Below are 72089 nucleotides of genomic sequence, written 5' to 3' on the forward strand. Positions count from 1 at the left end.
TCCCCACAAGAGAGGTTCCGCAACTGTATGTGATACCATAGTCAAGAGTTTTCTTCAAGTATTTGAGCACCCGCATCCCAGCCTTCCAATGACTCTCATGAGGTTTGTTTGAGAACCTGCTCAAAACACCAACAGCAAAACTGATATCTGGTCTGGTGTTACACAGGTAGATCAGACTGCCGACCAACCTCCTATACCTCCCAATGTCTGTTAGTGCTGATGTATCCTCAACGGATAACTTTACATTCACCTCCATCGGTGTAGTTATCTCCTTGCACTCGGTCATGCCAAATGCCTTCAAGATCTTCCATGCATACTTCTTCTGAGAGATGAAGATCTTTCCTGGCTCTTGCCAGACTTCAATCCCCAAACAATAGTGCAGCAAGCCCAAGTCTGTCATTTCAAACTCAGAACTCAAAGCCTTTCGAGTTTGGTTGATCATATCTTCATAGTCACCTGTAATAAGAAGGTCGTCCACATATAGGACAATCACTACAGACTTTTTACCATCCCTGTAAACATACAAGTTAGCATCTGAGGCACATCTTTTGAAGTTTAGGTTTAAAAAGAACCTATCTATCCGCTGGTACCATGCTCTGGGGGCTTGTTTCAGCCCATACAATGCCTTCTTCAGTTTACACACTTTGTTCTCAGAATGGGGGGCCTCAAACCCTGGTGGCTAAGTCACGTACACCTCCTCCTTGAGGTCACCATTTAAGAACGCTGACTTAACATCCATTTGGTACACTGGCCACTTCTTGTGGGCAGCCACTGCAAGTACCGTGCGAATAGTGGTCATTCTGGTAGTTGGGGCAAATGACTCTTGAAAATCAAACCCTTCAACTTGTGAAAATCCTTGGGCAACCAGTCTAGCTTTGTACTTTTCTAAGGTACCATCAGCCTTGTACTTTACCTTCCAGATCCACTTGGTGCCAATAACCTTCCGCTTTGCTGGTCGATCCACTAGCTCCCAAGTGTCATTCTTCATTATGCTGTCATACTCTGCCTGCATAGCAGCCTTCCATGATGGATCTGCAAGTGCTTCTTCTAAGTCAGTTTGCTCCTTTACTTCTCTCATAATCTCAACCATCAAGGCCATATTGACTATGTGAGCAGAAGCCCTCCTTTGCTCCTCTATTCTCTGAGACCTCCTTGGTCCGTCTGCCTTCTCCTCAACAGATGTAGGCATAGGATTATTGTGGTCATAGAGCTGCTTCACCCAGCGTGGAAATGGCTTTTCCGGTGGGGTGATGTCAGGTTGGTGAACTTTTTCCTCATCATCTGAAGATGATGCTTCCTCCTCCTTAAGGATAGGGATAGCTCTCGGGACAGGTTCATAGTGGACTACTTCTTCGCTTGATGATAAAGTGGAAGAACTTGCCTTCTCCTCCTCCACTGTATGCGGCTCCTCCTTGAACACCACATCACGGCTCGCGATGATCTTCTTTGCCTCTTGGTCATATAATTTGTAAGCCTTCTGCTCATCACTATAACCCAAGAAGATACATTTTCTGCTTTTTGGTTGTAACTTGTTTCTCTTCTCATCTGGAACATGTGCATAACATTCACATCCAAAAATTCTGAAATGTGAAACAGATGGTTTCTTACCAGTGTAAGCCTCATGAGGTGTTTTTCCCTTGAGAGCCTTTGTATAGCTCCGATTTAGAATGTAGACTGCAGTATTAACAGCTTCAGCCCAAAAATGGTTAGGCAATCCCTTGCCCTTTAGCATGCATCTTGCCATCTCCACAATGGTGCGATTCCTGCGTTCCACAACACCGTTCTGCTGAGGTGTGTGAGGCGTCGTCAATTGACGCTTGATCCCTTTGCTCTTGCAAAAGCCTTCAAACTCCTTTGAGTTGAACTCACCACCACCATCTGTTCTAAATTTCTTCACACTTTTCCCTGTTTCATTCTCAACAAGTATTAGCCATTCTTTAAACTTACCAAAAGCTTGAGCCTTATCACGAAGGAAGTACACCCACATCTTCCTACTGTAGTCGTCGATAATCAACAAAAAATAAGAAGATCCCCCCAAGGCCTGTATAGGCATCTTACCACACAAGTCAGCATGCACCAACTCTAGAGGAGCCTGTGCTCTATTCTTGCTTTCTTGTGGAAATGCCTTTCTCTGTTGCTTGCCCATCATACAAGCTTCACATGGTTCCTTCAATTCAGTTATTGTAGGTAGGTGAGCAACCATACCTTGCTTTTGCATCTCCTTCAATACTACAAATCCGATGTGTCCAAACCTTTCATGCCAAAGCTTACTTGTGCCCACTCCAGCGGTGGCTGTAAGATCACTTAGCTCATACAGGTTGTTCCTTCTTTCTCCTTTGCCAACAATTGTGCCAGCACTATCAATAATTTCTGCACCTGTCTTCTTGAACCTTACTTCATGACCAAGATCAGTTATGGCAGCAACTGATAAGAGATTTCTCCTGATTTCGGGAACATACAACACATTTGAAAGCTTTTTGACTTCACCATTTGCAGCAACAAAAGAAATAGTACCTGTGCCCGCAGCAGGGCATTTAGCATCATTTCCAACCGTCACAGTGATGGATTCTTGTAGAGGCTGCATAGAACTGTATAGACCTTTCTTGTTGGTCATGTGACGGGAGGCTCCACTATCCAACACCCATGAGTCAGTGGTAGATTCTTCTTGCGCTGAGGAGCACACTTCCTCAATGGTCGCCATGAATAATTCCAACTCTACTTCAGTCGTATTAGCTGTCTCTTTCCCTTTAGTTTTAAGGGTACCATTCTTTTCATCTGCCTTCTTGACACGACAATCTGCAATTGCATGTCCTTTCTTCTTACAGTAGAAGCACTCTCCTTGAAACTTCTTCTTGCCGCCCTTCTTCTTTTTGTCACCATCATTTTTGGTGGAGGAAACACCTTTGCCTTTTGCATTGGCAGAGAATGCAGCATCTCCATTGTTGCTTCCTTCTCGGGCTTTCAGCCTCAACTCCTCCTCCATTAATAATGCACAAAACTCCTCAAAAGTCAAAGCTTGAGGTCTCACCTGAGTATTAAGGGCAGTTACTAGTCCATCAAACTTTTGTGGACAAATCCGAAGACACCTCCGAGCTAGCTCTTCACTAGTCTTCTGTATCCCAGCGCCAGCCATCTGGTCGCGCAGATTCTTAATCCGAGTAATGAATGCTTCAACCGTCTCTCCTTCAGCAAACTTCTCCGCTCCTAGTTGATTCTCCAAGTTTTGAATCCTTGTTTGGTTTCGTGTTTCATACTGACTCCTTAGTACATTCCAAGCATCTGACGCTTTGGTTGTATGCTGAATCAGAGTCAAAACACTGTCAGAACAGCTTGTAACTAAGGCACACAATGCATCTGCATTCCTTCGTTTCCAAGCTCGTAGAAGATCTGCATTCGGAGGAATCATCACACTAGGATTTGATGGGTCGGGGGTAGGCTGTGGTTCTGCGTCAATCCCCAGCACAGTCTCTAGAAGCTCATAAGAATCAAGGATAGTTGTAATTTTGAACTTCCACAAGGTGTAGTTTGTACCATCTAACTTGCCTTCACTGAAGGTTGGTGGACGAATCCTCAGTGTTTGAATAGCCGGTACAGCAACACCACCTCCTGCACCGCTTCCTGATGCGCCAGAACTGCTTCCCGGAGTCGACATAGTTTCTCTTTGCTGTTGAAGCCTTTGCCTCTTGCACACTCTCCGATCTCTAGAGCCCCCTGGGCTCTGATACCATGTAAAATATTACACGGCGCAGCGAACAGAATCTGAGAAAGAGATAGAGAGTACACAACAGATAAGAGGAGAATCAGTAAATTCTTTAACTCCAAAGAACTGATACAAAGATGGCTCTGTCCACCCGTGCGCTTCCACTGTGTGAAGCTTAGATGGCGATCTAGACAGAAGATAGGTGAAGAGCTTAAGGCTAGCTAGAATAACAACTCTGACTGGGTGAAAGATAAGTGTAAGATGACTGTGAAGGGGTTTAGCTTTTATAGCCCGCGAAGGTCGTTAGGTCGGCTTGCTGACCGACCTACCATATGAGCCTCCACTAGTCGGCCAGGGAATATTCCCTTTACCATCGGGCCGGGGGCGCTGCCCCCGGACCCCCGCCAGGGGGCCGCTGGCCCCCCTGGGACCCCCCAGCCAGGGGCCACTTCCGCGGCCCCCGAACCCCACAATAGGGGCCCCTTTTAACTCCCTTACACCGCAACTCAATGCAATGCGCCTCGAGTTGCTACCAACTTAACCACTCCGTCTAACCCAAAGATTAGACCCACAACAGTCACCTTTTTGCCATCCGGTCACATAGACCTCATCTGATATACAAGTCAGGACTCAACCAATGTCTGGGCTCACACTTGGCTTCTCCTCATAATGGGGGCCTTACAACTTTGAGCACCATGGATCATTGGTAGCACCTAATGAGGGTGGGGCATTGATCATATCTAACAATCTTGAACCGTACTCCCACTATAGGTATTCATGAAATGACACCATTTGAGAAACTGTATGGCTATAAGCCTGATATCAGTCACATGAAAGTATTTGATTGTCTTGCTTATGTGCATATACCTGATGAGAAAAGGAAAAAGCTGGATCCGAAAGCACATAAGTGTGTCTTTATTGGATATTCGCAAGAGAAGAAGGCATACAAATGCTATGATCCCTCTATCGGGATACATTAGTGAGCAGAGATGTCATCTTTGATGAGATGGCCTCTTGGTATGCATCACCAGTTGTTGTGCCATCATATATGCCTTATACACATGTATCTATAGTTGACTCGTAGCAGTAGAGGACTGCTTTGACAAGTCCTAGCAATCCAACGGTATCTCCATGGACACGGAGATTACGGAGCTCTGGCTCATCGTCCACTAACATCGGTATGTCAGTGAGGGGGAGATATGATGTGATGGATAACAAAGGGAAAGAAAAAGCTTATGATGATGTATCTGGTGTGATGACACCTGGCAAGATGACTTCAGGTTATGACTCAACTGACAGTCTAGACAGCAAGCTTGGTATTCCAATAGTGTATACGCCTCACACTAGGCAGAGTAGGTATATTCCGCCTCATGAGAGAGGAGAATCGAGTAGTGCACCATAGCTTAGTCGATCGTAGAGAGTCAGGTACCCTGTGGATAGGCTGACTTACAGTAGTTTTTTTGCGAAGCATTTTGCTTATATGACAAAGGTGACAGAGGTCAAAGAGCCTGCTACGTTTGCTGAAGTAGTGATGGATAAAAATTGGTGCACAGCTATGGATGAAGAAGACCATTGGCTGCAAATGGGTCTACAAGATTAAATACAAGTTGGATGGCAGTGTAGAGAGGTATAAAGCCAGGCTGGTCGCAAAGGGATATTCCCAGCAATATGGGTTAGACTATGAGGAAACATTCAGCCCTGTTGCCAAGATGGCAACCATAAGAACAATGATTGCATAGGCTGTTGCTAAAGGCTAGAAATTGTAGCAGATGGACGTGAAGAATGCTTTCCTCAATGGTGACTTGGAAGAGGATGTTTATATGGATCATCTTGAAGGATATGTGCACCCTGATTTTCAGCATTATGTATGTAAGCTGAAAAAAGTTTTGTATGGGCTGAAGCAGGCTTTGAGAGCTTGGCATGCAAGGATCAGTAATTACTTGCAAAGTTTGGGATTTACTCTTGGCAGGGCTGATCACAGGCTGTTTACGAAAAAGGCAGACAAAGGCTTGGTATTGCTAGTCATCTATGTTGACGACTTAATAATCATAGGTGATGATGACTTGTAGATATAGCATGTTATGTAGATGGTGAAATTTGAATTTGACATGAAAGACTTAGGTGAACTAAAGTATTTCTTGGGTATTGAGGTGATCAAAGGTGAAAACAGTTTATCGTTGATCCAAAAACACTATGCCATGGAAATGCTAAAGAAATATGGCATGGCTAAATGTAAACTACTAGATACACCTCTTGATCAGAATGTCAAGTTGGACATTAGCACTGGAGCTCAAATTGGTGATGTGACTATGTATAGGCAGATGGTTGGTAGTCTGATCTGCTTGACTATCACTAGGCCGGACTTGAGTTATGCAGTTGGGCTCATAAGGTAGTTCATGCAGAAGCTCAGGAAGCCACATTTGGATGTTGTTAGGTGGATTATGAGATATGTTAAGTCCACTGTAGATTATGGGATGTTCTATGTAAAAGATAAGCTCTTGACACTGGGTGCTTACACAGATACAAATTGGGTAGGATGCTCATGTGATCACAGATCTACGAGTGGTTATGCTTTTGGCTTTGGAAGTGGAATGATTAGTTGGAGCAGCAAGAAGCAACCTATGGTTGCATTGTCTAGTACTGAGGCTAAGTACAAGGTGCTGCATTGACAGCATGTGAGATTGCATGGCTACTCAAGCTTATGGTTGATTTGGACATACAGGCGGATGCTCCAGTGACCTTATTATGCGATAATCTCAGTAGTGTACTCCTGGCAACGAATCCAGTATACCATGCGTCAAAAATACATTGGCATTCTTTAGTCAATCCCAAATTATTAGGAGCTTTTTAAGTTGGTCTTGCAATGGTTGCATAGTTGAGCACGAAGTACTTGTAATAATTCATGTGACCTAAGAAACCTTTGGGTGCTTCATAAGTACCTTGGCATTCCTCATTCCAATCCCATATTATTAAAAGCTTATAAAGTTGGTCTTGCTATGCTTGCATGGTTGAGTAGGAAGTAGTTGTAATGATTCATGTGACCTAACAAGCATTGAATCCCCTTTGGATTAGCTACTAGAGGTAAGGCCATGGTAATTCAAATGTTAGCAATGGTTGTTGTTATGCCATTCTTGGATACTACATGACCTAACATAATTCCATGCTTAACTTAGAATTGGAACTTAAAGGTATTGAAAAAAGAGTTAGTATTTCCAAAATCTTTCAAAGACCAATCATAGTTTCTCTAAGTGCTCTCCCCACCATCAATTGACACAAAGATCATCGATGAACACTTTGAGATACTCCCTCGGCTAAAGTGCATGATTTTATATGCAAACACCCCTATTTGGTGGAAAGGCCTATCTTGCACCTAACTTGCACTTTGATTATATTCAAAGAACCCATCTGAGAAGCAATAAGCTTCCTTGCTCGCCACCTAGTCAATCATGTGTTCAACAATGGGTAGTGGTCTCTCCTTGGAACTGCTTTTTTTTTTTGTGGTTCATGTATGCCCAGATTTTGTTGTTTTCCTTGAGCATGAAAAATGTGGCTAATACCCATTCATATGCCAAATGAGTCATTGCTTTACTGGCTTTGGAGTCAAGTCACATTAGAATCGTGTGAGTGAGGATATATGGTGAATTCATTTTAGGTCCATGTAGCTCCAAGAGAATACATATTGGAATTCTTTAATGACCTTGGCTTCATCTTCATTTGTGAGATCTTTGGTTGCATACATGGGTTTGGGAGTTTTTCCCTCACCCATAACCGTGAGGTTAAGCTCCTTCACTTCGATAGGGCCTTCAATAGATTCACTTGTCTCGCTCTATCTTTTGACACCAATCATTGTAATTACTCAATCCCCCATTTTGAACTTCATGAAGCACTTGGAGAGATCTAGGGGGTTTAATACGATTTTCCAACTTAAAGTCCCTTTGCTTTCTAGCATTCTTCAATTACTTTCTAGATAAATGGTAGGCTAATTCTCTTTTTCTTCTCTTAACACTAAAAGGTTGAGAAATCTTAGAATCATTATTAGTGCTCATTTCTAACTCAGAGCCTAATCCCTCTAATTTTCCCGAGGAGTCAATTTTGAAATCTCCCCCTTTCAACTACAAGGACTTCCAAGGTTAGTATGACTTTTGTGGGCCTTCAAAACATGCGTGGGTATGTGGGGGTTGACATTGGTGGAGTTCTTGCCATGCCTAATGCACTCATACCTCCTACTAACTCTTGATCTTGAATTTCTACTTGTGCATCCTTAACCCAATCTTTAACCTTATTGATCATTATTAGCTAATGTACTAGATCAATTTGTTCATTTGCTTTGATGGTTGATGCATTTTTGTCTTTAGGGCTATGGTAGCACTCTTAGAATCTAAAGCAACTACTCCTTCACACAGTGTGGTAGCACCCTTGTTTTTTAAGGTGACTTTGATAGTTGCACTCTTCTTTGAGCTTTTCTTTCCAATCATTGATCCATTAATTGTTGAAGGTTCAAAATACTGATACATTCTTTTCTCCTTTGTACTCTAGCTATTCTATTTACTAGAATTAGGATTGTATCCTCACCATTGATCATTTTAATATGGATTAAGATTAATGGTATAGATGGAATGATTGTCTTATTGGTGCTTACATTACACTTTGGGAGATCTTGGGTACACATGAATGGGATTTTGCATTCTATGCATCTTTGAACCGTTTTGTTTTCTTGAATTGGCTTTTGTCCTTATGGACACTTAATTGACAAATGACCCAGTTGATTGTAGCACCAGCACTCGATAGTCTCTTGCAATTGGATCATTCCTTGCTCTCAATCGCACCCTAACATCATGCATTGGGATGCTACAAGGACTGTGTTGCCCTCATTGTCATAAGTGATATGTGAATTAGTTTTCCATTGGTTCTTCAATATAGTGCATCGGTTTGTCACTCATGAACGAGTTACAAAAGGATTCATGAGGTCTAGAAATGCCAAACTGATAAATTTTTGCTCTTTGAGCAGCTGAACTTTGGTTAGGTGGAGTTGGAAGGGTCAATTATTGTGGTTTACCACAAAAAGATTTGTAATTATGTTGATATCCAACATTGTTATAAGAAGAAAAGGATGGAAGCCATCTCAAGGCTCTATGGTAGGTAGCTTTGTACTCAAAATGACCACAATTAATTAATGCATGCTTGGCTAGGTCTTGGAATCTTGGACAAATGGCATGTGATTTCCACCACAATGAATGCATTGTACATTTTGTCAAGATGATTTAGGTTGCTTCAAGGTCCAAGGCATCCACAAGCTTTGTGAACTCTTTTTGCTATTACTTGGAAGTATCTAAGATGTCCTATGTAAATATTAAGCTCTAAGCTGCTTCTACTCCACTAGGGATCTTATGGCCCCATACCTTTTTTAATCCCTACTCTCTATGGAGGTCATCAGTCCTTATAACTTTATCTAGTATACAATTAATGTTAGCTTTGGATAGGATAGAGATGTTTGCCAAGACCTCATATATCTTCTCATCTCTAGTACCCTTAATGAAAGCTTCAATTATGGCTGTCGCATAAGTTCTCTCTATTAACATGACCCTTTTGTCTATATAACCTCTCCTTCTTACTACTCCACATTCATTAGCCATAAAATGAAGTTATCCCCACATCTAACTTTTGTAAGGTGCAAAAGTGTGCTATGATCATATCCATTTGTTAACCTTGACACCCTAGTCTCCCTACCAAAAGGGAGACATACTTAATGATAGTAGTCACGATTTATACAAGCTCTAAGGAAACTAATATATTCATGTTTGTAACAAGCATTACAAAAAGAGGACAAACTAAAAACTCTCTTCAATCCCATGGTGGATATGGAAACTTGGAGCTAACTCTTGCATATTCTACAAAAGAAAACTACATCAATGTGCTACAAAGATGACCTTGTATGGCTCTTAAAGTTACCCACATTGAGCGATAAGATGAGAATCCCTTATTGGATTGAAATATGGAGACCCTAGCTTACATAAGAAGCAACCATGGTTACCCTACCAATCTCTAAAGAGCAATATATACATTGCTAATTTGGGAGAGTACTGTGGATAAGAGAAGCCTTTGCCAAGCCTAGTAGCAAATGTGCCTAGCATTTAAAAGTCTTGTAGATGGCTTGAAATGCATCGATTTTACAAAAGGGCGTAGATGCAGTGATTGACATCATGCCCATTCTATAGGTGAACCAAAGCCACAAGGAAACTCCCAAGCCTAAAGGCTCATCATTAACCTTGCCTTCCATATTCTAGGAAGCATGCAAAAAACAACTCGCTGCTGTTAAATAATGCACATATATCAGCATACCTCATAAACCAAATAAAGAAGACCCTTAGAGATGCTTAACACATTACTAGAAAGAACTTGCTTCTAGACTTGGGAATACAATCTAAATTGTCATTTGAGGTCTTCACGAGTGCGATATGGGGAAAATGGCAATTTATACGACATTTGTGTTGGTTTTTGCTCGACCTGGCGTAGTTCACGTGTGCAATTCAAACTTGTAAAGTTGATTGCAGTAGGAGTATCTCCAAAGCTTCCAAGAATATGATAAGGTTTAATTAGTATACGAAAGATATAGAATTAGACTACAATTACTCTTATGAAGAAGGCCAAATTTTACAGGTATGGGCCTTCCCCTCCGACTCTCACTTACTGGTAAGTGTAACTGCAACGAGGCATCAAGCCTTGAGATGGAATTGGAAGTCCTTCCATTGCACGCACTTCTGAGGATTAGCAAAATACCAAATGATATGGATGTGCACTATTGGAGACTGAAATCCCCAAGCTTTCCTTGTATCTTGAAGGATAGCTAAAGCATGGGAAGCCATGATATAGTCCTCATCTAGCTTCATTTAATTGCTTTGAGCAAAGAATCTTCAATGGACAAATGTTTTCAGTTGCTATCTTCGAGCTTGGTACCACAAAATCCATTGGAACTTAGCTTTTAATCCACATCCACTAACTTGAATGGAGTTGCTGTTATGGTAACTCTAAATGCAGTCCTATATGCACAAAGTGCTGAATCAAGTTTGACATCACAGTCTCCCCTATTATCCTGCACAATTTTCTTCAAAATGCTGGGTAAAAATCATACTATAACTATCAATAGTATTTTTTAGTCAAATTTACAGTACTTTGTGTACAGGGAAAATGTTCAAAGAATATATAAGGTATATCAATTTACACAGAGCAACGTTCAGTAGTTACTAGTAGTAAGATATGTGATTTTGCTGTTTCTTTATTCAGTGTCTGTCTCACTTCAAGAAGAGATTTGGTTGGAGCTTTTGTTTGGGTCTGACAGAACACCGCAGTCTGCTATGGTTACCTTCTTCTTCATCGTCCCCTCACTTGTGCCCAAATCATTGAGGACATCTAGAAACTCCTTACCTGTACACAGTACAAAACGAAAAAAGATATTGGATACTACTGCCACTTACAAAGCCCATGTTTGCTGTGATGCTGTCTCAAAATGGGGATTAACACAAGCGTAAACTCTTCATACTATCATATCCCTTGAAATGGAGTCAACACCAAGAAAATGGCAACTGTACCAGTTATTTATCTCGTATGGGTGCAGTGTGGGTTACCACTGATGCACTAAAAGCACCTCTGTATTAGTTACATAATGCGTCAATAAAAAACCAGTCAAATGATTACCACTGCTGTTTGGAGACACCAGCTCATTCCTTGCTTCAACAAAATGAGTGTCAAGTTTTCCATTAGATATAATCTCACCCAATACCACACCAACGTGAAACAACAAACTTATATTATTGTAACCAGTATTATTTATAGTTTTTCCTGCATGAATACGTGTGCAACAGGCCAACTTGTACACACGCGATGTAAAGACACATACACATAATGCGTATGAGCAATAGCTACAAACGTAATGTGCTTCTGAATGTGCTTGTTGCAGCTTCTAGGGAAGCATAATTATTGATTCCATATCCTTGGATTGAGCATTCCCATTCTCTATTATGATTTTTAAAGTGACTCTTCATTCTCCATATTACTTGCATGCTTGCACTGCGAAAGTAGGCTGAGTCATTTGATACTCTAGATCTTTGCCCATCAGCTAGTAGAGCTAGCCTGATTAACGGATCCTTTATTTTTTCAAATGCAGGAGGATTATTGATTGCCATGCTCCTCTTTGGTTTGATTTACATTGTGCAATGCCATTGGATGAAGCTCATTTCCTATTTCGGTCTCTCTTTTGGTTGATAATACTTACCTCACTCATCCATACTTTAAATACATGGCAAGGGAAATTGTGACAGATCGACCACTGAATGTATAAGATGTTTATATTGTCTAGTACTATTTCCCATGAAATGTAGAATGCAAAAGATCGTCTTCAAAACCTTTTAGAATAATGTATTGTGTAGCCAAATTCAGAAATCAGTTAAGAATCAAACTAGCCAAATATTTAGAATTCAATTGATAACTCACAAAAAAGGCAGAATGGATCTATGCAAGTTCAGTGTAAACCTGAGGGGTAGAGGCCCATATACACCTGTGAAATGAAAGGGATGGAGCTGAAATACATTTGGGATGGGCATACTTAGCTATATAGTAAATCTTATTGATGTAAAGTTTTTCTCAGCTTGCTAATCAAAGTTCTATGTCTAGTATATATGCCTAGATTTAATTATATCCAAGATCAATCATTTCAAAAGTGGATCTAAGCATTGTTTTAATATGTGAATAGTAGAGGTTTTTAGCCTGTGAATGACAGATCATTGGTGTACAAAAGCACGTAGCTGAACCCCCTCTGGAGTAGATCGTATATAGAAATTTGGATCGATTTAATTATATCCAAGATCAATCATTTCAAAAGTGGATCTAAGCATTGTTTTGATATGTGAATAGTAGAGGTTTTTAGCCTGTGAATGACAGATCATTGGTGTACAAAAGCACGTAGCTGAACCCCCTCTGGAGTAGATCGTATATAGAAATTTGGATCGATTTAATTATATCCAAGATCAATCATCTCAAAAGTGGATCTAAGCATTGTTTTGATATGTGAATAGTAGAGGTATTTGAGCCTATGAATGACAGATCATTGGTGTACAAAAGCATGTAGCTGAACCCCCTCTAAGGTAGATCGTATGTAGCAATTTGGGTCGAAAGAGGAAGAATGGAGGTAGAGCTCACTTCAGCTCATAAAGTGCTTTCAACAAGCAAAGAACCTTCTCTTCATGGTTCAGAGAAAAAATCTGGGTGGCCAGACTTCCTCATTCAGATAACCATTTAGGGAGACACTCTTGACATCCATCTGATAAATTAGCCAATTGTGATGGGCAGTCAAAGCAAGTAATTGATGGAAAGACATCAAGTGCACAGTGGGAGCAAAGTTCTCATAATCAATACCATATTCTTGGCAAAACCCTCGTACCATGGGGAATGCCTTGTATTTCCATCAGTTTTCAGCTTAGTACCAAAAATTCACTTTGTACCAATAACCTTCCTATGACTCGAACAATCCACCAACGTTGAAGTCCTATTCCTATCAATGCTTTCAAGCTCCTTTTTCCATGGCAAGTGCGCATTTGGGATGCCTGAGAACCTCCAACAAACCTTTTCGCTTAGAATGCACTATATAATCTGTCATAAAGACAGATGGTGAATAATGTGGCAGGTGCGGGCCTAGCAGAGTGCCTAGGACCATCTCACTAGAAGACCCCCCCGAATCTAACATGGTCTGCTGGTACAAACAAGTAGCAGGTGCCAAGGAAGTGGTCTAGGAGCAAATGTCTCTGCAAGAAGATCAGGAGATGGAAGTAGATTTGACTCAAACCGCATAGTGCGAACAGCATGAATAATAGAACTTAGAAGAAGGATCAAAGGTGTAGACTTAGGTGTCTACATAGTGCCCCTATCTTCAAAAGCCACATCTTGCTACAATTTTGGGGATGCTGGCATGATTGGACTATCTAAAATGCTTTCATTTTCTATTATCATACAAAGCCGTATCAACCATTTGCGAGATCTCCTTCAATGACAATTGAGCACCATCAAGTATGTGGATCTTCTTACCATGGATGATCTGGCTCCTTGGCATCCCACCATCTCTACAATCACTTTGTCTATCACTTAGTAGTCATGTGACTCTTGTACATATTCATAATTTATACAATTACCCATTGTGTGTGTGTGTGTGTGAGAGAGAGAGAGAGAGAGCACCTCCAATAACTTTTCCAAATACTACATGTTTGCCATCTAACTGGGAGCAATTGCCTAGAGAAATGAAGAACTGAGTGCCTGCAGCCAAAAGGTTAATACAGTCTAAGTTATCGCTAACTTGCAAAAAGCTAAGGTTAGGCTGCTTCAAGAAAGATAGATCTTTTTCATTACATCATCAAACCTATTCAGCATGTGACCTGCACCTAAACTTGAAAAAAAGTCTAAAACCATATACCATTTGTGTGCGGCCCACTATTAGCCATTGACAGGGTCCCTTTTCCTTTGTGTAAAAGGTTGAAGTTCTCATCATCGAACTTCTTCCCATAGATCGACTTACCACACTCGCCTCCCTGCATTGGAAGTTTCAACAAATTAGCTGACAAGCCAAACAACTTGGAGGAGGACAGCCCAAGTGCAACTTTGCATGACAGGCAGAGGGACTTAATTGGCTTCAATGCATGCAGTACACCTTTAAACTGGATTTTCTCAAACACACAACACTTACAGCATTCCATGCTCATAAGATGGTCAAAAATCACATTCACTTTCAGGCAATCGACATCATGAACACGTGACTATGCATGTTTGTCTTGTTTAACACATCCAGTAAGGTTGAATCAGACTTCACTACAAACAGTGCAAAAACAAAGATTTGATCTTGACTTCCATAAAATCATGCCCCTCTTTTGTTGCCCCAGACCGAAAAATGTGATGCGAAGAGCAGCTACTTGATTGGCCAGGCTTACTAAAATGAGTAAAATTACAGAAGTCAAATATAATTAACGAAGTCCATGATGACTTATCCACAGTACAAGTATAAAGGCAGTGTTCTTGTCTCTTTACTGCATGGCAGTGTCTGGCCTACTGCCAACATAGCCCTTCATGAGATATACACATCAGACTCATCACTGAGTGAAATGGATTTGAAGCTGTAATGCACACAACTAGAATACTTCTTGAGGTAAATTTCATTTTGTCCTTGATGCAAACTGGAATATTTCTATTGGGCACAGTATTGAAATATGATCTTTAACTCTCACATTTCCTTTCTTCTATAGTTTCTTGATAGTGCTACCCTTTCACATTCTGGTTAACTTCTTAGTTTTTCAGTTCAAAACTGGAGAAATTACTACCCTTCACTGGAAATTAGCATGCCTAAAGCAAGCATACTCAACCAAACAATACAGCACTTCTGTAGACATGACCAAATTGTGTCTCTAGATATAGCTATTACGCAGTAGTGAAAGCTAACCTGAGCAATAAATCCAGGTACAACGCGATGGATGGAAGTTCCTTTGTATGAGTTGCCAAATTCACCGCTGCACAGGCTACAAAAATTTTCTGCTGTGATTGGAACAACATCTCTTCGTACTTGTATTACCAATCGGCCAATAACCTTTCCATCCACTGCTAAATCTAGAAAGCATTTGGGATTTGCCTTCTTCCCTAAAGTGCAGCCCATGTGTTGCTTGAATGTCTGAAGTGCTCACCTACTGCAAAATCACACCAAAAATCAAGTGATTTAAAACAAAAATCGCCTTTATACCAAAACAGCCCAACAAGACATGCTCGGGAAAGTTGAGCAAAATAACACTCGAAGAAAAATTGGAACTCCTGTAAAGAAAGTTTTGAATGCACCTATTGTCTTTTTACTCCTATTAAGGGAACAATGTTAACTTGTTGGTTAGAAATAAACACAGCAGGCACGCTCCTGTGAGAAAAGAAACACCTAGAACAGCGACTCTGTGTGTTCAGCTGACCTGCCAGTCCAGAAAGCCTATGATCATGTCCAAGAGTTGGGTGCCTTCCTTGAAGACACAAGCTGAATCCCAACGTAAGCAGGGCATCTACATATGGAACGCTCTAGATGAGTCATTGATAATGTAAAGAAGGCCACTTTTTCTATGACAAAAATGCACTCTTTGGGTTACAGACCCTGAGAAATGTCAAAACAGTACAAGCAAAGGGATGTGCTCAAGACTATTCAAGAGATTCAACCTTCCAGGAACTACAGCAAGCTTACAAAAACATTGATACTTTTACATGTTTGGACCCCTAACAAAACTACTGAAGGAAGGACTTTGCAGCATATCAGGCATTAAAAAGAGCAGTTATAGGCATTTCAATCCAGAGGAGCATCTTATTTCTAGATAGATCAAACAAAGAGTATTGATACCAATCGTGCCATGAATTATAAATGGGAACCTTCATAAAGCTTTGTAAGATTTAGCACAATCTCTGTACTTCCATGTTCAAGACTAAGTCTTGTTTATGTGAACAATCATTAACAGAGTGGTGAATGGGTAAAACCTTAGCTTTTATGATGGTTGTTTGAACTAACAGGATGTCATTTGTCATTTGAAAGCAAGTGCACTATTCTTATTCTCTATCTTGTCTGCCCTTGAGTTGTGTAGTTTTGTTTAGTCTTCTCCCGAGGAGTTCTTTTGGTTGCTTTCCTTCACTTCCTCCAAGCTTCAAGATTGAGAGTCACAATATAAACGACCTTCAGCTCGAGGGTCAAAGGAGGCAAGTAGAAGTCGTCACTGTTAAGCTAAGAAAAGGAGCGTTTCTCAATAAACTTCAATTAGCTCACTAAAATAGCCCCAAAACTCTAAAATCACCAAAGCTTCCTTGTCCCATAAACAAACACCCAAACTTTAAGGAGCAATTTTCAAAATAGGGATAGCAATGAAAGCATGAGGATCTGCTCTAATAGACTGCATAAACATAAAGAGGAAAGAGAAAAATCGCAAAGAACAAAAGAACACAAGAAGAATATGTTCAAGAAATGGAATCCATGTACTAACGCATGAGACAGTACAAAGCTTGAGCTCCGAGTCACCAGCAATGGGCATAATCTCCCTCTCTCCACCAAGAAGCAATTGTGGTGAATGAAGTGACTAAAAGTGGAGGGAGCTTGCCTATATATAGGCAACCAAGAATACCAAAGTGGAAGACCAACTGGGCAGCCAAAAAATAGCGTAGCCAAATACCAATTGGGCAACTGAGGAACCAGTGCTTGAAATCAAGGTGGCCAACCTCAACCCTATCTAGCACAAAATAGAGAAATGCCCACAGAAATACACAAACTCACCCATGAGATGGGCAATCTACTAACACCCTCTCTTAAGAGAATGGGTGATCAATATACTAAGATGTATAATGATAATAACTCATCATAGTACATGTAACAATGACCATCAAATAGGACCATGAATATCCAAGCAATGGGTGTGCAAGCCACCACCAAGGTGCCTCAAATAGACACTAACATCAATGTTGATCATACCAAACCCTGAAAACAGAAAGTAGTCATAACAATCTCTCGTGCCTGTCAACAATATCTTTGCAATAGCGTACATTTTCAGCATCAGCCTGATTTGCATTCGCATCTACAATAGATCACTTTTGTGTTTTCAGCACTTTTCTTCATCAACCTTTGCTGCAATTGGTGTTTACCGTACTTGAGATCCATCTCCGATGGACAACACACATCAACCCCTTCTTCAGCCCATTCCCATGAGAGCCATCAGCTATTGGATAGCTCTACCCTTGAGCGTTCCATACATTCTCTCATTCGTTTGATTCACATCAAAGTTCTCTTTGTTCTCTGTTTGTGTTTGTGTTTGTGATTTTGCATTTTGCGATTAGGATTTGCATTTATTACATTATTGTGTGAGTTATTGTGTTTCAGCCATGTGTTTACATTCTTTGTTTTCTCTGTGCAAACCCCTAGCACATCTTCGGTCACCTCCTAGACAGGGCAAGGCAAGCTAGTTGACCAAGCAGGCAGCATGGGTGGGTACCAACAAACAAGCAGTTCTGGGCAACCGTAGTAGCACAAGTAGGCTCTCTTTCCGTTTTTATTTCTCTATTTTTGTTTCTATACGGCCCAAGGCAGGTGAACAAGATTTCAGGTAGCAAATAGCATCTGCCCCATCGGACGATGCATTTGGCCTACAACATGGCTGATTCAACCTAATTTGTTGATCAACCGGACCAAATTTACTTCCCGATCGCTTTGTTCTCTCCTCCTTTTTCACCTATTTATAGGCACCCTACTATTGGTCCCAATTTTGTGTTTGTGCAAGAGTGCAAGGTCTTTGGCTGATCATATACACACTCAACCTGTTTTACTCTCTCTCTCTCTCCTCTCCTTGTTCAACATTCACGATCAGTCCCCCATGCATCTGCTTCTACATTGCTGTACTTTGACATGATCACCTCTCAATTGAGGGAGCATAATCCACTCAAGATACATTAGAAGTCCAAAGTCTTCTTCACACGCGCCCAATGGCTAGCTGGTATAATCAATCCTACTCTTGTTTATGCTACTCCTTTTGTTACGCAAGAACGGTTGATAAGTTACCATGGAGATCCATAAGTTACCATGGAGATCCAAATTGGTACTAATATGAATATGAAGGAAACTCTGTGAACAAAAGTGCTCCAAAAGGCACTTCTATACCTTCTACTTCATTCAAGTATGAATTTGGTGCTTCACACTCACAATTACCACCCTTTCCTCCCACTTTAAGTTCACATTTAGATTCATCACATTACATGTAGAGACTTCGTTTAGACCCACCATAGGTATCTATATCTAGTTTTAGCACATATTATGTATGATTCACATTTAGGCTTTAAGTCATCCTTAGCTACCAAGAGAAGTGCCGCTTAGCCTCCGGTGCTTTGTTGTCATCGGGAATTTCACCCGTGCACTATGCACTTCCCACATACCAACAAGTGATTCACACTCTATCCTTTGGTCTAGTCATGTGGGCATCCCCCTCCAACACATTGTACCACCCTTCTCAATTGTTCAAAAGCTTAAACTCCCCTCCTATGTTAATGAGCCACCTCCTTCATTAATGGAAACATGGAGTGGAAAGGAATCACTTAAAGGCTTGAACCCAATCCCACCCTCCCTAGCTGCTCCTGAACACGAATCACAATCCTATGCCAAGGATTTACCTCCTTCCTTGAAGGAAAAACGGAGTGGTAAAGACCCATCAAAATAAGACCTCTCTAGCATCACTTGCCTTAAAAAATAGGTACTGTACATTTTTTAGTGCATGTGTGTCTTGTATGGTCATCTCCTATCTATAAGCCTCAGTTTGATCCAGACAAGGACATTAAGAGCTCTACCATAGTCTTGGTCTATCAGTTTCTCTCTCCAAAACACTTTAGGTGGAGGTCTACTCTTGCTTGTGTCCTGCCAGCCTATTTTACTGCATCAGTTTCTCTCTCCAAAACACTTTAGATGAAGGTCTACTCTTGCTTATGTCCTGCCAGCCTATTTTACTGACATCCAGGCAAGCATATGTGCCACATTGCAGGGCAAACAGGTTCCTTCTGGGCCGGCAGTGCTGGGTGGCTCTATTTTGGCTAGGTGGTTGTTTTTGGCAGTCCCACCTGCAATTAAGGCACCCTCACTGATACTCTGTGCTGCATCTAGGGGCTGACACAGTCCAGCCATGAAGTTTAACCAGGTGTCACAGATGCATGCTATGCCTATGGACTTTAGGTGCACAGTGATATGAACGCATATTTACTGCAAGAAGGCAAGTTGTTGCAGCCGTTAATCATGGATGCTTATTACAGAATTGAACGATGCAGGCTTGCTTAGTGTCATTGGAATCAACAGTGTTTGTATGCGGAAACGTACGAGGATTTGGCCAGTATGGTGTTACAGCTGACAACACAGATGTTCGTGTTATGGGGACAAATGTGAATGCTTTTAAGTGAGGTATTAGTTAAGACTGGAGGGAAGGTACAAAGTATAGGGACCGGGAATCTTAACTGTCTTGCGGATGTTTCCAGCTGCGGATGCGCCGCAACAGTGAAGACTGGATGCAAGGGGCAAAGTATACAGTCTTGGAGTGTTGCACATTCCCCAATCTAGCTTACTATAGATGCCTAAATGAATCTCTTACACAGTGTGTTGGGAAACAAGATGAGGGGCAACAAAGACAGCCTGCTGCACCTTGTTCTGAACAGAAGGAACCTGGCAATGGCTGAACCCGCAAATGCAAAGAAGCTGGCCTTGATATATACTGCTGCAACCATTCTATTCCAAAATGCAGATGACTTTTGCGTCATGGTAATTTTATCTGAAGAGTTTTTCAAGCATGTGGGTCGCTTACCTGAAGAATGCCGTCACCTCCAGTACTGTGCCGGTAGAGAGCGATCAATGTAGTGATTCCAGACAGCTTCTGCACTTGGACTCCATCGCCATTTTCTGCAGCATGCGAAAGACTCCTAAGGATGAAGCTCTTTTCGCTGTTCTGTCACTCATCCTGAAAAGGACTAATAAACTATGTATTTGATACGTCTCCTGAAGCTGACGTTTAAACCAGCTCTCGGGGGCTTAGGTCCTGTTCCCACCAGGCCCGGATTTGCAACCGGTTCGGTACTTAGGACCAGTGCGCACTAGTCCAGACTCCAGACGCACTTTGAGCTTTCTTTGAAAAAGGGGACCTCTGTTCTCACACAGGCCGGACGGACACCACTACAGGTTTTAGACTCACTCTCAATGGGATGGGGCTTCCACGTGTCGCACGGCGCAAGGGTTTAAATCTTGTGAGTCAATAAAATGTTTGGAACTCAAGCTTGGGTGGCATGGATATGCTGGTCATTTTCTTACTCTTGTGGACAACTTCGTGGATACCCTTGCATTCAAACAGCTTAGCACTAGCTTATGTACTTCGAAACTGTTCGCGGACAATTGTGAATCCTCCCCTCATTATATCAAATTCACAGGTTCCCATGGCTTTTGGGTTTGCAATTAGTTTTGAATTCATAGCCACAATGCACAGTGGAGGACAGCATGGCCTAAAGTGGTTGCATGCCAAATCCATGCAATAAATGGCAAAAAGTGCCACTTTTAGCACACATGCCTAGCATTGAATAGACCAACCAATCTCATCAACCTTTTCATCCTTTAGGATGAAACCCAATCAAATAATTCAAAATTGATGCATTGGAAGGAAAACCCAATATTTTTCGTAAATTGAAGAGTATGACCCACTTGGTTGGTTTGTAAAGCAATGTTCATGATAAATATTTTCTCTAGCAAATACAAGATACAAAAACCTTTCATTAACAAAGTTTAAGGTATATTTTAATCAAATCCCATGTGTTTATCGTTTTATATCTAAAAAATTACGTAAATTGTAAAGTCTTGAACTTTCTATTGCAAACCCTTTTTTTGAATTAATTGTGGAATTTTCTTTATTTTAAATCTTGGTTTTTTGTGAGCACTAGCATGGAGTACACTTGTTTACAAAGTATACCCAAGATGTGCATCCACTTAGAGTGGAGTCTTCTGTGTATGCAACAATCTTTTTGACACCACTATCAACACATGGGACATGTGGATGACTAGCCAAATTTGAATATTTTGTGTTATGTGTGGGTGTGATGTTTGTATATGTGTCGATGTCTACACAATTCCCTTTGTTAAATCCCTCAAACCAAACTTACATCCAATCATTATTGACGGGTCTATCCAAAAATAAAAATTATACCACATGTGGAAAACCTTTAATGTCAACAAGGTACATCACAATTTACATGTCCTAAACATTTTATGAACTATGTCCATAGGGAAGTAGGGGTGCCAATATGAAAAACATTTGATTGACTTGCCAAAATTTAATGGGCTCTACCTTCTCCATGATATTTGTCTTCATTAATTATAAAGAAACCTTGTTCAACCTTTAGAAGGTTAATTTCCATGTGTTGTTAGCTATATGATACAGAAGTAGCTTGCAATTGATGCCTTGAGACCAATGTAGTCATCAAATTTTAAGAAACTAAGGCATTATCTTACTTGTAGTACATAGTTTTTGTCTCTAGATTAGGGACAAGCACATTCAAATGGATATACATAGTCGAGTAGTGTGACATAGTTTCTATCTCTAGATTAGAGATAGTGACATTCAAATGGAGATACATAGTCAAGCAACGTGACATATTAGATATTTGCCTTTCGTGTTAGTTTGTTCTTTATGAAAGGTAAGCAACATGACATATTAAATAGTCACCTTTCAACTAGAGATATTTAGTCAAGCAATGTGACATATTAGATATTTACCTTTCATTGAGAGCAAATGTTAGTTTTGCAAGGAGTCTAAGGTGTGACATAAGAAATGAAATGGTGTGAGGATTATAATTAGATTTTCCAATTGCCCTCTACTTGGTATGTAAATTACTCACTCATGTTACACACACATAGATGCCATGTAGGAGGATGAAAATGCAAGAGCTACTAGACAAGTAGGTGAAGGTTTTACATCAATATTAAAGGCCTTATGCCAGTTTGTGGTCTCAAGTAGCCTCTTGTCCTTCTGCTTGGAAACCCTTTACTTTATGTTAGCAACTTCTCTAGTGCCAATAATGGACTCTCCTTTGGAAAGGTTTTGATACCATTAAAAAAACGGTACGAAGAATTTAAATTATGAGGAGATGGTAAAGAGAAAGATAACTAGATTGTTGATGATAAGAAGGTGCACTACTTAAGATGTAAGCATGAATAGACTATAAAAGAGGTCATCAACATGAGCAATCATTAAGCCAAGCAATCCCGATATTGAATGAGTCAATCTCATAGATCACTATTTAAGTGGTGCCATAATCATTAAGGGAGAATGTGATGATGATCATGATATTCAAAAGGAGAAATAAGTGAACAAAGCAGCTTACAACAAAGTCTAATAAAAGAATTCAAAATATAGAAACCTAAGATGTTTGAGTGTGATAATATGGGCTATAGAAAAAAGGCGGAAAGCTATGAAAAAGTAAGTGTTTAAGAGTCCCTCTAGGTGTAGCTTGAAGTTAGGCATAAAGAATAGACAAAGAGTTCAGAAGGATCAAATTTAAAACAATCAAAGGGACTTACTCCAAGACAAAGAGGGTTTGGGATGAGGAAGGAGGACCAGAAGGAATAGAACTTGTTCTCTTCTCAAACTCAATGATACAAATGACAGAGGATGCTTCCATTTATAGGTTGAGTGTCCTTATCTTTCCACAAGGTTCTTTGTAGGGAGTTTCCTTGCAATCACTTTCCATAACAAAAGGTTAAGTGACTTCTTGGAGTCGCTTTCCAAACTTTAACCAATCTCCTTCTCCATGTAGCTAGGGGGATGTGGGGATAATTCATGATCCATGCCAAAGCAATCTTCTTTGTACCACTTGATAGTACATTATGAAAGTCCAATCTACTCTATCATTCTTCTCAACTTCTTTGGGCAAGTCTTCCTTCTTTCCTTGTTTTTGCTTGCAAGCATGACAATAATGCCCAATCTAATGTGACAAACATAACATGCACCAAAAAAGGAATGAATTTAACCTTAGTGCACATCTCAATGCCTTCAGGATCAAAGACCTCAATATAATTAGGAATTTCCTTCCTCTTATCCCAAAGAATACAAGCTTTCTTCTCTACTCTAATGAGACCATTTAGAGATCCTAGAATGTATAAGACTTTGCCAAGGGTTTTCAAGAGTATTTGAATCTCCTCATTGAGCCAGGTAGGTAGCCCAGGGTGTGTGACTACACTAGGCATTCACGCTGCAAAGAGTCATCCAAGTTGAAATGAGGGGACCAAGGCAAAGTGTAAACAAAGTTTCCTCGAGACCCCACTATTAAAACCAAAATCCAATCCCTCTCTTGTTGAGTACTAACCAAGGCAAAATAAAACCCTCTCCCATTGAATTTAAATAGACCGAGAATAACTCTATTACAACAAGTCTATAAGAACCAATGAGGGCTTGCTTTGTCCACTTCATAGCTTTTGGTGATGTCATTGAATATTCATACACATCTATTTTCAAAAATATTTCCATAACTCTTGATGCGTATGTACTGGCCAATTATTTTCTTGACTAGGTACAAATTGCCTTTACAAGTAAAACCATATCAACATTACTAGAGTAGACAAATTAAGAAAATAGAGTATGAAACAACTTATGCATGCATGTAGGTAATTAAGCTCTAAGTTGTTGAATATTCGAATCTAATGTTGAAGAATTATAAATGTCAACACAAGAGTCTATACACATGACATGGAAGTTAATATACAAGAGTGTTAATTATAATTTATCTCTTCATCACACCCAACATCAAGCTCAAAAGTCCTCATGTTTAGTTTCTTAGGCATGTGCTTGTCCCTTCTAACTTCATTTTTTATCTATTGCATATATTGACTAGAATTGTGTCACAAGTGCTTAAACAAGAGAGTTGTTAAAATGATAAATGATACAACACTAAACATATATTGAGTAATGCAAAGATCATCAATCCCTTTCATTCAAAGATGATGTTATCCATAGGTCCACATGTGGTTGTATATTCGAAACTAATATTGAAAATTTAGAAATATCAATGCAAAATTCTTTACAAATAACATAAAATCTAAAATACAAGAGTACTAATTATAAGTTATCTCTTTGTCACACCCAATAGTGAGCTCAAACTCCTCACTTCTAACTTCTTGGGCGTCTAGTTGTGCCTTTTTAACTCCCTCTCTTATCCATTCTAATTACATTGTTGAAGCTTCTTGTCTTTTCTTCCATTCTCTTCTTAAACTTTGTTGTCATTCTCTAACATGCTTCTCAACCCGTTTTTGCATGCATCCTGTCTTGTAGATTATAAAAGAGCTTAAACTATCATGCTCGCCTATGTTGAGCTTTTGCGGGTATCCCTTACCATGTAATATCTCTAATGATTATTTGGTGTCTACATTTGACTTTGAAGCACAAGGAGCCTTATCATCCACACATTGCACGTGCTTTACAAGATAGTGCAAGCACTCACGAGACATCCATCCCTTTGTCATAGATCCTTCAAACCTTGCTCTTTGAAGCATGCATCCCTTCAGAACTTGCATGAATCTTTCTATCTAGGATATCCATCATCGTGTGTAGACAACTCTAGTGAGCTCTATCTTTTCCACAAATTGAATAAGCTATTGCATTTGTATGTCAAAAAATGATAGTAAAAATCCATTTTCCATCATGCAAAAAAGCTCTATCACTCCAACTTCTTTGGAGGTATATCATGAGACATAATCTCTTTTGACATAAGCCACCTATAACAATTAGTGAGCATAGTATGATATAAATAAATATTGTATTTAGCTACAAAGAAGTGTCATCTTCAATAGGGGGGGAGAGAGAGAGAGAGAGTGTGTGTGTGTGTGTGTAAGACGTTAGTTTTGGCTTGTGATACATGATGTTTGCTCTTGTTGCCTCTCTATCCTTCAAATCAATGTGCTAGATATTTCTAATATTGCAAGCTATACCATATTGAAATACATGGTGTCATGGATATTTTTCCTCTTCCTTTTTTGTAATCTTCATCTTCTTCCTCACTCATAAGCTTTTCTTCTGAAATTAATGAGAGGTAATATATGTCTAATAGGTAATGATCATTGATATCAATAATATATATTTTTACCCAAGCTTTTGTTATACCTTGAGCACAACCAATCGCCATGAGATGGACATGCTTTATAACCCTTATTTGATAAATCTATGCATGGAACATAGCGTGTTCCTGAAATTGACTAGTCAATATTCTCATATTTATATAATCGCCTCAATATCTTACCTAAAGCAAAACCATAGCTGTAAAAGTCATGAATAGTCCATGATGCAATACCATAAACATTGAAGCTTTATGCATCTAAAGGATTGGATAAATTAAACACCTTTATTTATTTCCATAATTGTTGTAGAGTACTAATGAGTGGAGCCAAGTAAAATCAATATCTTTGACATGATATTTTCCTACATTTGCATCTCTCATCAATTAACAATTCACAAAGTATAGAGATCAACTTGTGCGTAAGATTGCTACTCATGTGCCTAGATTTAGTAACAAATATTATAAATGTAGCTTTATATTGCATTATTCAATTAATCCCTCCAAGACTATACCATTTGGCACTGCCACTTTCAACAATCAAATAATTTGATACACCAACAAATTTTGCATTATTGCATGAACTTACTACAAAAGGTGCAATATCTCTTATTTTCAAATAGTTTAAATAGTCAACATTACGACAACAATATTATCACATTGTTACTTGATCAATTACACACATATACGTTCACATGCATGTAGACATTCACATTCCCCCCCCCCCGTTCTTTGCACATGCTTTATTTGTACCAGGATCACCTCTTCACTATGTAATTTGTACCTTATTGTGAAAGTTGTAACCTTATCTCAACAATACTTATCTTGCCACACATTTCCAATGTATTCTCCTAGTGCAAATGATGGTTCATAACTACATAGCATGTATTTTTTGTCTCACTTTGTTCTTCATGCTATTGTCAAAAGGATACTTTGATTAAATTGCAACATTCATAGTGTAATCTATGTGGTTTACATACCACTTTGATGTTAACAAGCAACAAGTATATTATCTATTCTTAGTGATAAGCTTATTGATAATACACATCCTAATGTATTAGTACTGCAATTATGCACACATGAACGAAACCACATATAGAAATTGGTTCAGTTGCACATTCCTCTCCCTCTTTCTCTTGTTTTTTCACATCCTCATTTGATTATGTTTACAATAGCCCTTGTAATTGCTAAATAATCTTTGTAAAGTGTAGCCATGTATTGCCTCATTACATGTTCCAACTATTCCTTCTAATACTACATAATTCAACATTAGAAACTTTCAACAATCAAATAATGTACCAAACTACATTTGCAAGATGGTGAACCACTATGCGCAAAACAAATGTAAATATTCATTGTGCACATCAAATATCAATTGATATCCATTGTTGGAGGGGGTGGAATGGGTGATCCCTAATAAACTCCTAGACTCCCCCATGAAAGCATGCTAGCTTAGTCAAGACCTACCCTTGTGTTGGGCCTGGCAAGGAAGTCTGATTCTTTGCCAAAAACTACTGCACAAAAGCAGCCACATCTTTCATCCATAAAAAGTGTTATTGTTGGATTGAAGTGTGGCTAATCAATATCATCAAAATATTTCAAAAAAAGGGGGCTTCATGTGACTCCTTTTGGAAGAAGTAGTTGTGGAAGTTGTTTTGCACCTGCCTTGTCCATATTGAAATACAAATGTTTGTCTGCTTTACACAATCACTTCTAACCAATTGGAGTAGTTCACTCAAGTTTTCCTCATTTATTGGGCTCCACGTGGCAATGTGAAACAAGGTAGATATTTCCTTCAAAAACTTAGCGACACCTAGCTGCAAAATCACCCAATATTTGCCCACTTCTAAGGACTTCACTAGTAATGATCCCTTTTGCTTTGGTCACCTATGTATAAGTACCCCATTCACATTGAACATAATTAGCTTCCAAGTTGTGGGGGGAAGTTGTATACGAGCAGTTAGAAAGGTAAGCACACATGTATTGGTATCACAAAAAGAGAGCTACATTACAATTAAAGATTACACGACTTTACATAAACATGTTATCGTTGCTCTTAAAAATCTTCCCTCAGTGGCAAAGTGATACAAGCATGTGAGTTGACTTTGAGAATCCAATGCTATTGATGTAGGCTCGTCACCACACCCCACATTGCAATCTAATATGGTGGCCCCTTCTTTTGTGTATGTTTACAAAAATGAGCTCCAAAAAGCCCTACCATGTTGCATGCTACCTACAAATGTAATTTATAACAACATTATTGCATTGAGAAAAAAGGCATCATGGTTAAATGAATCATAAAATAAACTTGAAGAACTACCTTCCATATGCTGTGGGCAAGAGTGATCAATGGTGCCTTGTACCATGTAGGAATGGGTGTTGGCTTTCTATGTGCTTGCACCCATGCCTTCGCATCCTTAGTTAACTTGTCAAATATAGATGCATGGTTAGCCTACCCCCGAAATTCTTGCTTTGTAGACAAGGTCTGGATACAAGGTATGGATAACCCCCTTTTGTACCAACTTGTATACATTCTAGATTAAGGTCTCAAGCATGTTTATTCCATTGCTTCATTTAGCCCATAAAAGCAATCCAAGCATACGAAAAAATGATCCTCCGCATATTATTTGTATAGGATATAGCTAACAAAATCTCCCTATCGACCATGCTTGTCACTTTCACAAGGTGACAATCCATGCACATGTATTGCCTTGTGTTATTTGAAAAGGCTATTATGAACTATTGTAAATGTTAATAGTGACACAAATAACAAACACACTAGAGAATGTTAAGGATTAATATGGCAGCCACATCCTTAGGTTGCCCCACTAGGAGGGCTTCTACCCCGCTTGAGTTGGTTCACACATATCTTTGTGGCCCTATGGGCATGACCTCCCTTAGGAAGGCCAAGTATCTAATGTTGATTATAGACAACTTCAATAGTGGCCTTATTTTTTCGAGTACAAGAGTGAAGCATAATCTCGTTTCTATGAGTGGAAGGTATTTGTGGAGACACAAACTACTTCACAAGTTCATGGTGTACGAGTAGATCATGGTGGAGTGTTTATTTCTAACCTCTTTTCTCAGTTTTATAGGGATCATGGCATTCAGGTGGAGTATACCCATTCAAACACACCTTTGGAGAATGGTGTAGTGCAGTGTGTAAATCGGACCATGCTAGAGATGGTGGAGCATTAGGGTCTTCCTGTTTTCCTTTGGGATGAGGCGATGGCTATTACGGTTCACACCCGCAATTGTTTTCCAACTTCTACGTCACAAGACATGACTCCCTACAAGGCTTTCTTTGGTTGAAAGCCCTCTATGGCTCACTTTCACATCTTTGATGTGATGCATTTGTCCATGTGGACGAGAAGAAGAGGAAGGTGAAGCTTGACTTGAAGTTTAGGAAGCTTATCTTCGTGGGCTACAGCACTACCACGCAAGGCTATCGACTCTATGACTCAATGACACAGAAGCTTGAGGTGAGCAGGGATGTGATCTTCAATGAGGCTTCTCCTTCCTTCTAGGTTGCGTCTTTGCACCCCTTCCTCATATTTGGCTCCTCCCCCTTCTCATTCTCCACCCTCTACCTTGGCTTTCCTGCCACCTTTGATGAGTGCGACTACTTCTTCGTTGCATACTTCCACCCCTTTAGCCTCCCCTCTAAAGTCTTCTAAGGTTGATCAACCATCAAAGGGGAATCCTTCTTCCGATGAGGAGGATTTACCTTCCCTTTGGAAAGGGGGAGTCCCTACCCTAGTAAGGGGAAATCCCTATCCTACACATGTGCACTATAGGTACTGGAGACTATTCACTCTCCCTCATAACAGGATGAGTCTATTTGGGTCCCTCATTGATACCGATGACTACTCATGCAGGGTTCAGGTGTTTCTCACATTCCTGCTTCTCCTCTAGGTCCACATAGATTAGCTCGCTTACAACCCCAATAGAATAGTTCACTTTGTGTGAACTATGCTTTTATGCCACAGATTCTACCCCACTGAGCCTACTACCATTGAGGAGGCTCTTGCATATTATATTTGGCATTAGGCCATGCAAGAGAAGCTTGATTCTATCAAGAAGAATTAGACTAGGAAATCGGTTTGTGTCCCCCCATGAAGGGAAAGGTGATAGATGTGAAGTGGGTCTGTAGTAAGACCAAGTATCTTGCACAAGGCTCCTTGGACAAGCACAAATCTAGGCTTGTTGTTAAGGGTTTTGATTAGAGGGAAAGTTTGGACTATTTTGAAACTTTTGTGGCTACAGCTCAGATGTCTACTATTTAGCTTATTTTAGCTCTTACAGCCCACCATCGTTGGCTTGTTTATTAGATGGATGTAAAGTCTACCTTCTTGAATGGTGTCCTTGAGGAGGAGATTTATATTTCTCAACCTCCAGATTTTCTTATGCAGGGGAAGGAGGACCGTGTCTATAGATTGTAGAAGGCCCTCTATAGCCCAAAGCAAGCTCCTTGTGCTTGGAATGAGAGGATTGATTGCTTCTTTATATAGAGTGCCTTCCATCGATTAGCTCATGATCCCAACCTATACTTCAAGGTTGAGGGTGACATGTTTTTCTCATCTTGTATGTAGATGATCTTATTATTGCAGGGAGCTCTACTCAAGAGGTTTATCGTACTTGGGAGATTTTGCAACAGGAGTTTGACATGATGGATCTTGAGATCCTCCACTTCTTCCTTGGATAAAAGATCTATCAGATGACACTGGGTATTTTTATTTTTCAACACAGGTACATTTTCGGGCTTCTCTCGAATTTTGGTATGTCGTTTGTTGACCTATTTCTTGCGCCATGGACCTATAGTCCATGGAAGCTTTTGGCAATTGAAGCTTCCCTTACATATGCCACCTATTATGGGTGTCTTGTTTGCTCCCTCATCTGGCTTGTTCACACTTGGTGGGATATTTCTTTTGTTGTGGCATTGTTGTCATCTTTCATGAAGACTCCCACTCAGCAGCATTGGAGAGCGACCTTGCACATTCTTCATTATTTATAGGGGACTCGATCCTGCATGATCATGTATGAAGAGGGGGTTACTCTCCCTAGTTGGAGTGATTCTAGCTAGGCACGTGATTTGGATTCATGACAGTCCACTATATGTTATGCCTTCTCCCTTGGATCGGGAGTTATCTCATCGAGCAGCAAGAAGCAGCTTACTATGGCCCTTTCTTCTACAAAGGCAGAGTATCGTGCCTTATGTTTTATAGTTATGGAAGCAATTTGACTTCACCGCATATTGGTAGAGATTGGTTTTCCTCAGCTTGGACCTATGGAGCTACATATGGACAACCAAAGTGCTCTAGCTCTAGAAAAGAACCTTATGTTTTATGCCCACACGAAGGACATCAAGGTTCAATATCACTATGTTCAAGAGGAGAATTTGGAATTCAAGTTAGCGGTCCCCTCACTATTAATGCTTTGGGTTGCATGTAGGGATCGATCAATCCATCATCATTGTATCAACATTCTTCTTCAGTCAGTGTAGTATTCTTCCTTCATCCTCTATTTCATCTCTTTCTCTCTCTTTGCTTCTTTGTGTGTTCGTGTTTCTCATCCATTGTGCACTCTCACAGTCCCATCCTTCATCTCTTTGAGGGGACATGTGGAATTATTTTTCATTGAAAAAGGGGATGCGAGTAACACCTTCCCATTTAAAAAAAACTAAGTCACATAATCTCTCTCACTCTCACTATATCACACACAGTCTCTCTCCCTCTCATTTCTTTCATTGTTTAATTATAGTTTTAATCAATAGTACATAGTTAGAACTAATCAATTAAAACAAATTGATTAGAATTACATAGTTATAACTAAATCAAACCAATCGTTAACTTATTGGAATGAGAGAGAGAGAGAGAGAGAGAGAGAGAGAGAGAGAGTCATATGAATATCAATTACTAATAATAATAATAATAATATTAATATTAATATAAATTAATGAGTATTACTTATTAATATTTTTAGAATAGTATTAATTAATAGTAGTAAAATTAATTACTAATTATAAATAGTATTACTATTAATTAATATTAAATACTTGAGAGAGAGAGAGTGTGTGTGTGTGTGTGTGTGACTAATAACAGTGCCCCCTTCTATGGGTCAAAAAATTTTGACCTCCCCCAATCGTTACTCTGTGTGTGTGACTAATGGCAGTGCCCCCTTGTAGGGACCTCCCCCAATCATCTCTCTCTCTCTCTCTCTCTCTCTCTCTCTCTCTCTCTCTCTCTCTCTCTCTCTCTCTCTCTCTCTCTCTCTCTCTCTCTCTCTCTCTTTCGTAAAAGGCAATTGCATTAATTACGGAAAAAAGGTACAAGAGTACATGATTACATGATTACAAGAGACACGAGGGCCCTAGGCCAACGTGTGGGAAATCCCCGTACTAATCCACTAAAAAGGTTACACCAATCATGGCAACGACCCAGAGGCAATTACTCTCTCTCTCTCTCTCTCTCTCTCTCTCTCTCTCTCTCTCTCTCTCTCTCTCTCTCTCTCTCTCAATTACTCTCTCAATTAACATATACTTTTTCTCTTTTTTTTTTGCCTTTTGTTTTTTTTGTTTATCACTAACTATATTAACATATACTCTTTTAATTAATTAATAGTAATGAAATTAATTATTATAACTATTATTAATATTATTTACTATATATTTTGTTATTTTAAAGTTTGTTATTACTACTAAGAATTTTATTTAGTTATTAATTAGTATGTATCAAAACTAATAGATTATTATTTAATTAGTTAACTAGTATGAATTAATTAGTTTTTAGTATTAATTAATAGTAGTAAAATTAATCAATAATTATGAATAATATTAATATTAATTAATAAATTATTGGAAATCATTTTAATATTATTAATTAATATAGTATTTAGTAATAGCTTTACTTTTATTTGTAATAATATTAATATTATTATGAATTAGAAACACTTATTAATATTAATATTAATTATTATTATCTAATATTAATTTTAATATTTTAAATATTATGAGTAATAATGTTAAGTAGTATATTAACTAGTGTTGGTTACTATTAATATAAATATTGAACACTATTGTTAATATTACTTAATTTTAATTAGTAATATTTTTAATATTAATAAATAGAAATTGCATTGGCTAATCACTTTCTAGATCACCAAACCATATGGCATGGACAAGTTGAGTCTTGCTGGCTAGGTCTTTAAAAGCATTGTGGGATAGCATGTCCTACCTTTTGTATCCTATTATGAATACATTCTAAGAATTAACTCCCAACTCATGCCATGTAGGGAAACTTAATACCAATATACTAACTATTGGAATGTTAATTGATTGTCTTGGAAGCCTTGGATGATTATATTGCTAGCATCCCCCCATTTTGCTCTAAGGCCTCAAACCTCTTCATGTCCATGTACTTTGCAGGATAGGGAATGTGGAGTTGGAGACCTTAGATGGCCAACCCATTAGCCACTTCAAAGGTACCAAGATTAAGAAGTAGTACCCACCCATAAATTCCTCGCATGACCCTCCCATGGTAAAATTGGACAACCTCTTACTGCCTGTAGAAGAAAGGTTCTACCAAAAGAGCAATATTATCAAAACCCTACACTACCACCCTCCAAACTTCATTAGGAAATCATCACTATTAGAGTTGTTACCATTAGTGACGTAGAACTAGATGATGAGACTATGATCCTAGCTATTTACATTTGTGTTTTGCCTCACTATTGCTAGGTCAATGCTGGTAGATGCTTTTATCAATGAAGAATTTGACTACAACACCCTTACTTACTGCTAACTATTAGCATAATCTAGGGTAGCCATAATTGCAACCCACAGAGGCAAAGTTAGAGGCAAAGTTGAACCCCCTATGGAGGATGGCCTTATTCCTTGTTGGGCCATTGTAAATTGACGGTCACCATCGAGATTGAGAGCATCCAACTCCTATTTTATGTTCTCTTGAACAATGAAGGAGTACTTAAAAAAATTTGGGGGATACCTTGAAATTCTAGCTAAGTGTAATGTCACTTATATTGACAAACACATTCACTTATAGTTGATAGACCCACGAATAATTACTATTTCCCATGGACCAATCCCATAAGAGGCCCCTTGCCGGTCTTCCATCCCAAAGATAGTGGAAACCCAAAGCCTCCTTCCACACTACTCCACAATGTGCACCATAGAAATGTGAACAAAGGCAATCATACCAGTAGCCTCATCACAAACCACACATCACATCATGTTGGATTCGAAAAAAACTATTAAGAGCACAAGGGTATTATGAAGGCTCTTGTCACCACCACAATCTCCTAAAAACTATGCTCTAAGTATATCCACAATAGCTAAAGTCACAATGACTACTAGCTCCCTATTGTGCATCAAGCCTATGTGCCAAAAACTCATGATCAGGATCAAGGCTCTTCCTTGAAATCTTTGCTCCCTACCATCTTTATCTCACCTTCTCACCTCATCTTTGATAAATCCACTAGCTAGTCCTCAAATATCAAGCCTGCTTCTATTTTCTAGAAGAGAAGGGAGATCAAAGATACTAAGTTATTAGAAGAATTATGGAATTTTTCATGCAATGGTATCCAACTATTAATGTAATTGGGAAGTTGAATTTTTGAAGAACTCATGTGAGAACTTATTTGACCTTGCGAGATGTGTAACAACCACAAATAGGAAACAATCATGTCCTTGTCATAGACACCCTTAATGAGGATAAGACCATCTTCACTACCCAATAGTGTGCCAATTTTGGAATAGTTGTAAACATGTATGAAATGGGCTACATCTGATTCAAAACCACACACAACATTGAGAAACTGGTGAGTCATTACCAGTCACTCCAAGAACTAGGTCAAGATCATCATTGCAAGACATTAGGAAAAGCAACAACAAGCCGAGAGTACTTAGAACTAACTCAAGCAACAACGCATGGTGGGTGGTCTAATGCACTAGAAAAAATGTGTGAAGAGCTCAAGAGAGAAAGGTAGTAGCATTTAGAAGTAGGAGGTCGAAGGAAGTCTAGAGGAGAGAAGAGAACTACAAGACCCTCATCATTTAGAGGGAGAAACAAAAGTTAAAATTTCAAAAGTAGCTCTAAGAGAAGGAGAATGCCTTTTAGGAGATGGCAAAAGACTAAAAGAGACACTATTAAGGGGAGAATTCCAAAAACAATTGTAAGAGAAGGAGAACTCCTTGCAATAATGGGTTGAGAAACTCAACAAAAAGGATGCAGCCATAAAGAAGGATCTACAAAAGCAATTGCAAGAAAGAGGTTATCCTACAGATACATGCCATAGAGATTCAGGAATTCTAATGTGCCGCCCGAGCTTTTCTTGGCGGTCATTCTTAGTAGCCCATCAAGAGATGTCCTAGGAAGCGTCGTCTGGGATTTTGATAAAACCCTTGCAGTTTGCTCACTAGGCTCGCTTGAGTCTACCTTGCAATGGAAGTTTTGGCTGCTCCCATGAGGATCGACTTGAGTTTTTCTCGTCAAATATATTATTAGCAACTAATCAGTATTAGTGGATTCTAAAGTGATGTGAGTCAAGCTTTCTGGTTTCTAATGGTCCATCATCATGTGCGATTTTTATTCCTTCTTAGGAAAGCTCTTGGCTTACGAAGACCACCCAACCATAGGTTTGGATCCATTGGGGGTCCATCCTCCTACTTCCCTCGAGAGAGTAGTTTTAGTAGTCTAATTACCTACTACTTTAGGTAACATATAAAAAAAACTTCTTTGAATTATCTCCTAATACAAATTTGTTACACGCCTTTAATTCATGACACAAAAATAGAGTAAAGCAATCCCTTCTTAATAGTTCCTTTCAGAAAAAAAATAACCTTTACAACGTTTTCTGTTCAAAGTATTATTCTTTCCAAGTTTTCATTCCCCAACTAGTATTGGAACTTCCAGGACACAGTCTGGAAATTGAAGGGTAGTTGGTAGTTTGTAAGAGCCTAAGGAATTTATGACCAGAGCCCCTTGGTATCTTTACCTCCTCTTGCCGACTAGAGTTTCCTGCGACAAGACCTTTCGCATCATGATTAGTCTATTCTCACTAACATGAAACAAAAGAGAAAAACCCCTTGGAGTACATTTTATTCATGCTGGCCTTGGGGAGGTCTAGTGCCATTAGGAACATTGCCTCAGTCTCGGTATTCTATGCTCACCGGAATATTGCCTCAATCGGCGATCTGTATATTCAGTCATCCATCTTTTAGCCTGATGCTTTTAGAAAAGATCAGTACCTAGCTTGCAATCATAAAGATATTTATTGTTGGGGGTAAAGGCGCCTTCGCTTAGCCACCCGTGTATTGCTCCACTGATAGTACCCGCCACTGCACTCTACAGGTGGTAGGCGCCCGTCACAGTCACTTATTCTTTATTCTTTTAGCGATAGTTTGAATAAAGGAAGGCCTGGCCACACATTGTGGTTGTTGGAGTTCCCACTTTGAGTTTCACTCTCTCTCTTACTCTTGCTCTCCATCATCCATAGCTCTCATTGCCAAGCTTCTTCCTCCTGGGTTCCACTTCCCTTTCAATTGGTATCAGAGCAAAGGCATTGGAGCTTGCCTGGCATTCTCTTCAGCCCGAATTTGAAGAGCTTCAACCCGAGCTTCAGTGGCAGCCATGGCACCTTTATTTGCAGGTATGTTTTGATCTCCCGTCTCCTCCCCGAGATTTCAAACTACCATTGGCACCTTCCAAGGTTGCATCGGAGCCCCCTCAACATTGCAAGTGCTCCAGAGCACTATTGAGGACCCCCCAGCCCCCAAAAATAGCCAGTGTAAAATGCGGCGCATTTTTAGGGGGCTGGGCTGATCTATTCCTGGCACTTCCCACTTCTTCCCTAGCTTTCTAGCACTCTTGGCAACCTTCCCGATCATTTTTGGACTCCATGGCATTAGTTCTTGGCTCATGATGATCGATTCGAGTGCTTCCCCCTTTAGCCATTGCTGTATACATAGTCCAGGACTGTCAAAGCAGGGCAACACTTGACATTTACTGTTTGATGCTTCTTGGCATTGCCCGTTTGATGCTTATTGATGCCCGGATGTTATGGGATGCTATGTCTATACTTTGGGACTGATTTGGAGCAGATTTAAGCATCGATTGAGCTTCATTTAACAATAAATATGCTGCTATAATACAGTGGGCTGAAGCTCATTTACTTGGTGTATGCATTGGTTCTTGGATCCGGGGTGCTTATTGGAGGATTGAATGATCATACCGATGTATTTGGAGATTGTCAAATGCTTCTTTTTGGTTCCGAAATGCTTTTGAGCTTGGAATAGGCTCCACCTTGGTCGTCATTCACTAGCATTTGGCTTCAGTTGGCATGCTTTGGACCGGTTTATGCCTATTGTCATTGCTTGACATTTAGGCTTCTTGCATTTATGCTTTGGTTAGATATGGATGCCACTTGGTTTGCCCATGCTTGACAGTTACTTGGAGCTTCGTCTTTAGATGTATTTGAGCTTTGGTTGTCAGTTACATGCTCTTTGAATGCTTTCAGGCTTATGATTTACGGGTCTGAGATAGCTTGGGATCTATGCTCTGGATGTACCCTACTGGGATTTGGCATGTCTGATGCTATGTACTCCATGTATTAGAGCGTTGCTTGCTCTATTTGCATCTGACTTTACTTCCAGTGGGAGCCTCTTGGTATATTCGAATATACACAGAGTCTTACTTACACTTGAGCTTGAGCTTGTGGGATAGTTACATGCATTTGCTCTCTTGAGAGCTTTATGTTTACAATTAGTCTATAGTGGGCTGATTTGATATGCCCATTGGAGCAGGCACCTATCTCTGTCACAGGTTTGTTAAATTTTTATGCATCTTGGATGGTTATGCATTGAGCTTCTTGCTCTATCAGTTGCGCTTGTGCTTGGTCTCTTCTCTTACCCCGAGACACATTACATGCATGACTTCTAGACCTATGAGATGTCTCTTGCCTAATATGTTATTGGTTTGACAGTTCTTGGTACCTTCTTGCCCCTTGACACTCACTGTTGGATATATCTTGCTACCTGGTAGTTGTAGTGACATATGTATCAGTGATTGCTTTATTTTGGGATAGTTTTACATACCGTTGTCATTTATTCCAACAAGCTGAAATCTGTAGATTTTGAGCACTTCTATGAGGGTAATGCTTACTATTTGATGTTATCTTGGTCATATTTGGTGGATAGGAGCTTCTCTTGGTGATATCCACTCTTTCAGCCAGTTTTAGCAGTGGTTTTATTGCATTTTTTGCTAATCACAACAACCTGCAATTTTGCTTTTTTGCATTGATTTGGGACAGTATGGCTGGTCATCTGAAAAACACAACTCTCTTTAACATTGCCAAGTTGGATGGTACCAACTATGGGTATTGGAAGTCCTAGATATGGCAGGTTTTGGTGCAAAAGTTGCAGATTAAACCCTTGTGCGTTTCAAGGGTGTTAAACTCGAGGACATGGATGATGATGTTTGGATGGAAGTTGATGAGTTATGCAAGTCTACCATTATATTGTCACTCTCAGAAGAGGTCCATCATAATGTTATTGAAGATGAGAATCAAAGTGCATGGGATTTATGGGAGAAGATTCAGGAGCTTTATGCGCAGCAAAGTCCTGCGTCACAGATGTATTGGCTGAAGTAGTTAATGGACCTTCGCATGAAGGAGGGGACATCCCTATCATCTCATTTCAGTCAGTTTCATACTATCATGAAGAATCTATTGTCACAGGGTATTGCGTTCAAAGACAACTTACACCCGTTGTTTCTGCTTGGCACCTTGCCTGAATCATGGGATGTCTTCTGTACTGCCATGTGCATGAACAAGCTTGATGGGCTAAAAATCAAAGATGTTGAGAGTGCTTTATTGGCCGAGGAAATCAACAGGAGAAACAATGATGATTCCCACTCTTCACATGCATTGACCGTTAGAGGCATGATAATGATCATAAGGGTAGGGACTCTCAGAAGTCCAAGTCCAAGTCACGTGGTCGCAGTAAGTCCCGTGGATGGAAGTCTGATCTTACCTGTCATTATTGTGAGAAAGTAGGACATATTAGGCCGCATTGCCATAAGATGCGTGATGATAAGGGCAAGGAAAAGGGAAAAGAGAAAGTGCAAGAAAAGTCTTCTGAGCGCAATATTGTACCTGCAAAGTCCAATGTCAAGATAGAAGAGGTTAATGTCATGCAGGCCACTAATTCAGATGAAGATTACATACTTGCAGCTTCTTCATGTGATGTCTTACAAGCTTCTGAGATACATTCTATGTATGCGCAGTGCTGGATTTTGGATTCGGGTGCGTCATTTCATGTGACACCTTGTACAGATTGGTTTCATACCTATCGTACCATCTCTAGTTCTATGTGTCTTGGTGATGATAGGTCTCTTGATATTGTGGGCATTGGAGATGTTAGGCTGTAGTTTCCTTCTAGCAGTTCTTTTGTTTTGCATAATGTATGCCATGTACCTACGTTGACTCGCAACCTTATGTCAGCTAGACAGCTTAATGATGTAGGGTATTTTGTGTCTTTTGGAGACTTTGCATGGAAGATTACTCGTGGTAGGCTTCTGCTTGCAAGAGGTGCCAAGTCTGGTAGCCTCTATCCCTTACTTGTATCTGGAGCTACCTTGGATCATGTTTTATCTGTGGGTTCTATCCCCCATGTATCCCTTAGAATAGTTTCCAAGTTTCATCTTTCTGCTAGAAATCAAGAAAATATATCAACAAGAGAAGATTTCACTATTTAAGAAAATGATATTTTATGTTGTAAATATAACTAGTTTTATTTACTTTGTCGTGTCCTACATCAACATGTGGCTCTGATGGCAACTGTAACGTGCCGCTCAAGCTTTCCTTGGCTGTACATTCTTAATAGCCCATCAAGAGATGTCCTAGGAAGTGCCATCCGGGATTTTGATAAAACCCTCGGAAGTTCGGAGTTTGCTAACTAGGCTCGCTTGAGTCTACCCTGCAGTGGAAGTTCTGGCTACTCTCACAAGGATCAACTTGAGTTTTTTTTTGTCAAATGTATTACTAGCGGGCTAATTAGTATTACCGAATTCTAAAGTGATGTGAGTCAGGATTTTTGGTTTCTAATGGTCCATCATGTGCGATTTTTATTCCTTCTTAGGAAGCTCTCAGCTTACCGATACCACCTAACCATAGGTAATTACCTACCACTTTAGGTTTATATAAAAATAACTTTTTTGAATTATCTCTTGATAGAAATTTATTACATGCCTTTAATTCACGACACAAAAATAGAGTAAAGCAATTCCTTCTTAATAGTTCCTTTCATTATTTAAAAAAAATAACCTTTATAATGTTTTTTGTTCAAAGTATTATTCTTTCCAAGTTTCTGTTCCTCAACTAGTATTCGAACTTCTAGGACACAATCTAGAAATCGAAGGGTAATTGGCAGTGCATAAGAGCCTAAGAAGTTTGTGACCAGAGTCCCCTAGTGTCCTTACCTCCTCCTGCTAACTGGAGTTCCCTAGGACAAGACCTTTCGCATCATGATTGGTCTATTCTCACAAATGCGAAACAAAAGAGAAAAACCCCTTGGAGTAGGTTTTATTCACGCTAGACTTGGAGAGGTCTAGCGCCATTAGGAATATTGCCTCAATTGGCGTTCTGTGCTCATTAGAATACTACATCAGTCTGTGATTTGTACTCAATCATCCATCTTTTAGCTTGATGATTTTAGAAAAGATCAATACCTAGCTTGCAATCACAAACATCTTTATTTTGAATGCATTATATTTGAACTTCTAACAAGTTTATTTTCAAGACAAATCTTTTCTTTCCAAAAATTAATAACATTGAGAAAATTTAGCATAAGTGACAAAATTTAGCGTAAGTAGCAATACTTGCTAACATTGAGACAAATTAGCATAACTGGCAGAATTAGCGTAAGTGGCAGTACCTTCCAAGAGTCTTCTTGGATTTCCCCTTCCTTGGTCTATTCTCAGTAACGCGAAACAAAAGAGAAAAACCCCTTCGAGTAGGTTTTATTCACACTACCCTTGGGGAGGTCTAGCGCCATTATGAACACTGCCTTAGTCAGCATTCTGTGCTCATTGGAATACTGCCTTAGTTGCCAATCTGTGTACTCAGTCATCCATCTTTTAGCCTGATGATTTTAGAAAAGATCAGTACCTAGCTTGCAATCACAAACATCTTTATTTCATATGCATTATACTTGAACTTCTAACAGGTTTATTTCCAAGACAAATCTTTTATTTTCAAAAATTAATAACAAGATTGCAAAAAGGAAAATTTGGCAAAGGAGCTTGGGGGTAATTAGATTGACAGAATTTTGATTGACGGGGGGGAGAGAGGGGAAAGTGATCACCAAGTATTTTGAGAAATCAAGAAGAGTCTTGATTCCATAGGGGAATAGAATAGAAGGGATGGAGGAATTAAATTCAAGAGCTCACAAAGTATCCTCCTTGTCTTCTTGACGAGAAATTCCATGCTCGCACTTCTCCTTCCCCACTCCCTCTTGCTCTATACTCCTGATGAGAAGGGCCTCTCCCCTCTTGCTCTTGGACTGCCCTCCTCAATGGCTCCCCATGCCTCATATTTATAGCTAAATTGAAGAGGAAGGGTTGTGGCTAAGAAGAAGAGCTCTTTATGGAGGGGATCTTGGCAAAATCAACAATCTAAAGCTTCCAAGATGCAATTTGATGCTGGCAATTTGATCTTTGAGGTCCAGAGAGACTGTCAGAGATGCCATGACTGATTTGCCTGGCTCTTGAATGATCTTGCTTTATCCCAAGCCTCTCGTCAAATTGAGAAGAGGGGGAGATTGTTGGAGTTAATTGATGAATCTCTAGAGCTGAATTCAAGTTTTTAGGTACAGAATCGGAGATGCCAAATTGGGGGGGATAGTGTGCCATTTTTTTCCATAGGAAAAAAGGGGTGGGTGGGGAGGGGGGTGCCGGGGCCAGATCGTCTTCATATTTCTCTCTTCCTTCTATTTTCTCAAGCTTTTTAAGCTTTGAGGCTTAAAGCTTTGTGATTTATCTCTACTTACCAAGTTTTAAATGTGTATAGTCAAATTCGACTTATGGCTCCTAGCTCTCATTCGCGCAGTCGCTTCTGAACATATGGCTATAGTCTTTGTTAATCCGGGAAACGGGTTATGATCCTTGGGTCTTTGTGCTCAAGATATTCTCTATTTAACAATTTTAGAGTTCTTCAAGTTCATTCTATGAGAAGTTGAAAGATTTTAAATTTAAGTCGGGATATCACAAGAATGTAAGGTGACACTGAAAAATTTTGGTAGAAATAGACAAGATAAGCAACCAAATGGCTGATATAAACTTCCAATTCACAACACTCCAAGTCGAGCTCTCTCAAGAGAAGGAAAAAGTATAGCTTTAGGAAAGAGAGCACAAACATCACTTCCAGGAGAAAGAACAATGGAAGGTCACCTATGAGGAATTACAAAGGAGAATGACCACCAAGCTAACCCAAGTAGCGAATTTAGTAGAAGGGAAAGTGCAAAGATTGCACGAATTGGCATTCATGAAGCTATCTATTGACATAGGAGTTGCTTTATTTGGGGAATTCTAAAGCAAGGTCAAATTGGATGATGATAATAGGTTCATGCTCACTAAGCAATAAGAGATTTACCTTGGAGAGTCAATTGACTAGCCAACTCAAGAAACCCCTGAGCAAAAGGAAGCATACAATGCCATGATTCAAGAGCTAAAGGAATAAACATAGAAATTAATGGATTTTCCCCTTTCAGCAGAGCTTTTAGTAGAAGAAGAGCAAGGAAATCAAGAGGAGGTGATATAAAAATTTCAGACATAGGAAGAATCCACCAGTGTAGTGATCTTTGACTTTAAGTTGGATGAAGGAAATAGATTAAAGGAACTCCTTAGCTCTTCTGCCTCTTTCTCGAATCTTCCCTCTCTCCCATCTTCAGCCCTCTTGGACTCTTTTTGGGCCTTCCTCAACTCAGTAAATACCTCACCATTGAAACCATGGGAAGCTTGGCCATGATAGTCAAAATGGAAATACCCCAAGGGTAATGTGATAGGCCTTTGTTTACTCTAGTGTTGGTGCAAAGATAGGCCCACTCCATTGCCCCTATCCTCATTGGCACAATAAGGAATGAAAGGAAGGAGAACATGGCAGATATAACTTTCTAAAGATTGAAAATGTCAAACCTATTGAGAAGAAATGACTCCACCTAGCCTCATTCCATTCTTTGTTCATTTTATGAGGCAATTTACGAAATGCCCAAATCCTTCCTTCATAACCACATGCTACTACCTTTGCCTCCTCATCACATTGCTTGGACAACCTACCACACCATATGAGTAGAGGCTACCGCCACTATTTTTTTATGTACATGTCGATATAGATGGAGTGGCAATGATATGGCTACACCTTAGGGTAGTCCTTCTTCCCCCTTAATGCTTGGAGCTTTTGCAGGATATTATGGACAACCAATTCACACTTTGCACCCACCCCTTCTTTCTAGAGTCATGCCTAGAACTATGCAACTCATTAAAAGTGTATATGCTTAATAGAGGATGCCTCTAGCATGCACTCAACCCAATCCTTAAGTAGTAGAAATGCCTGCCAAAATTATTCAAAAAAGGGGGAGAAAATGAAAATGAAAAGAAATAGAGAAGAAGCACAATGACACATGCATTGCACCTAGGGATCCATATCCTAGCCCAAGTCCCCCACACCACAATGTCAAGGCACATCAAGGGCAAGATAACTTGAGGATGCTCCATAGACCTATCACATTGGGCATAGGATTGTACCCAAACCTACACCAACTAGGTCCTCAAATGTGGGACAACATTCCAAGTGTACTTGGAACTCGACTTAATTCCTATTTGCATAGCATGTGCACCCCACACTGCACAAGACATGTAGAGTCACCCCTTAAATAGATGATGACTGCATGACAAGTATAGTAGGCACATCTAAAACCATAAAGATCGATGGTCAATATCTTCTACTTCCTACAACCTCTTGCACCTCTAGTGGCAATTATTCCCTTCTTCATCACCACCAATCCCACCTCTCTCTAGCATCGTCAAAGAACCCATTTTCTTTAAGATCTCTTCATTAATTGACCCAACCATCCCCACCATCTACATTGGTTTCTACGACATGAGTGCCATGTGCTGACACTCGACTATGGGGGGGGTAAAATGTTAACAATGTGAAGACACAAAGAAAGGAAGAGCTTAAAAAGGCCACAACTTTAATTAATTCTCAAATTTTATCATTATTTTGAAATATGTAAAGAGAATCGGGCTCCCCCTTATGCAATTTGTATTGATAGATGAGTTATACTTGAATTAAGGACATGTAAATCAATAGCTCTAGGTGATGCAAGGAGGAGTGACTGATCACTTGGACAAAAAGAGGGCTAGATTGCCCAAGGGGGATGGGGAAACCCCAATCCTAAAAATCTATATAAAAAAGATGAGAAAGAATAAAATAAGCTATTCTTCTGTATGCTAACTTTTGGCTCTTGCTTTCTTACTTGTGTCTCGTGTGAGAGAGAGTGAGGGAGAGAGGTTGAGATTGAGAGAAAGAGAGTGAGTGTGTATGAGAGATTGAGAGAAAGAGAGTGAGTGTGTATGAGGGATTAAGGATGAAGCCTCATCCTCTTCTCATGTACTCTCTCATGCCTTATCCATGCTCTCATCTTGCATGATGAAGGTCATCAAGAGTGTGGGAGCCTAAGGAGTGCACCTTGGATTATGGGATACATGAGAGTGTTCTTCTTCATGCATGGAGATTCACCTTGTGCATTTACTACAATTGAATGTGAATTTGAGTGTAAGAGACCATGTGAGAGGCAGTCACCAATTAAGTGGTCGACACTCTTGTAGGGGTGTGTCCAAAGATCCCAAATACATCGAGTGCATGTTGCCCAACATGCATCCACACTCAAGTAACATTTAGTGTATTCTGAAAATACCTAGAAACAATGCTTGCTATTGCAAAATTTTGGCAAAATTGTATACAATTGTCACATTGTTACCAACTTTTTACATTAATTTAATGCAGATGCGGTGCTCGTTGTTGCTATTTTTGGAGGTCGTGTCTCTGCAATCTGGCTAGGAGATGTCGATACAAGGAAGTTCTTGTATGAGAGAAAGGTAGTGCTATAGATGAAATCTGATAGATTTCCTTGGTCAATACACAATGGAAAAGTAACTATTTTGTAACCCCATTCTTCTAGCTCCATGGGAATTAAGATAAAGGTTTTCCACCACTCTCCAACATAGCCATAGTTATTAAACTCTCAAATTTGTCATTTTGGGTATGCCCACAACTACATTACAAAAACCTGATCTTATATTTTCAACAAAGAGCATCAAACAAAAGCATATTTACCCCAAAATCATTGAGCTAGTCTTAAAATACACTACAAGTCCAATAAGGTCTTCATTATCAATGCAATATGTATTAGAGGGCCTATGTGTTTCTAGCATGACGATGATGAGTGTACTAATGTTAGCACCAACATATGCATGAGTGAGTGATAACATTATGTCCAATTCTTTATGATGCTCAACCTCCACTTAATCTTCTTGTTGCACCAACTTACCCACCTTCTCAAGGAGAGATTGCTTAGGCTTCAAGTATGCAGGGGGTTTGGGATCTTTAGGGTAGAGTTTGTATCCTGCTATAAGGCAAAAGCATTATAGGCTTGTTCCTCAGCTAAAGTGACAAGCTCAGTCGCAAGCAAAGGTTGTGAGTATGAGGATTCCATATCTAAATTGGAAGTAGTAACTTCTGATTCAATGGATTAGTCAAGCTTGATAGTCAAAGATGACTGCAAACATAGATCCTTGAATCGATTAGAAGTAGTCTTGGACTTGGAAATTTCAGATTTGTTTTTGATAACATTCTAAAAGAGAGTTCGTCAATCCTTAGACATTTTATGAGCTATTCCTTGTGGATTATTTTTTGTGATTGAGCAACTACACTAGGATGCTACTATTGGATTTTTGCTTTGGGCTTAGGTGACAAACGTTTTTGTGTTTGAGAGACTTTGACCAAGAGGATGGACTAGCAGCTTCCTAGGATTGTTTCTTTTGGCAACACTTGAGGTCTCCATCATCTCCTTTTTTAGACTTTCTGCTTTCTGCTTCAACATGAGTAGCATCACTAGGAAGTGACTCCATTGTTTACTTGTTGATAACTTCTCAGACACCATATATGTTTATGATGGAGTGGAAACTGCATCAAGTTATTGTACTTCAATCATTGTAGGCTCAAGTGTCTTCTCTTGAGAGAGAAGAATTAGATTTTCCAAAAGAAGCTTCTCAATCTTGATTGTGTTTGGTTTTGTCTCCTCAATATTCTTTTGCTTCACCTAGATCTACATTTTGATCTTTTTATATTTCACTTTAATTTTCATAGAACTAGAAATGTGGTCAACGAAGGTGATTGTGCATGTGGTTTTGCAAAATAGATCCAATGATTTCCTACAAAAAAACCTTGAGAACGCAACAACACTTTGGGAACCCATCATTCTTTTTGGTAGCTCCCCACCAATGCTTCCAATTATATGCCCTAGGTCTCATCTTCCTTCAAGATGAAGGTTTTTTTTCAAATAGCTTGAGAAGCTATTGTGCTATTCCTCATGGCTTGGGTCTTCTCTTTAACTCTAGGAGGATTCCTACTGAGCGGTTTCCTCTTGTCCTCTTATGCCTTGAGAAGTTTCTTGAAAACTCTTTGGCCATCCTCTCACTAGGGTTCTTATCTAAATCTAAGGCAAGTCACTTGCCCTTGCCTTGAGTAGAGGCTATGTTACCTTTACTAAAAGCAATGATCAACATGATGTTTATGAAGCTCAAGTGTATTTGATGTGCTACATAGTCCACTTTACATTGAGTTGCACACTTGAAAGTTCTTCCAAGCAGGACTTTCTTGCCTATATTCTCTTGAGTTGGAAGCACATGGAAAATTATGGGCATGCTTTCAGTCTCTATAGTCAGGAGAAGTTTGCATCCTCCAAGAGGGAATATGATGAATCTCTATATGTCTTGATAGTTGCATTTATTGGAATGAGATCAGGCTGACTAATCTCAGTCCACACATCATAATTCAAGATGTTATGATCCAAACCTTCGTCAATGAGAGCATCAATGACAAGCCCTCACTTGGTAATTAGTTTGACCCTAAGATATGCAAGAGGTATTAGCTCTTCATCTTTTGAATCTGTGATTGTGGCTTTCAATTTTTTGGTGTTAGGATGTGTAGACCTAGTTAGGGTATTGTGGAATGTCTTGCATGTTTTGGGCAATCATGACACATGTGAGTGATGTTGCACTCAATGCATCTAAAGTTAACATTTGTGGATGTACCTATCTTTGTTCAGTCTACTAGCTATGGTTGTGGCCTTTTGCTTCTAGCTCTATCATCTTATCAATGGATAGTTGGATGGGAGTGTATGCTATTAGTTGACTCATCAAGTTTTAAAACTTTTAGACTTCTCAATCTAGTTCACTAGTACACATGTCAACAAAGTATCAGACTCTCAATAGCCACATAAAACTTGTGACTCTTCTCGCTATGACCAATTCCTATGTAGACTTGTGTATGTGTGCCTCTTCTCTTTGTATCGCAAGGCTTATCAATTCCTCTTTGATCTCTTAACTTTGTTTCTTGGGATGCCTATCCTTCAAATTTGTCTCTCTTTGGTAAAGCTTCCTTGTAATATTGTATTAAGTGTAAGTGTTTTTGAACTTTCATGATATACCAATGTTTGGGACACAATCTTCTTTGGATCTTGCTTATAATACGTGTGGATCCTTTGTCTTATGATCAAATTGTCCTTATGAGCTTGGATGTGGCTATTTAGGGCCTTGTGACAAAGCTATTGGCTTTAAGATAGTCAACAAGAAACAAAGTATGTTTTGTGATGCCCCCTCAAGGTCAAGCAGCCATGCCAAAAGGCAAACCGCTTTGCAAGTTTTGGTAAATGAAGCAATTGAACCTCGCTCAACTTTGGCACTAAGAAAACAAGGAAGAGTCAATTGGCTCTAAGCTTAGAATTCTCAATGCAGCAATTTTAGTATTAGGCTTTGTTGATGTTGAAATTGTGGGCTTTATGGTAGTTGGCTACTCCTCTCAATTCCTTCACTCTTGCTACACTACTTGAATGGGGCTTGAATGATTTGAATTTGACTTAGTCATGGCAACTTGGTCAACAACTTCTTACTTGTTGGGCCCTTGCAATAATTGGAATTGAACACTTAATGGCAACTTGGTTTCTCCCCTTGACTTGCAGTGTGTCCTATATCTAGAAATGGAAGTGATTATTGTGGTTGTGCACTATGATCCTAAATGACCTTAGATGATGTTAGCCTAGTGTGTATTACCTAGGTACTATGTGTGCCAAGTCCTTGTGATGTGACAAAGTGTTTCTTGGTTTATTGTAATATTTCCACAACGAAATATTAACGACTTTAGATCCCGCGCAAAAGCAGTTCGGAGAATTCTCCCGCAACAAAAAAAGAACCTTGGCCTAAGTGCTTCATCCTCACGCATTATCAATACCATTCCCGCGTGGTGCATATGAAACCGTGGCTTGAAACCGCAAGCCACCGTAGGAACTTCCCTTCAAGGGAGAAAAGGGATAATGATTTAATTTGCAAATTTTTTTATAACTCCCTTTCCTTCACCCGTTGCATGGTGTGGAGAGAGAGAGAGGGAGTAGGTGCTATGGAGGGGCATGGGAGGAGGGAACATGCAAATTGCCACTTGTGTGGCCACCCCCCCCCCCCTTCACCCCATATAAACCCCCTCCCAAGCTTGGGAGGGGCATCGTGGTTGCTGCCCGTCGCCACCAGTCTGTTGCCACCGTCGTTCTAGTCACCAACGTCATATGCTTTTGTGTCTAAAACACAAAATAGTATTGCTACTCCTTAGACTAAGTCTGGCATGTTCTAATTACAAGTCTAAATTTCTAGAAGTTGAGTAGTCATCCTGCTACAACACTCTTCCTTGGGACTGATTTGCCAAGCCAGGGTAGTAATGAATTTCCAAGAAAGCAATTGACCAACCAAGTAGGGCGACAGGGTTGCCCAAGATTTATTGTCTATAATTTAAGAAAACCTAAGGTAGAGATAATTTGGGTCAACAGGGTATAAACCCTAACCCAAGGAAAAAAGGGTAAACAAGCAATTCAACTTACGAAACCCTTGGGATCTTGCCAAGTCGTGATTGATCCAGGATCGAATGTTGGAAGCATTTGGGGAGAAGGAATCACACCTTAGCAATTGGTCATACGAACGACCACTGGAATGCTCGTGATTGTACACTTAGGTGCAACGTTTGTACTTCTTTGCTCAAGGAACTAATTCAGGAAAAACATCTAATGCTTTAGGTTAAAAGCCTAGAGGAAGAGGCATTATCAGTTACCTCCGACTATCTGCCTGACCCTATCCAAGGGGGTTGTTAGCCGCGCCGGGTACATGGACCGAACCCACCGCAAGAGGTCTCTCCGTGGGTGCTACGTGGAGCAGGAGGACGCTTGGGTGCCAAGGGAGGATCTAGCTGTAAATTCCTTGCCTCCGGATCCTACACAAGAGGTCGACGTGACTCGAGATGGGATCTCAAGGCCCGCATACTAGTCAACGGGCGGAACTTAGAATAGCGATCCCTGAGGATTGCTAGGATAGCCTTCGGACAGGTTTATTTGATGTATTCCAAAGACTGATAAATAAAGATCAAATGTTGAAAAAGGAACTTGCTTGACATTGTTTTTCTGTGTCAGTGCTTAAGTTACGTGAAGGAACCAGCGATTAATTTGGTTAATTAAGGAAGCTATTTTTGCTTGTCAAACTAAATGTAGTAGGTAATTAGATAACTAAAGAAACCCGAGGAAAGTACGGTAGACGTGACTCTGGGTCCGTCCTACGGAAGGGTGGCCCCGGTTGGCCGGGAACTTTTCTCAAAGGAATTGACAGCGAGGTAACAATGACCTAGAAACTATAGAGCTAGAGTCCAGATTTATGCTGTTTTAGGGGAACAGAATGGGACTATGCCTTATGGGTAGAGAGGTCGTGCTTCGCATCCCTTTCATTTCCCATTCTCCTTGAACCAAGTGCAGTATAAATCCGCTTCGACCCTGATGTTTCTGCGCAAAGTAGTTCATTTGGGTCTCGACGCTAGCTACCTCCTAGGAACTTGACTATTAGGAAAACCCTGATTCAGGTCGATCCTAAGTGGGAACGGCCAGGTGCTTCCACTTCATGGCAGACTCAGGGAGACCTAGATCGCAAACCCCGTGACATTCCTTGTGAGTGCCTGGTGGCACTTTCTAGACTCTCTTCCCGATGGGCTGCTAAGACGTGTCCTACAAGTGGAGAGGGGGACACATTACATTTATTTTATCTCGATTCTACAATCTTCTTATTGAGGTCTTAAGGCATTATGGTGTTTCTTTCAATACTTGATTTCAAAACATAAAAGTCCTAAAGCCACTTTTCTTTACTTTGATTCTAAAATATACAAGAGTGAGTTGTGCAAAAAGTAAAATTTATTCCTTCCCAAAACCAAGGTGCTTTTGCAAAATGAGACTCACAAGGATCTTAGTCTTTTAGTGATAAATGTGCATGTGAGAGTGAAATGTGAGTGAAAATGTGTATTATGAAGGGAACTAGATGTGAAGGAACATTGATGCAAATCACCTAAGATGCTAATTAGTTTAAATGTGAAGGAATTGTATTGCCTATGTGTGAATGACCTAATGCAAATGATCTTAGGTGCAAATGAAATAGATGCAAAGAAACTAAGATGTGAATGACCTAAGGTGTGAATGAACTCTGTGAGCTAGGTGCAAAGGAACTAAGATACAAATGAACTTTGATGCGAATGATCTTAGGTGCATAGGATCTTTATTACCTAGGTGTGAAGGAACTAGGTGCAAAGGAACAAATATACAAAATGAACTTTGTGACCTAAGTGTGAATGAACTTGATGAAGATGTGAAGGAAATAGAGACAAATAAGCTAGGTGGAAATGATATTTGTGACCTTCATGCCAATGATCTTTCTATGAAAGAACTATGTGCAAGTGTGAAGTTCTAGTGTAAGACTAAAGTCCCTTGGTAGTGCAAGAGTGAACTTAACTTTTCTAGTACAAGAGTCAACTTTCACTATACAAATAAATTCCTAATGCAATAGTGAACTTAACTTTTCTAGTGCAAAAAGATCTCTTAGTGCAAGTTGAACTTAACCTAGTACAAGAGTGAATTCTCAGTGCAAGAGTGAACATAATATGTAGGAATAAATTCCTAGTGCAAGAGTGAATTATTAGCACAAGAGTGAACTCTGAGGATGATCTTTTAGTGCAAGTGAACATACTATGCATGAATAAATTCCTAGTGCAAGAGTTAACTACACGTATGGGTGTGTGTATGTAATGAGCATTGGGAATGGTGGTGTGTGGGAGTGAAGTAGTACAAGTAGCATGGGGTATAGTGTGGTATAGGTGTTTTTATGGGTGGAATCTGTGTGATGTAGAGGATGTGGTAACTATGTGAAATTCAAGCATGTTTGGTGGTGTTTAGTGTGTTTTAAAGTGCATATATGTGGTTTGGGGAGTATGAGTTTAGTGTAAGAGGTGAGTATGTGGTGTAGAGGGTTTGGGTGTGCAAATGGGGTGTGTGAGTGTTGTGTTTGTGTGGTAGAGTGTGTAAGTGTGTGTGTTGACCCCAGTGTAAAGAAAGCAAAAAGAGACTAAAGAAATAGGAGGAAAAGAGGCCAAAAATACAATGTCAACCTTAAAAGTTCGGGCAAGCACAAAGAGGAAAGGCACATTTTAAATATAAAAGCACACTCTAAATCCTTGTAAAAGAGCACCACACTCCCTGCTGTGCAATTTGTAAATGTAGACAGGCATGGGTGAAGGCACAATGCAAATAGAAAGGGAATAGGAAAAGAGAACCAAGGATAAAATGGTCAAGCATATAAAAAAGGGATGGGTGCCCAAAGGGGATTAGGGTTAGGGTTTTGCATAAAAGGCAAAAAGCAAATGAAGAAGCTCATCCTTGTGTGTGGCCAAAACTAGCTCTTAACAGCAGGCCCAAAACAAAGAAAAAACAGGGAAAAGAGAGCTTCAGGGCATTAAGACAACAAAGAGAGAGAATAGGGAAGTAACAGGGCGAGAGAGAAAGGGTTTAAGAAGCCAAGAGGGTAGGGGGAGAGCTCATTTGTCATTTCTAAGTTAAGGGAGAGAGCTTCACACACACACACAAACACACACACACACACACACACACACACACACACACACACACAGAGCTACAGGGATGGAAACAATTTTGTGCTTGGCAATCTTCATCACCGCGTCTTTGAGCCTCGCAAGTAAGCTCTGAGTGTGCCACTATGTTGGATAATTGCTCCCAGGATCTTAGATGGAAGATTGATCTAGGCACCATGGAAGGAAGAGGAGCTAGGGTGGATGAGAGGGAGTAGGATTGCCCACAGCTTATGCACTTAATTCTAGTAGGATGGGAGGAGCAATAAATGTTAAAGTCGTGGGTTAGGGGACTCTTATAATATACTATTGGGAAGGACATGGTTTGGGCTATCTAAGTTAAAGTGAGATTGGAGAGCAAACACTGTTACTATCTCTCATGGAGGTAAAGAGGTAAATCTCTTTATGGCTAAACAAGTCATTTTGAAACCCAAATTTTGGCCATTAGTAGATCAAACTATAAATATGGTGCTTGAAATAGAAGATGATGAAGAGAAGTCATTTTTGCAAGCTAATCCTACTGTTATTCTAGTATTTGAAGTGGATGTGTAATATATCTTAGCAAAATACAATGTATAACCCCACAACTCCATAGCGAGAGACCACAATCTCGCTATAAGATACCACAATCCCACTACAAGAAATTGCAACTCTGCTAGGAAATCACAAACTTGCTATAGGAAACTATAAAACTACTGCAAGCAAGTGGTGACCTAATGTCGAAAAATAGTGGTTTGGAGCAAGGTAACTAGTAACTCAATGCAAGAAAGTGAAGATAGTGATGGAGTTCAAAAAGTGCAAGATAAGCAACAAATAGAGATTGAAGAGGGTCTAGAGAAAGCTAGTCAATAGAGATTGAAGAGGGTCTAGAGAAAGCTAGTCAATAGGCAATAATTGATGCAAAATTGAAATTTGAGCACACCATGAGCAAATCGGCAAGGGTTCTATAAGATGATGTATATGAAGTTAATTTGGATATTGCAATAGGTACTAAGCCAATTAAGATGAGTATCATTGTAGAGAATGACTTCAAGCAATAGTTACTACAGCTATGTAAGGAGTTTCAAGATATATTTACATGGGAGTACATAAGCATGAAAGGTTTTGATCTACAAGTATATCAACATGGAATCAACCTAAAAGCAAATGCCAAGCATATCATGGAGAAAAGGTACCATATGCCCAGCAAGTTAAGGAGAAAATTGATAAGTTGCTTAGAGTGGGTTTTATCAAACTAGTGAATGAAGTAATGTGGTTATCACCAATAATGTTTGTTCTAAAGAAGAATGGAAAAATATGGGTTTGTGTCGATTATAGGAAGTTAAACGTGGCTACCATGACTCACCCGTTTTCTCTCCCATTTAGATATTCATTGCTAAATGATGTTGTAGGTCATGAAATTTATAGTTTCTTGGATGGTTTAATGAATGCTCATTGACCCTAGAAAGATTCAATCAATCCAAAAGGCTATATTTTCTACAATAGTGTAGGAGGTTATACGGTTTGTGGGTAAAGTCAAGTGTTGTAGTAGGTATCTTAGATACTTATCATATATTTGTACTCCTCTTACCTCATTACTAAGAAAGGTGTTCAATTTATATGGAAATATTATCAAAATAAATCATTTAATGTATAAAGATGATGTTGTTGTAGCTCCAATCATGCAACCCTCGTAATGGGATCTTTCATTTCATATTTCTATTGATGCTTCAAACATTGCATCGATGCAGTCTTAATATAGGAGAAGGATGGTTTAGACCTATCTATTATGCTACTCAAAGACTGATATTTGTAGAAAAGAATTATACAATAATAGAGAGAGAAGCTTTGGGTATGATATTTGCATTGCAAAAGTTATGTTAATATTTGTTGGGAAATCCAATGGTATTTCATGTTGACCATCAAGCTTTATTATATTTGATTAACAAACCATAGTTGAAGAGGAGGTTAGCCCAATGGATGCTTCTAATACATGAATTTGATTATTAGATTGTGCATAAACCCAAAAAGGAACAAGCTATTGCAATTTTCTTAAGTAGACTTGACTCCATCAATCCTACACCGAGAGTAAATCATCAACTTCTCGATTATGAATTGTTTGGAGTACATGTATACCACTTTGACTCTTATTATGACCAAATGCTTAATTTTTTACTTGATGGGGTGATGCCAACATATTTATCAAGGGATCAAAGGAGAATATTAGCATTGCAAAGTAGACATTTTTAGGTTATTATGGGAGTTATCTATAGGATAGACATTGATCAAGTGCTTAGAAGGTGTACTCGTGGATGAATAGCCTATTGTTTTGCATGAAGCTCATGCTGGTTTGACAAGAGGACACTTTTCTAGTGAGATTATGGGCAAAAGCTTCCTTAAGTAGGTTTATGTGGCCCCTATGGTGCTTAAGGATGTCCATCAATATGCAAAGAATGTATCGTCTACCTGAAAAAGGGTCAACCACAATCTAGGGATAGAATGCAAGATCATCTAGTTCTACCCCTAGAACCATTCCCAGAATGGGGTATAGATTTTTTTCGAAGCAAGAGTCAGTACGTATTGGTGTGTACCGACTATTGTACCAAATGGGTTAAAGCAAAGGCTTTAAAGGACAACAAAGTGGCAAGCATTTCTCAGCTTCTTTATTCTAACATTATGGCAAGATTTGGTCATCCAATTAAGCTAGTCAATGATAGAGGTAAGCATTTTTTGAATGAGGTTAAGGGATCTTACTTGAAGAAATATGATCCTTCATAAGAAGTCTACATCTTATCATCCTCAAGCTATGGGGAAGCTAAAATCTCAAACAAAATCTTGTTGCATGTTTTGAAAAATATTATGGGTGATAATTGCAAGGATTGGGATACCAAGTTAGATTCAACTTTATGGCCTTTTAGGACAACTTACAAAGTTGCTACAAGTTTGACTCCATTGAAGTTGGTGTACAGATTGAAAGTAGTAGTACCTATGAAGTTTATACTAGTTTGAGAATTATTGTTACTCATAGGTTACCCCTATTGAAGAGTCAATCCATGGCAAGTTATAGTAGCTGATGCAATTGGAAGAGGACAAAATTACGGCTTATTACCTATCAGTAGTAGTACATTCATGAAAGCAAGCATGGGTCAACCACTACAAATGGGAATATTTTGTGCATGTGAGGTCAAGTATTTATGGAATTTTAAGGACTTGTAGTCATCACTGGAGTGAGAAGAGAGTTTTTTTCTGACTTTACTCATTGTTTGATGGGAAGTGCAGTCAAAGAGAAAAAGGGGATGGCAAGTAGAGCATCATGAATCAAGTTCCCATTATCAATGTGTTCTTCCTTTGAATCAAGTGCTCTCACCTATTGAATTTTAGCCACCTTCTTTGTCCTTCACTATGGCAAGAACTAGGGTGCACAAAGCTCAAAATTTGCTAGTTAAGAGGCCACAATCATTCATGATGATGATGAGGATGACCTTGAGTGGTCTAACCATCCACCAAAGACTCCTAGCAAAGTGGTATTGATAATAGTGAATGTAAAGAGACTATGGGAGAAGTGGTTATAGATGATGATTAGATTATTTAAAAAAATTATTTAATGATAAAGTGGAATGCTAGTAGAGGGGGGGATTCACTTGTGCCTCTTCTCCATTGGTGGACATTGAAGATCTCTCTCTCTCTCTCTCTCTCTCTCTCTCTCTCTCTCTCTCTCTCTCTCTCTCAGAGTGTCAATTTTGGGCAAAAAAGAAACACCCCTAAAACCAATGGTGGATATAATTGGCCTCATTGGAGTAGCCACTATTATGCAGTTCTACAAGGTGATGTGAGAACAAAAGAAACATGCATGTTGGCAAGTGTGTACTAGACATAATGAGAATATCACCATTTTTAAGGAAAAGCTTGCAACTCCTCATAATGACAAGGGGATCGAGAGGCTCACAATTGCAGCAAACATCAAGATTAGAGCATTAGAAGCATTGGTTATAAATCTTTGATTGGCAATGTCGTTAATGATCATTTTCTCATTTTGTGAAAAATCATGGATCCCTTCATTGTATGGATTTCTTACTTGTGTAATATAATTGACTAGATAGACTTTTTAACATAAATCAATAGGACATGCCTTAGTCTTTTACATTCATATATGGATCAGCCTATGTAAATGTGTCTTACAATACAATGTCATGGGACTGATTACTATATGTTAGGGCATTGATTCTGGTATTCAATGAGTTACTTTTCTTGAAGTCAGTTGTGTGATTCTAGAATATAAATAGGAAGGTAGTGCCATGCTTTTATGGTTGCCGCATGTTGTTTTTAATGATTGTGTCATGATCTTTATGTGTTTGAGTCTCTTATTTGCATTATGGAATCACTAAAACTCTCAATTATGGTGATTGAAGTCTACACAGATAGTATATTTGTGTTCATGTTCTCTATTTTTAAGGAAATGATGTGTTGTCATATTCTTTGTTTTCTCGTTATTTATGCCTCAAACACTTTGGCGATCTTGCTGGTTTCAAGGAAGTCATTTTCTTGATTAAGGTGAAAACCTGGAATAAACACTTATTTGATTAGGCAATAGGCATGCTGATGGCATTGAGATTTGATAGGGTGCCTTCTATGGGCAGTATTTATGTTAGACAATTATTCCTATATCTCCAATCCTATCCTTACCAAGAGCAGGTCCAAGGAAATCAAGGAGGCTTTAGCAAGTCAGCAACAACATGATGCAGGGTTGGATGATAGGAGAGGTTCAGAAGGCTTGGACAGGTTGGATGAGGAGCAGTTTATTGATGCTGGGTAGATTTCTTTAGATGGGGGTACCTCTACAGGTACCTCAATAGCCTATCACTCTCCTGCCACTTCAACAGACTCTTCAAATTTATCTGATGATGAGGATATATTACCTCTTAAACAGCAGGATACCCCTTCTAGGCAAGCATTTGAGAGGCTACAACATGTAGTGCTGGGAAGAACATTTTTGTTAAGAGGGGTTAGAATTTCATTTCAGAGGGTTTTGAATTTTGATCCATTACCACCTCAAAGGAAACCTAAGAAGAAAATCATAATGAAAGAGAATCAGTTAGTTAATCCAAAGGTTTGAGCATCCAAATTTCAAGCAAGAAGAAAGAAGACCTAGATTGCCATGTGGCACAATTCGAGACAAGATGGATAGCTAGTGGCTTTAATCAAATGTATGGGGACCAGGTCAAAAAGTAACAGTTTGATGCCACCTTTCAGGAAAAGGCTATGGACTGGTTTGCCAGTTATGGTATGGCAGCCTTTAATGCATATGATGCTCTAAAAATATCGTTTTTGGGCAGGTTCCATAAGGATAAAACTCTGGGAGATATTTTAAGGAAGATCAAAAAGATCAAACAAAAGACTATGTTGGTGGAGGACTATGCCCAAATATTCATGAACCTATTGAATAGGCTGGATGCTGATGATACACCTTTAGTGGAAATGCAGATCACCTATTTTATGAAGGGTTTGAGAGGTAGTATTCGAAATCCCATTGCCAATGTGGAGATGGGTTAGAATATGATACATTGGACACATTGATTAGGGCAGCCATGAGAGTGGAGAAAAGACTTGGTACCTCTAGATCTAAGAATAGTAAAGATGAGGATTCTTCAGACTCAGATTCTGATACAAATCATCTAAATCTGAGCTATAATCACTATCCTCAGCATTACTATCTATGTCTGAATCTGATTTTGAATGATTCAAGTGGTTCTGATGAGGATAGCTCTAGCAGGAGGAGACATAAGAAGAAGAAGAAGAAATCAGGATCAACCAAGACCAAAAAGAAGAAAGCAAAGGACAAAGATAGGAAGAAGTTAGAGGACACCAAGTTGGATAAAATGATAAAACAAAGTTAAAATATTTGGGTATTTCTAAAAGTAAGAAGAAGGAAAAGCATTGTGAAATATGTCAGAGAAAGGGCCAAGAAACTAGGACTTGCTAGTGTAATCTTAATGTCAGGATGGCACAGCAAATGCTAGTGATGCAAGCTAGGTCAAGATCTATTCAACCAATTGCAATAAATCGGATTATTCCTGACACCATACCACGGAGACCCTTTGGAGGACCTAGAAGAATGCAAGCAAGAGAGCCTTGGGGAAAATTTGAAGCACATCAGCAAACTACCCAAACAGGAGCATGCCACTATTGTGGAGGTCAAGGACACTTTGTTGGACCAAACTGTGAACTTTGGGCAAGACATAGGACTCAGATAGGAATGCAAGTAGTAAGGTCCCGCAATGACAGAAGACCTACAGGAGCATCTCATCAACAACTTCCACCTGCCCTAGTTGCAGCAATCTTTATAGAGTTACCTGATCAAGATGAGAAAAGGCAATCTCTTGATGGTGTAGGAATTGTTGGCTGTAGAAAAATTCAGCAAGAGAAGGTTCAACAGGAGACCAAGGAGGTGTCAGGTAATATTAATGCTACAAGTATGCATATTCATTGTGATTGTTCTAATTGTATTGAAGTGGTGGAATGTCAAGAGGAACCAATGGTTTTAGCAGTAACTAGGAGCCAAGCTTGTATGAAGCTTGATTGGAAGGAACAAGAGAAGACAAGGAAAAAGGTAACAAAACAAGTTAGAAAAATGCAAAAAATGGCTGAAGAATTTGAATCTAATCAAGTTGATGATGTAGGGGATTCATGTCTGCAAAAAACTAAACTGCATAAGCAGTTTCCTGAATATCAGGAGTATATTCCTAAATAGTGGAATCAATCTCCTGATGATCAGGAGCACGTTCTTGATAGCATAAATGCTCGAAAATTATAGCAAGGAGGCTTTGAGGAGCTATTTCAAGCTTTAGCAAAGTGTTGTTTGCATTTGACCTTGGAGCAAATTTTGGATCTAATACCAGGATTTAGGGAGAAATTACTACTAAAGATCAGGTAGAAGCAATAAGAAGTTCTTGAAAGTATAACAATTCAAGATCAGGTGATTCATGAGCGTCATGCAGTTATACCAACTCAATAGGAAATTGTCGATTATCAAGTATCCACCATTCAAGTTGAGTATGCAAAAAGAAAATATTATGATGTCTTATTGGATGGAGGTTCGGGATTTAATATACTTCCTGAACATACATATTTGGCAACTAAGCAAGAAGAGGTTTTCCCAACTCCATTTCATGTCCGGATGGTAGACCAAAGGAGGTTATAGCCTTTGGGTATTCTTAGAAATCAACAAATTCGAGTAGCTGGCCTGAAGTTTAGGGTTAGTTTTGTGGTTTTGAGAATGTCAGAAGTTGGAGACTCTTATACAATGTTGTTAAGAAGACCATGGTTCAGATTGGCTAAACTTAAGCAAGATTGGGGAAATGACTATGTGTGCATCCCAAGAGGACTTAAGGAAATCAGGTTATCCACAGTAAATAAGGTTGTTTTGAAAAGTTCAGCTAGACCTATAGTAGCTCAAACTATTGATTTCACACACGAGGTAGAAGACGATGAGGAGGAGTTATTTCTTCAAGCAAATCCTTCTGTGGTATTATACAAGAGTATCAAGAGCATCCCAATATGGCTGGAAATGTTACCCAGCAACAGCAAACTGTTCAAACTGTAGTACAAGATCAGTTAGGGCAGAATTTGGAAGCTTTTCCTGAGGATCAGGAGTAGTTTGTATTTAGGACATGTCTAGGAATGAGCAGAATAAATTAATTTAGGATCAAAGTATAGCTTATCTTGAAGTTTCTCAGCAAGAAATACCTGAAAAATAGCAACTTGATATGGATAGTTTTATGGGCAGTTATGGTGCATTGGATGAAGAAGGGCAGAAAGCTATTGTTCAGGCTGAACTAAGATATGAGCATACAATGAGAAGATCAGCAAGAGTGGTTGAAGATGAGGTTCAGGAGGTTAACCTGAATATAGAAGGGGAGCCTAAACCCATCAAGGTGAGTATTTTTGTGAAAGACAATTTCAAGCAAGATTTAATACAGTTGTGTAGAGAGTTTCAATACATTTTTGCTTGGGATTATACAGATATGAAGGGATTTAATCCAGTTGTGTGTCAGCACATAATAAATTTAAAGAAAGATGCTAAGCCTATTTTTTAAAAGAGGTATAGAATGAATCCTAACTATGCCAAACAGGTCAAGGAAGAAATTGACAAGCTTTTGAGAGTTGGGTTTATCAAACCGGTTAATGAGGTTACTTGGTTATCTCTTATTGTTGTAGTGCCAAAGAAGAATGGGAAGATCAGAGTTTGTGTGGATTACAAGAAATTGAATGCAGCTACTATCACTAATCCCTTTCCCATTCCTTTTACTGATTCTCTTTTGGATGCTATAGCAGGTCATGAGATGTGCAGTTTCTTGGATGGTTTTTCATGATACAATTAGATCAGGATGCATCCAGAAGATATGGATAAGACAGCTTTCATTACAGAGTGGGGAGCTTATGTTAGCACAGGTATGAACTTTGGGTTGAAGAATGGACCGCATGAGTTTCAAGGAGCTACTCACAAAACATTTGAACCGTATTTAACAACTTTTATGAGGGTATTCATTGATGATTTTTGTGTTTTTGGTGGCAAAAGGGAACATTTAAACCACTCAGATTATGCTTTCAGAGATGCATAATGTTTGGTATGTCATTAAATCCTTTCAAGTCGATGTTTGTAGCCAAAAGAGGTGTGTTGTTGGGTCATATCTTGTCTAAAGAGGGTACGAGTATAGACCCTAAGAAGATTGTAGTTGTGTAGAAAGCTAAGGCTCCAAGTAATGTGGAAGAGATCATGAGGTTTGTGGGGCAGATTAAGTGACATAGCAGATACTTAAGGTACCTGTCACATATATGTTCTCCTCTTACAACTCTCACAAAGAAGGGGATGTAGTTTGTCTAGAGGGAAGATCAAGAGAGAGCTTTTAGTGTTTTGAAAAAGATGTTGGTGGTGGCTCCAATTTTGCAACCTCCAGTATGGGAATTACCTTTTGATGTTTTTGTTGACGCATCTGATTTGGTAGTGGAAGTTGTTCTCATGCAGGATAAAGTGCCAAGTTGGTACATACCAATTTACTATCCAAGTAGGAGATTGAGTGCTGTGGAGAAAAACTATTCAGTAATAGAAAGAGAAGCAATTGGAATGGTCTTTTCGGTGCAAAAATTTAGACATTAGGGTTGCTTTTCATGTGGATCATCAAGTATTGTTATTTTTTATTAATAAGCCCGAGTTGATAGGTAGATTGGCTAGATGGATGCTATTGCATGCCTTCCATGGCACACATGGGCTGCCAACATACATACCTCGGTACAGCTAGACGTCTTGAGACAATCTCAGGTAAAATTGCAGGTCGGTTGGAGCTTACAATTGGTGTGGTAAGCCATGTGTTCGCACTTCCAATGAATGTGAATCCTACCTTGTGGAGATGCTCTGACGAGCAAATGCATGATGCATTTGGTGATGCCACAGGTCCGCACAAGGTTTATGTTATGAAGAGAATTGAGGCTGATCGTACAATGCATCTCAGGTGGTTTATGGAGAAATTGTTATTCATTAAGACCGATTCAATAGCTCTGGAGACTTATGGGCTGATTTATTATGCAGAGAATGTTGGGATGCTGAATTGGGCTAGAGTGTTGTATGCTAGGTTAATCACAGAGATAAAAGTGTTGAAAACTAAGAAAGTTTTCCACAAATCTCATATGGGTTATTTTCTTGCAGCCCTATATGAGTATACCTTTAGGCAATATCCTGGTTTGACTATGGAGTCTTTATTAACTTGGACACCTGAGTTAATGTCTCAAGATGCAGAACATGTTGAGGATTTGACAGAGGATACTAATAATGGAAAAGATAGTGATGATGCTTTGAATATTTTCGATGGTGATGAAGATAGATTGGCTATCTATAAAGATCTATTGCATGCAAGTTATCAGGAGTCTTATGCTAAACAAGTTGCTATGGATTTTGTCAAAGATCAAGGGAAGTCAAACCATTATGAGAAGATGGAGCATTTGGATGCGCAGGTCAGTGGGGATGCATTAAAGTCTACAGGTACTATGGGAAAAAAGAAGCAAAAGATTGTTAAAATTTGGTTCAGGGGTACATCCAGGGTGGATGATCAGCCACAACAGGTTTCAGCTAGTGCATCTGCTACTATCAAGAAGGATTTGTATAGAGACTTTGAGTTTGCTCATGTGTCTGGTACTCCTTTGGTTTCAAGTGAGCTAGGTGTTGATGTTTCTGGGGTTACTAGTATGACTAATGTCATAGGTATGATGCAAAAAATTATAGTTTATTTGGGACAGCATGAAAAAGGTCATTTGAGTATTGTAGCACAAGTCCTGAGTTTGCAGGATTAGTTGAATACTGAGATGAGGAGGGCTGAGGATCTGGCTCAGCAAGGTGATCAGAAAGGAATAGAATGTGATGCTCTATTGGTTCAACACAATAAGCAAGTTGTAGCATTGGAATAGCAAATAGAGCATAACAAAATTTCAGTCAATGTTTTTGAAATATGCACTGAAGAAGTGAAATCTCAATGTTCAGATAGTATGCAAAATTTTATGGATATGTATGCACAGTTGCAGGTGGAGCATAAACTGTTGATAAATAGGTTCGATCCTTTGAAAGTGGTTGAGCAACAAATTTTGCAAAATCTGGATGTGGATGTGGATGGGTTTGTAGTGCTTAAATTAGAGTTTGATGAACTTCATAATCCTTTGCTTTTGGAAGTAAAACAGTCTTACAGCAACAGCAGGTTGATATGCATGGAAGTGAAGAGTTGCATATGAATATATCTTTGCTTGAGAGTAAATGCCATGAATTGGAGATCAAATTGCAAGAGGCTTTGGAGGCGAAAAGAAATAGTGAGGATTATGTGGCTACTTTGTTGCAATAAAAGCATTTTCATGCCGGTGAGGCCAATAATGTTGTGGAAGAGTTGCATATGAATATATCTTTGCTTGAGAGTAAATGCCATGAATTGGAGATCAAATTGCAAAAGGCTTTGGAGGCGAAAAGAAATAGTGAGGATTATGTGGCTACTTTGTTGCAGGAAAAGCATTTTCATGCCGATGATGCCAATAATGTTGTGGAAGAGGTTATGCATGAGGTGCATGAGGAATTCCAGGAGATGAGAGTTGATGTATCTGTTGGTCATGAGGGTAGATCTCCTGGAATGCAGATGTCATCTTGTAGAGTGTCTATGTTCCTATTACTTTCTAGTTGTTCTAGTATCATGCTATTATGTCTTTTTGATATTTGTATTTCATTCATTTTGTTCACTGGCTTTAGAACTGCTTATGCAACTGCATCAGAGGGCTTTGAGTATCCTAGAGGGGCTCTACTCACTGCTGCTCAGTGTGGCTTGTCAAGGGATGCAAGGCCTCTGCCAAGGTATAACTATGTTCTTTATGTCAAATAGTTTCTTCCTTTTTTGCTTGTGGGTTCGGGTCATGCCTATGCTAGTCATCCACCAGATTGTGCTAAGTGTTAGGGGCACAAATCCCTAGGCCATGAATTCCATTAGTAATCTTAGTCTTTTACTTTCATATATGGATCAGCCTATGTAAATGTGTCTTACAGTGTCACCGGACTGATTACTTGTATGCCAGGGCATTGATTCTGGTATTCAGGGAGTTACTTTTCTTGAACCCAGTCATGTGATTCTAGAATACAGATAGGAAGGCAGCAACATGCTTTTATGGCTGTCGCACGCTATTCTTAATAATTGTGTCATGATCTTTACATGTTTAAGTCTCCGATTTGCATTATGGAATCACTAAAACTCTCAGTTATGGTGATTGAAGTCTGCGCAGATAGTATATTTATGTTCATGTTCTCTATTTTTAAGGCGATGATGTGATGTCATATTCTTTGTTTTCTCATGATGTATGCCTTAAACAATGGTTATCATGAAAAAATAATGGTTATCATGTAGTGGGTAGTGTAACAAGATGAGAGAACCCTAAACCTTAACTATGAGACAACTTACATGACTACATTATGAAACTACAATGGTCCATGAGGGCTTATTTGCAATGATTCCCCACAAGCAATCATCTACCAATATACATTACTAAACAGAGTTAGCATACTGCCCAAAATTACAAACAAAGACAAGAACACATGGTTTATGGGACTAGCCACCATACCAAATGGTTGCTACATGTACTTAGGCTAGACGAAAAGGCTACATACATGTGGATTAGACTCAAGACAAAGTGACCATGGACATTTATATTGCAATATGTGTCTGCCCTTGCTATCTCCACATAGGCTGCCATTGTTACAATACCTCCCACTGACATTATAAAATTAGAATGGGAGACATATTTCTTGCAAGAGACTTCTCAATTCCCTTATGGCTAGCCAACATGCCCTAACATTTAACACATCCAATAGGAGATGGACATAGAAGATGTGGCCCTTAACATGACCTCAAACTATATGGCCAATATAATAGCATATGAGAGACATATTCTAGACCTAGCACAACCTTGTCATTTCGAATGGCATGGCATGATGACAAAGCTAGTGAATCGTTATTTGATCGTGGATTACTTGATTCATTTTATTTTGGGCAAGCAAGGTTATTGAGAATCTTACACATGAGTTTTTTCGCATTGATTATATTGCTTCAAAATGGTTAATTAGATATGCAAGAGCTAAGACGTCAACTTTGGATGCTCTTTGTTTGATAAATCTTTTTTATGGCTAATGTGTTTAATGGATCATCCACAAGAGTTACATTGGAGAAGGGCATGCTAGGAGCCTAAGACACTACATCATGGGCTCTATCTTCCTAGTGTATCTAAAGCATGTAGGAGGCCATCCCTAGTTTGTATCATTTTTGGCATGCATGTATTGCCCACTAGCATCATCACAACTCCACCTTAAAACCTAGGATTGGATCCTCAAGCACTACCAATCATAGATGTACTAACCACACATATACAAGGATGTCAAACATAGAGCCAATGCTACCTCTAGAGAACCTCACGTCCGTATTAGGAGACCTTCCTCATAAACACAGGAGGTTGAGACCACCACCACCATGCAAGACTTTCAAGATAAATACTTGGTACAAAGAGGAGCATCACGACAAAAGCATGACTTTGCAAAGAGATGCTTGGATAATGTGTTGGGGGTAAAGGTGCCTCCGCCTAGCCACCTGTGTATTACTACACTGACAGTCACCGCCACTGCACACTGCAGGTGGCGGGCGCCCATCGCGGTCACTTTATTCTTTATTCTTTTAGTGGCAGTTTGAATAAAGGAAGGCCCGGTCATACATTGTGACTGTTGAAGTTCCCATTTCTAGTCTCTCTTTTTCTTGCTCTTGCTCTCCCGCCATAGCTCTCGCGTGCAAGCTTCGATCCTTCTCACCTTTCAACTAGTATCAGAGCTCGGCTTCCCGACTCTTGAGCTTGGCTCACGGCATTTTCAGCTTCCCATCGACTCCCTACTCGCATTGGTTCTCCTTCCCGGCAGCCATATCCGACTCCTTCGAGCTCCCGTCACTCCCCGACTTCCCGAGCACCTTCCTGGCCCCTTTGGACACCCTCAAGGCATTCACAAAGAGGTATTGCTTCACTCTTTATAGGGTTTACCTCAGTTTTCAGCCCTCTTGAAACAGGGCAGCCATTACACTCCCAGCTCTCATTTCATATGTGGGCTGCTCTCTCCTTACTGGAGCTTGTTTGAGGCCTTCCTTGGCATTAACCGGACCCCTCCGAAGCTTGGCCACCATTTTTTGCAGCCCCAAGACCAGCATTTACAGTTGGCAGAATTACGCAGCCCTCCCATATGTGTCTTCAGCATTGACAGTCACAACAATAGCTCTCCCCCTCCATTGGCACTTGGAAAGGCTCCATTTTGGGCATATGAACATGCTTTGATGCTTGGTTTTGATGGTTGATGTGTTGGCATAGCATTTGGACTGATTTAACACTGTTTTGGGACTATCATAACAGTCCACAGGCAGTTTATGACAATGTTACATTGACATTTGATGCTACTACTTGTTTGGCATTGTCATTTGATGCTCGGTTGGTCCCGGATGTTAGAGGAATGTATGCCTGTTGTTTGGGAACCATTTGGAGCTGATTTTGGTTCTGTATATGGTAATGTATTGACACTTGGAGCTCAACATAGAGCTTGGTTTTGATTCGGGATCGTTGGCACTTTGCAAAGAATTTGGATGCTCCGTCTTGGATGTACTTATGGCATGTATGTTGCTTATGTCTGACCGGTCTTGACATGCTTAGCCTATGCCATTACTACATGCTAGTTACATTGTTTGGAGCCTATTGCTACTGGAGCTCGGTCTTGGCTTGACCTTGGATTCTCGGAGCTTACTTGAGCTATTTATTGGCTTGCCAGAGTTGTATCTTGGGATGTACTTGATGTCTTACATGCTTATGGATGCTACATATGGATGCTCTACCGCCTACATGTCCGGGATGTACCATTGATGCTTGATCTTGGACACTGGTCACTGGTACCTATACATGCTTTTTTTGAGCTTTGTTGCTTGATATTTACGGCTTTTGTGCCAGTGGGAGCGTCTTTGGATGCTTGGCAGCCATTGAGCAGGTGGTCTATGCTCTTTGAGCTTTTGAGACTATTTGGGATCTTTTACCCTTCAGGATGATGCATGGTTCATATGTATTGGTTCCTCCGATGCTTATGAGCTAACTCTTTGCTTTGGGTCCCTCTCTTTGTGAGCTGACACCTACTTGTGTCAAGTCTTGGTAGTGGCAGGAACACTTTGCCCCGTGACTGGGGGGTGTGCCTACTCACTGGTAGATGTTTGTATGACATGTTTGGGTGTTGGATTCATGCTTATCGACTGTCATATGCCTATGTTATGCCCGCATGATGCCGGCTTTGGTCTTGGCAGTATCTGATTGACTTGGGATCTGATTTTGGCACTGTTAGCTCTCATTTACTGAAATCTGTAATTTATTACAGCAAGCATATATGTATGGACTGACATGGATTTTTCATGCTGAAATATTCTAAAACGAGGTGGGCAGCAACTTTGGTTACACTTTTCTCGCCATTTTCTCTCGATTTTGGTGATTTTTTTATCATTTTCTACAGTAAACAGCAACCAGTTTTGAACTATCTACAGTCTTCCAGCCTGCATTATGGCGAGTTCGTCCACTGAACATGCTATTTTCAACATCACTAAGCTTGGTGGTACGAATTAGTCTTATTGGAAGAGCCAGATTTGGCAGGTATTGGTGCAGAAATCGCAGATCAAACCTTTGAGGTTGAGCAGGCATCCGCCTACAACTATGCCAGATGAGGAATGGCTTGAGCTTGATGAGTTATGCAAGTCCACTATTATATTATCTCTCACAGAACAGGTTCATTACAATGTATTTGAGGAAGAACAGAGTGCATAGCAGTTGTGGGATAAAATCAAGAATCTCTATGACAAGAAAAGTCCAACGAGTCAGATATATTGGCTGAAGCAGCTTATGGATCTGCGCATGAAGGAGAATGTGACCATGTCTGCTCACTTGAGTCAGTTTCATGCTATACTCAAGAATTAGACTTCGTAGGACATCACTTTTGCAGAGGATGTCACTCCTCTTTTCTTGCTTGGTACTCTTAATGAGTCATGGGATGTATTTCACACTGCATTATGTACCTCTACTGCTACCTTGAAATTATCTGATGTTGAGAGTGCTCTTCTACAGGAAGAGGTTAATCGTAAGAATTTGGATGCATCTCGTGTGTCGCATGCTATGATAGTTAGAGGCAGGAATGATGGATATGGAAAGCATGGCAGTGGCAGTGGCCGTGGACGGGATTCTCAGAAATCTCGGTCCAAGTCTCGTGGGAAGTCACGTAGCAAATCCTGTGGAGGAATGCAGATGTTACTTGTCACCATTGTGGAAAAAAGGGCCATGTTAGGCCACAATGCCATGAGCTGCACAATGAAAGGCGCAAAGATAAGGGGTGCCTGCAAAGTCCAGTGTTAAAATTGAAGAGATCAATGTTATGTAGCCTGAGGATGTTGATGATGATGATTATATCCTTATAGTTTTTTCTAGTGCTTCGCAGATGACAGAGATACACTCTATGTGTGCACAGTGTTGGCTCTTGGACTCAGGTGTGTCCTTTCATGTGACACCTTGCCATACCGTACTGGTTTCATGTGACACCTTGCCGAGAGTGGTTTCATTCATGCCATACTGTTTCAGGTTCTGTGCGCTTGGGTGATAACAGCTCTCTTGATATTGTGGACATTGGTGATGTTAGGCTGCAGTTTTCTTCTGGCAGCAGTTTTGTTATGCAGGATGTACGTCATGTACCTGCTTTGACACGCAATCTCATGTCAACTGGACAGCTTGATAACACAGGATATCATGTATGTTTTGGAGACTCTGCATGGAAGATCACTCGTGGCAGACTTGTGATTGCGAGAGGTGCCAAGGCTGGTAGCTTCTATCCCTTGATTGTATCTGCTTCTTCCCTTGATCATGTTTTGTCTGTGGATTCTATCCCACATGTATCTCTTTGGCATGCCCGTTTGGGCCATATGTCTTTCAAGGAAATGAAAATGCTTTCTGGTTTGTAATACTTACTGCCCCTTGATTATGCATGTTTTAATTCATGTGAGCATTGTCTTTATGGCAGGCAGACTAGGTCTACGCATAAGAAGTCTGGTAGGCCACGCATGAGTGAGCCCTTGGCATTGGTATCAATCTATGGGTGGTGCCAAGTATTTTGTTAGTTTCATAGATGATTTTTCATGGAAAGTTTGGGCTTATCCCATTAAGCTGAAATCCGATGTCTTGATTGTGTTTCAGAGATGGCTTGCATTGGTTGAGAACCAGTCTGGGTATATGCTAAAATGCCTAAGGACAGATAATGGGGGTGAGTATGTCTCACGTGCTTTTGAGCAGTTATGTGATGAGAGGGGTATTAAGCGTCAGTTGACTGCCCCTTACACCCCCCTAGAATGGTTTGGCTGAGCAGATGAATAGAACCATCCAGGAGCGTGTACGCAGTATGCTTAGCCATGCAGGCCTACCAGAGAGCTTTTGGGCTGAGGCAGTTAGTACAGTTGTGCATGTCATAAACAGATCACCTTCTAGTGGTTTGGATTTCCAGGTTGCAAAGGAGGTATGGATTGGAAAACCTCCCTCTTATGTGCATCTCTGTGTCTTTGGATGTGAGGCATTTTGAGATGTGCCTAGGGACGAGAAGTAAGCTGGATCCTAAAAGTGTCAAATGCATTTTCCTTGGTTATGGGGATGCAGACGAGGTGGGTTACCGTCTCTAGGATCCGCAGGTGCGGAAAGTCATCCGTAGTCATGATGTAGTCTTTCATGAAGAAAAGATGCATCGACAGCCTGAGAGAGTTGTTGAGATCCGCAAGGTCATATTTTAGGAGAAGCTGAGAGCTCCCACACAGCCAGTTGGATAGCCTACAGCTGTAGCAGATGCTCATGGTCAGGGTGTTGGACAGGCAGCTGGGTAGGCAGCAGAGCCTGCCGTGAGACGGTCTACTAGAGACAGACGTCCACCTGATAGATTTTAGCCTTCGATGCATTATGTCTTGGTTACAGATGCAAGAGAGCCTTTCACTTATGATGAGGCTATGCGCAGGGGTGATAGTCACTCCTGGGAGAGGGCTATGCAATCTGAGATAGATTCCTTGCATAAGAATGAGACCTGGGATTTGGTTTCCTTGCCTAAGGGCAAGAAGGCTTTGCCATGCAAGTGGGTGTACAAGCTAAAAAGTACCCTTGGACACCCCAAGCCGGCATACAAGGCTAGATTGGTAGCAAAGGGTTTTAAGCATGAGCATGGTGTGGACTTTGATGAGGTATCTTATCCTGTGGTTAAGATGACCACCCTGCGCTTGGTCTTGGCTTTGGTTGCTCAGCTTGACTTGGATTTATACCAGATGGATGTCAAGACGGCTTTCTTACATGGGGACTTGCATGATGAGATTTATATGGAGCAGCCTAAGGGCTTTGCAGAACCTGGCAGGGAGCACCTAGTGTGCAAATTGAAGAAAAGTCTTTATGGCTTGAAACAGGCACCTAGGAAGTGGTATCATAAGTTTGATGCCTTTATGCAATCACAGGGCTACAGTAGGAGTGCTATGGATCCGTGTCTTTACACGAAGAAAGCCCGTGATGGTTCTTTATTGATTTTGGTACTCTATGTGGATGATATGCTGATAGCAGGAAAAGCTCATGATGAGCTAGATGCTCTTAAGGCTCAGCTCAAGAAAAGCTTTGAGATGAAAGATCTAGGACAGGCCACTCACATACTTGGTATACGCATTAGATGCGACAGGCATCAGGGACTCCTCTACTTGTCACAGAGGGAGTACATTCATAAAGTCCTTGAGCGCTTCTGCATGCAGGACATAAAGCCTATTGGCTGTCCATTGCCTTCTTATGTGAAGGTATCACAGGCTGATTATTCGCAGACAAATGAGCAGAGAACCGAGATGGCCAAGATTCCCTATGCATCTGCAGTGGGCAGTCTTATGTATGCCATGATAGCCACTCGTCCAGATATTGCCTTTGCAGTTGGTGTTGTGGCACGCTATATGGCTACACCTGGCAAGAAGCATTGGGATGCCGTGAAGGGTATCATGAGGTACCTGAAGGGCACTGCATATATGTGCATATGCTATGGCAGCCAGGATACACGAGTCGTAGGGTACACTGACTCTGATTATGCAGGACATGCAGATAGTAGAAAGTCCACTTCCGACTGTATTCACATATGCTGGAGGTGCTGTTTCTTGAATGTCTAGGGTGTAGAAATGCACGGCCCTTTCTACTACAGAGGCCGAGTATGTTGCAGCCACTGAGGCTTGCAAGGAGGACATTTGGTTGGGTCGTTTGGTTGCTGACCTTGGTATTGATGCTATCCCTACACTGTATTCGGATTCTATGAGTGCTATTCAGTTAGCCAAGAATCTGGTCTTCCATGCGAAGACGAAACGCATTGAGGTAAGGTATCACTTCATACGTGGGGTCGTTGAGGACAAGTTTGTTGATCTTATTAAGATCTCAACTGACCAGAATCCTGCAGATCTACTCATGAAAAGCCTCTCTACAAAGCGCTTTGCCTTCCTCAGGAGGTTGATGGACGTGGGATGAGATGATGTCTTTCCTCATCCTGTTGTACTGTCTTTTTTTTCTTTTTCTTTTCACTCCTCACTAGGGTAGATTCGCCTTTAAGTGGGAGGTTATTGGGGGTAAAGGCGCCTCCGCCTAGCCGCCCGTGTATTACTACACTGACAATCACCGCCACTGCACACTGCAGGTGGTGGGCGCCCGTCACCGTCACTTTATTCTTTATTCTTTTAGTGACAGTTTGAATAAAGAAAGGCCCGGTCACACATTGTGACTGTTGGAGTTCCCATTTCTAGTCTCTCTTTTTCTTGCTCTTGCTCTCCTGCCATAGCTCTCGCGTGCAAGCTTCAATCCTTCTCACCTTTCATAATGCTCCCATCTTTTGATGCCCCATTAGCCATATGAAGTGGACCCACTATACCAAGCTTGAGGAGTTCTGCTACCAACGTTTTCTAAATCGATATTACAAGGAGGCTTAAACGTGTCCCCATTACAAAATCAATGATTGGTAAACAATACTCATACCTTGTCCATGTACACAATCAACTTAGTCACACACTTCTTCCTTTCCAAACCAACATGGTGATGATTGATATTGACCAACTGCAATAGTAGAGGTCAAGAACCCCTTCCTACATATATTTACAATGGGGACATGAATCATGGGTTTCCTACTAGTTGGGCCACCAACGTAATTGCATTGATCCATCAAGTAGAAGAACCCACAAAGCTTAGCGACTATGAAAAGAGTGTGATTACACAAATAATCATCCAATGTTTTTTATTCTATTCTTAAGTATGATGCATAAGAGCAATTTAAATAGACAAACAAGGATAGTCCATCTACAACCACATTTGTACCTTGTGAGCACCATCATAGCCAATATTGCTACTCTATCAACTTTCACAAGGCATTTGGCACAATATCAAAGCTAGGTTAAGACACACTTCAAGATAATGGATTATCATTGACATGGAAAATCCCCACACTTTGGAGTTAATTATTGAGTCACAATTTCAACACAATGATTCGCATACTACAACCGTAAGTGGAGAAAGTATTGTTTCTATGTCCACCATGGGTTTACTTTTCCTAGACCCAAGCTTTGCATGTGGCTAAGCTTGTATGTTTTCATAATGTGGCACCCACACATGGCAACAAGAGCTACAGATAACGCTACAACATTTTTATTTACAAATCGAAAGAATTATGCAAATTTGATCATTTAAATTTCCCCAAGGATTATAGCCTCACATTGATTTTGTACATGCTCAACCATAAATCTAACAATCCTCAATGTTACTACTAGCTAAGTTGCATTTCCAACAACATGATTCACATACCACAACCATAAGTAGAGCAAGTATCCTTCCT

General features: G+C 39.9%; 1 protein-coding gene across 3 annotated transcripts; it reads right to left on the reverse strand.

The window, feature by feature from the left end:
* Positions 1-10508: 10508 nt before the first annotated feature.
* On the reverse strand, positions 10509-20229 carry LOC148020032 (peptidyl-prolyl cis-trans isomerase A1-like). 3 transcript variants are annotated; one of them, XM_087700301.1, is made up of 6 exons: positions 20068-20229; positions 15682-15768; positions 15174-15414; positions 14157-14271; positions 13922-13999; positions 10509-11122 (listed from the first exon to the last, which is right to left on the reverse strand). In XM_087700301.1, exons 3-6 carry the CDS (start codon positions 15381-15383, stop codon positions 10995-10997), a joined length of 531 nt encoding a protein of 176 aa, XP_087556427.1. In that variant the 5' UTR covers positions 15384-15414; positions 15682-15768; positions 20068-20229; the 3' UTR covers positions 10509-10994. The 3 variants fall into 3 exon arrangements, with proteins under 3 accessions (XP_087556427.1, XP_087556426.1, XP_087556428.1); XM_087700300.1 differs by lacking the exon at positions 15682-15768 and having other exon boundaries at positions 10540-11122; positions 20068-20228; XM_087700302.1 differs by lacking the exons at positions 10509-11122; positions 15682-15768 and adding an exon at positions 11135-12251.
* Positions 20230-72089: the final 51860 nt, after the last annotated feature.

Source organism: Lygodium microphyllum, chromosome 19, assembly GCF_053477565.2.
Source record: "Lygodium microphyllum isolate KBCC chromosome 19, Lygodium_microphyllum_v1.1.10, whole genome shotgun sequence".
NCBI lineage: Eukaryota > Viridiplantae > Streptophyta > Polypodiopsida > Schizaeales > Lygodiaceae > Lygodium > Lygodium microphyllum.

Excerpts from the sequence above, each read along its gene's own strand:
- LOC148020032 (XM_087700301.1), bottom strand. The coding sequence starts at position 15,383 with ATGGGCTGCACTTTAGGGAAGAAGGCAAATCCCAAATGCTTTCTAGAT. Across the intron at positions 14,272-15,173 it reads TACCTGGATTTATTGCTCAG|GGAGGCGAGTGTGGTAAGTC; the intron begins GTTAGCTTTCAC and ends CTTCCAATGCAG. Across the intron at positions 14,000-14,156 it reads TAGTGGGCCGCACACAAATG|GCACTCAGTTCTTCATTTCT; the intron begins GTATATGGTTTT and ends TTTTGGCTGCAG.